At 40.9% G+C, this 72,089-nt stretch overlaps 1 protein-coding gene across 1 annotated transcript; it reads right to left on the reverse strand.

The window, feature by feature from the left end:
- Window positions 1-31,356: 31,356 nt before the first annotated feature.
- Window positions 31,357-45,203, reverse strand: LOC122659375 (ribulose-1,5 bisphosphate carboxylase/oxygenase large subunit N-methyltransferase, chloroplastic). The gene is made up of 12 exons (XM_043854487.1): window positions 44,778-45,203; window positions 43,414-43,577; window positions 43,207-43,290; window positions 42,958-43,015; window positions 41,786-41,839; window positions 41,514-41,585; window positions 41,327-41,407; window positions 35,437-35,609; window positions 33,578-33,680; window positions 33,309-33,440; window positions 32,951-33,073; window positions 31,357-31,704 (listed from the first exon to the last, which is right to left on the reverse strand). Exons 1-12 carry the CDS (start codon window positions 45,171-45,173, stop codon window positions 31,618-31,620), a joined length of 1,527 nt encoding a protein of 508 aa, XP_043710422.1. The 5' UTR covers window positions 45,174-45,203; the 3' UTR covers window positions 31,357-31,617.
- Between the last annotated feature and the right edge of the window lie 26,886 nt (window positions 45,204-72,089).

The raw sequence follows: 72,089 nt of genomic DNA on the forward strand, positions 1-72,089 counted from the left end.
ATCATCGGCACGACCTTCGTCGGGGTCCATACCAATATCATCATAACCACAAGGGCTCTCCTCCTCGTAAATGAGCTTCCACGCCACAGTGGCATCTATCTGCACAATCATCTAATAGAAAGAAAAACATATATAACAGAATGTGAGCCCCACTGAGCCCGTGAGTAAAACATATCATCATGCATGCATATGCAACCACAATCCACATGATCCTACATGATATGCAAGACCGGATTATTTATTAACCACCTACCAATACAGCTAAGGCAGGTTAGTACTACTACAATCCCCAATACATGTATCCCTGGTGTGGGCTTGGTAACCCCTTCCCGCGATACACCCATTGAGTTGTCGGAGAGGACCAGTCAGCTCCAGCGCACTAATCCATGGTCAACCCGACCAGCCCTCTATGATTAGTCCTGTGAGGTAACCGACTTAGTATCATAATTCACCTTTTCGGTGCTTCCCGGCTTGTAGCTCGAGGATAAACTTTGTTTGGCTTGTAGCCATAATTCACCATTCAGTGCTTCCCAAACATATAGCTTGAGGCTTCCCGGCATATTTGCCCGAGGCATCCCAGCATATTGCTGAGGCTTCTTGACGTATTGGCCCAAGGTTTTATGGTAGTCCTCACAGTCATCCAACACCTTAAACCCTGTTGACAAGGGTGGGTAGCACGGGTGATGAATCTCTAGCCCCATATCTATATGGCATCGTATGAGTCAAGCGGTGTCAACTGTATCCCATTCTACGGGCTACCACAGGCCTCATTTCCAAGCCAGCTACGGCATCTAGTCTATCATTCACAATCATCATGATATATTCAAACAGAGTTGATCAACAGTCACACGATGTGTAATAATTATGACATTGAATTTGATTAAGTAACACAGCATTATAATAATAGAATTAATTATCGGCATAATAATATTGTTACACGTACATACACGATAACATTTCGCTCACCTGGGTCTGGTTCTATGAAATCAGTTGTAGTTTCAGTTCCGACTGCAGTCTGGCAGTATACCTCGAGCGCGGGATCAAACCCTAAATATAAATAAAAAATATGGACGTCCTAGGGTTGATCTAGGCTCACCGACTCGGTGCACAATTGGGCATCACTTGGAATTCTCTGGGCCTTACACTGGGTCTTAGGTCTAAGTCCCGAAACATCATCCGGAGAATATGGTCTAGGGGCAGAATGGTCATTTACCCCACAGTACATGGTTCGAGGTCATAACAGCCTTACAACACTGTCCCCAATTCAGCAGTGCTGCAGGACCAACACAGACAGGGTTTCCAACCCCTACGGGGCCCACTTGGGCACCCAAGGTGTTCATAATTATGGACAGATGTGAGGGGGTATTTTGGTCATTTACCACCTCCTTACACTGTTTATAGTCCATATGTGGAGGTCCCCAAAGCAGATCAGCAAAATTGCCTATTTTAATTCTCTGGGCGATGTCTCTGGGTGATGTCTGCATCGCCCAGAGCCTGCTTAGCATGTGAACAGGCTCCAATTCCTATGTTTTGCACCACGGGCAGTGCCTTGATCAATCCCCCATGCATGTTAGGTCATCAGGGACCCCATGGGGTGTAGTTTGCACTGGTCTTCGTCGATTTTTACCTGGGCCCACCTCTTGGCTGCCAGGAGCTACCCAGACAGCCCAGTGAATAGTAACCCAGTAGAGCTTTAGCTACAGACCATGGATTTGGCTACATGCAAGGGTTGTTTCACGTGTGTTAGGGTAATCTAAGGCTGCTAGGCTACATCCAGCCAAGGCACAAAGATTTGAGCCCAGACTGCCTGTTCATGGTGCAACAGTGCAGTGCAGTCTGGCACATGCATGGATTTTGATCTCAGGTAGGTAACAACAACCAAATCCATGCATCAAGGCCTAGATCTTCCATGCAACATGTTTGCATGTCAGATCTGAAGCCATACATGGCAGCCCCTTAGTGTTTTGGGCAAACCATGACCAAAACTCATCCAAAAACACAGAGATCTAAGGAGGTGAACAGTAACAGCAATAAGGCAACATGTTTAAGGTATGATTTCATACCTTGATTGTGCAAAGAAGGCTAATGCAACTGAGCTTGGGGGTAGGGACAGTTTCTCTTCCTTCTCTCTTCTTCTTTCCCTTCCTTTCTTCTTCCTCTCCTTCTCTTTCTCTCTTTTCTCTCTTCTTTTTCTCTCCATGGTTTCAACAGTGACTAGAGCTCTAAAATTGAGCTAGGGTCTTCTATTTATAGGCTAGCTCCCACTGAGGCCTGTTTGGCTGCTTAGATCCCTTTTGAAAATGCATTTTTAAACTGATTTTCAATCATTCTGGGCACTCAGGTGGGGTCCACAGGGGTCCAAGGGTATAAGGTGGTCCCCCAGACTCCCTTCTACCTATGGAGGGTGCCCATGTCCAATATGGGTGGTCCCTACACATCTGCAGATTAAAATAATGCATTTTTCCACTCTGGGTGATGTGTGCATCACCTAAAGAATACAGCAAGGATGTTTCACCTTGGGCTTGCACAGGGGTTTCACCCAGGGTTGGGGCGTTGCACCCACATGTCACTCAAGGCCCTTTGTACCTATTTTGAGGTGTGGGACCCACATTCAGGGAGAGGAGAGAGAATACCTGGAGTCCAAGAAGTACATTATGTTGTGGGCAGTGCAACTGCTAGGATCAACTATCCATCTTCTGACAGGTAGGTAGGAGGACATCCTTGGGGGTTCTCCCTTAAATTCAATCACTGGAGTGATACTCCACAGTGTGCTTGGATGCCATGTCAGAGGTTCCTGTCCTTCAATCAAAAATTCCAGCCAGTCAAGGGCAGGTTTGACATCGACGTTGCCTCCGATGAAGCCTGAGCCTGCTGGAAAGGTCAGACAAAAGGTTGGAGGCATGCACTGTTGAGTCCGACGTTGCCTCCGATGAGGCCTGAGCCTGCAGGAAAGGTTGGACGCAAGGTCGGAGGCACGCACCATTGAGTCTGACATTGCCTCGAATGAGTCCTGAGCCTGCAAGAAAGGTCGGAGGTAAGGTCGGAAGCATGCGGTGTTGCCTCCGACACTGTTTTCAAGGCCTATAACTTATGTAAACTGCAGGGCTTCTCTATGAGGCCTCCCCTATAATCTCTCACACTCTTATTCACTTCCGTAGGCGCCAACACATGTGCAAGGGAGTGATTTCGAGCAGGAATCGTTACACGTAATCAAATTCCTATGTCAAGTAATCAATGAGTGGGTTTGAGTGACTGTCTGGGCTTGTTTACTATTGCTTACTCATAGATTTATGTATTATATTGTTACATTATCATTCGAGCATGATTGCATATTTGCATTTATTCTTATTTGATGATGATTATGATTATGATGATATGGATTTGTGTTGGGTTACGGAGCTGAGAAGTACTGTCACTGGAACCCCCGGATTATGTGGATTTGTATTTTGCATCTCATTCTTGCCTGTATGCGCCATGTTGTGCTGGTACTCGGGTGTTAGATGAAATGGGACGTTGACACACCCGGATGTACCTCTCGACATGATAGGGTTCATGTAGTATATCTGTGGTTAGGCCCGGTTCCCTATGCTACGACACTTATCAACAGGGGTTTAGGTGTTGGGTAGCCAAAGCACCTACCGCCTGTGGAGAGTTTGAGAGGCCAGGACAGGGGTAGTAATGGTTATCGGGGTCTGCCTCTGGGTGGTATAAGACTACGGCCGACATGGGCCCCAAGCTAATAATTGAGGATTCCCTGTGGTGAGAATGGAAGGACCCACAGTGTCTCCTAACTTATTGCACTAGCATATGCCCTTCACCTAGAATTGTGTGTTAGGTGGCAATACGGTAATAATTACATACACCATGGACTATTTTCTATGTATGTGTGTATATGTATTTTTCCTCCCCCTCACTGGCTCAGTGGAGCTAACCCCCCTTGTGCATACCTTTTTAGATGATGTTGCCGGTGATGCTTACTTTGCGGGACTCAAGGTTTAGGCCTCGGGTACAATGATATTGGTATAGAGGACCCAGCGGCCGTGACCGAGGAGCACGGTGATGGATGTCCTTGTGACGACTGTGCCTATGGGCCATATTGCTACTTGGGACTTGTTCTCCTTTTTTATTTTGGGGCTGTGTGCCTTGTATAAACATTTATTGTTATACATGTTTTGGGGTAGTTATGCTATGGTTATTCGGGATACCCGTCAAAACTATTTATGTATCACTTAGTCGTATGAACCTGAGGTAACTACTGTAAATGCTTCCACTTATTTTTATGATCGTTGGAAAGGGAATAGTCCTTACCTTTCGTACTCTGACTTTTTGGTGTTTTCATATTAGACCAAGACTGTGTATTAGGACACTGCAATCGTGATCTTGGTAGTCTTTTAGGATGACACGTGTCATCCTAGTCACCCCTATATTATTAGTTTATTCCTTATTGGGATGGGGGTGTGACAATATTAGTTTAATGCCAACTGCTATAATGGAAATAAATTATGTGTTCATTCTGCAATATGATTATAGAATGTTGAAATGGCGTTCAAAAAATAGGATCAAAACAATAGATGAACAAAGAATGGTAATGAGTAAAAGATAAAACACGTCAAAATAAATAAATAAATAAAAGATAAGAATATAATATCAATAGGGAATAGAAAGAAAAAGATAAAATACAGAGATTATAAAAGATTTGAAAAAGCATGAACATAGAAACTTATTGGAAGTAAGGTGAAATCCAAAGTTAAAGGAAAAGAGAGCTAGTTTTGTTACACCCATGGCCCAATCTATTCTTATTGTACTGGTGTGCATGTTATAGCGTAGCTTGGACAGCCCTTCGGAGACCCAGAGGAAGACTTTGATTAGGTAAGCTTTAGACATCGACTTCGTACCTTGTTGTATGTCCATCTTGCATGATTAGTTCTTGACCATTGTCTTAGTTTTTATGTGCATTAATTATACTCTTCAATGCCCTCACTTCATATACAAACACCCTGGAGGAAAACCGCATGTCATCTGGAGTCAATTCAATTCTGGTTTGCTGTCAATGCACTAAAACCATCTTTGAAGCCAATTTCGAGGGCCTTCCTTTCTAATTTAGTCAAAGATTTCTTCATAAAACATATACCCCTTTAAGTCTAGTTTTCAACGTTGAATCGCATCATTTCGTTATGTATTGACCAAGTTATGGCCAAAACAGTGGGTAGAGGTCTACTGTCTTTTGCCCCTGCGGACGAAAGCCTGCAGATAAAGTATATCATACGCAGAGGCTAAAAATAGCCTAATTTTAAACTTTTGACTTGGGTTTGAGCCCAGGGCTCAACCCTAGTCTAACCTAAGGTTATTTATGATCTAATAGACCTAACTAAACCCTCAGATGGGAACCCAAGGACCTATTTGGACTCTAATGGGTTTTAAACTCATTTTGGACCTTAAAACACCCCCAACCAAACACACCCTAACTCACTTAGCTAAACTAAGCCAAATACTATTCCTCTCCTCAATTCTATCATTTCTAACACCTGAGAGAGGAGAGAAAACGTGGAAAACTAAGGAAGGAGGAGGAAGGAAGGAAAAGTAGAAGGAAGAAGGATGAGCCCCAACCTCCATTGGAGCCCCTCTTGAGTGCAAACCACCTCCCAACTAGCTGGAGATCCAAGGTTGGAGCTAGGAGCTCATGGGAAAGAAGAGTTGCATCCCCATTACAGCCTTGAAGCTTGCCCCCTTTGCTATCCTAAGCTAACCCTATTGTAAGTAAGCTAATTCATACATATTCTAGGTGATTCTCATTTAGAATTAATGAAATCCTATCTAAACCTATGACACCCCAAACCACTCCCTAGGAGGATTGAGCGGGTGACTCAGATGTCAAACTACATTCGCTACATCTCCAAGATCTAGAAGCTAACACCACTCACAAACACACACAACCTTCACAATAATAAATTGTAAAATCAGAGTGCTATGGAAACTAAAGATTTATAAATAAGAACCACCATGATACAATGTTCAAAAGTAGCTCGCAACCCACAGTTGTTTGTATTACATTCATGACATTTTCTAAGCTTTACATCAAGGTCATAAAATTAACAAAAGATGCATCTATAAGCTTTACAAAAAGAAATGCCATCAGGTTATCCACAAAAAGAATGTTTCAAGGAACATCAAAATAAGGACAGCCCTCCATGAGATCTCCACTCCCAGCTCTACTCTATGCACCCGCATCAGAGGGATCACCTCCATCGAGGTCCAAACTAAGAAAGTCACAATCACCATCACCATCCTGTCCGAAATGATTCTCCCATTCAGGGAGAAATCCACCTGCAAAATCATCTACAAGAAAATATTTCCCGAGGGATGAGCTCCACTGAGCCCAGCAAATGAATAATAAATCATGCATGCAGATGTAACACATTATCATGAGTCTATATGCTTGGATTCAATTTTATTACTCTAGTTCACCTTCTCACTTTGGTTGCGACCTTAATCATTATGAATGGAACCTGCGCTAGGATCAGGAACACCAACTCCCAGACCCTAAGATAACCATGATAACCTATCTCGGATTCTATAACTCCTCAACTTTCACGAGGCCATGATCACCCAACACATGCACCCTTGTTGGTAAGGGCTGTAGCATAAGGGTATGTTCAACCTAACCATATGATCTACATGGTAAGTATGAGTTGAGTGGTGTCAACCGTATCCCATTCTACGGGCTACCACACTCCCCATTTCCAAGTATGAAGTGTACAGTGCTCCCGTAGCCCATACTACGGCTCACCATACCATTCATTTCCGAGCCGACTACGACATCTACTCTACCAGTTCAATATCATGCATTTCATCATAATGTAGCATTTCAATCATAACATAATCATTTCCACATTTATATCATTGATATCATAATTTCAAAGCAATTTTAAAAGATAGAAAAGCATTTAATTATCTTTACAGTATTTAGCAGCATTACACCTACAAGAATGATTCATCTCCACTCACCTTGGCTATGATCCACTTGCTCGAAGGACTGCTGGTCCTCAAAAGCACTTTGATACACCTCGTCGAACAAGTTGTTATAGCCTAAAGTTAATTAAATCAAAAGCAATCATTAATGAGTGTTTAAATGATTATGGAGTCCAGGGGTACCCTTGGTTTAGGTTTTAAACCAAGGCCAGTCTCAATTCTGGAAAGACAGCAGCAATGGTCGATCCAATCGACCTATGGGAATCGACCAATAGTGCTACAACAATAAAAACTAAAAAGCATTTATGGATTTGAATGTGGCTTCCCACCACAGGGCTTTTAGGTGAGGTTCTAAGTATTCCCACATGTTTTGGTCAGGTTTTCAATCAATGGTTTTATACTGGTTGATTGGATTGGTTGTTCCAATCAACCCGAGTGAATTAACCTGTCACCTAAAGATGGCACCAGGGCTGGGAAGGCTTGGGTTCCAACTTGGTTTACACAAATGCCCTCGCACATGATGTCTCAGGCCATGGGGTTGATCAAGTGCAAACCTAGTTCAAGGTTCTGGTAGTGGTTGATTGAAGTGATCCATCCAATCGACCAGTGGCAATCGACCTGTTACTGTACAGCTAGAGGATTTCACATGCAATCAGTGTTTTGGCTTGGTTTTACTGATCTAAGGCTGATAAAAATGATCTGGGAGCATAGGTAAGCTACATCTATGGAAATTCACATATTCAAAAGAAAAGATTGAACATGCATGGGGGTTTTAGGGTTTATGGCTCATATAGCCAACATGCATGGGGTTTCTTGCACAAGGCTCTGTAGAATTCATATATGGGAGGGTTTAAATTGCTGTATAACAGTTCTGTTACAAATAATAGGCCTTGGATTCAATATGCATTCAAGGTAAGCAAGTCCTACACCTTAATCCATGCTCTAGGCCTTCTATATGGCATGGTAATGGGTCATTCCTAGGCTAGAACGGTAATCACAGCAATCTGAACTTGTAAGAAGGCAGAATAGAGATGAAAAGTGCAGATTCTTACATGCATGCAAGGATCTAGTCTTCTAAATAAGAAAATTATGAAATAACTTCACGCTATATGGTGGTTCAGAGCTATATGGCAAGAACCAGAAGTTGATCATGCTCAATCGTAGGAACAACTTAGAGAACCAGAGTGTAATCGATGTGGAGGGCTTTACCTTGATGATCTCAAGCACAAGGAGGGATCCAAGCTTCCTCCCAACACTTTCTCTTCTCTCCCTCTCCTCCTTCTCTCAACGAAATTAACAGGGCCAATTTCTGAAGACTAATATAGTGTAGGGGCTGGCTTAAGGCCTGTTTATCTAAAGTCATTTTGGCTAGAAACACATTCTATAGCCCATTCTAACTATGCATAGTCCTATAGGTGGGCCTACATGGTTACATTGTCGGGGCAACATTCCCACAGGTTAGTTGGAATGTGGGGAGATAATTTCGGGTGCGAGACATTGGGCCCCACACAATAGGAGTGGAATTTACACATGATAGCAGCACTGGTCAATTGAAGTGGTCGATCCAATCAACCAGTGGGAATGGACTAGTAGGTGATTTCCTGCTGCTTTTGCATTTAGACACAATAGATGCTAAACCCATTGTTTGGGTACTTGCCAAACATGATTATGAAGCTACTAACAGTGTTCAAACATTTAGAATCCTAATTCAATTAAAGTGAAGGGTTTACCTTAGGTTGTTCATCACTTGATGCACAGAACAACTGCATGGGGTTGGTGTTTGCCTCTGGATTGGTAAGTATGATGTCATCACCAGACTTTCTTCTTCTCGAATGATCACCTGGTCAATGCACCACAAGTTGCTAGTGGGCATGACCTTGGATTCTCTAGGTTCCGGGCCTACATTCGGAGTTAGGGTATAGATATAACATCTTCCTCCCCTTACAAGAATTTTGTCCCCATAATTGATGTACCTTATCCTTCTGCATTTCTTCTTCACATTCTCACGATGCTTCCTCAAGTTTGTGGTTTCTCCATCGCACCTTCATGTAGGTAGCGGTATGATTTTGGAGCTTATGTTCTTTCTGATCCAGAATTTCTGCAGGTTGCTTTACATCGGTCATGTTAGAGTCAAGGTGTTCTGGTTCGGCCAAAAACATGTGTCGGATTGGTTATGTACTTCTTTAGCATCGACACGTGAAACACAATGGACACCCTCTAATGAGGGAGGCAGAGGTAACTGATATGCTACTGGGCTAACTCTTGTTAAAATTTTGATTTTATTCAAGATGAAGGACGGCTCAGTTTTCACCTATCAAAGTGAACCAATGAAGAAACCCAAGAGGATAACCTTATCCACCCTTCAAGCACGAAAGTTGTTGGACGAAGGATGTCAGGGCTATTTGGCTATGCTAATGGACATCCGAGGCGAAGACTATGCCATTAGAGGAACTTGATATTGTTATGGAGTTTTTCGATGTTTTCCCAGAAGATCTGACCCATCTACCACTTTATCGAGAGACGGAGTTCGCGATCGACTTAATCCCTGGTGCAACACCCGTATGCAAGGCAACTTACAGAATGGCTCCTGTGGAGCTAAAAGAGTTGCAAGTTCAGCTGCAAGATTTACTGAAGAAAGGACTTATTCGACCAAGCGTGTCTCTTTGGGGAGTACCCGTATTGTGCATGAAGAAGAAGGATGGAAGTATGCGAATGTTCATCAACTATCAGGAACTTAACAAACTCATAATCAAGAACTGATACCTATTGCCACGTATCGATGACCTATTCGATCAATTACAAGGTGTAAGGGTTTTCTTTAAAATTGATCTTAGGTCTAGGTACCATCAGTTGAAGATCAAGGGTAACGACATTCACAAGCTGGCGTTCAGAACCCGATACGGACACTATGAATTCTTGGTGTTGTTATTCAGATTAACCAACGCCCCAACTGCATTCATGGACATGATGAATAGGATATTCCACGACGTGCTAGACAAGTATGTCATCGTATTTATCGATGACATCCTAGTCTACTCCAAAAGCGAAGAGGAACATGCTCAACACGTTAGGTTAGTGTTGCAGCGATTAAGGGAACACCAACTATTCACCAAATTCAACAAGTGTGAATTTTGGCTCCACCAGATTAGATTCTTGGGACATATCGTCACCAAGGAAGGCATCAAAGTAGACTCAGACAAAGTAAAGGCGATTCTCGAGTGGGAGACTCCAAAGAATGCCACAGAGATCCGTAGTTTGCTCGAATTGGCTGGGTATTATCGATGATTCATTGAAAATTTCTCGCGCATATCGGCACCAATGACAAAGCTAACGAAGAAGGGTGCGAAGTTCGAATGGACTGACGCCTGCGAGAAAAGCTTCCAAGAACTGAGGAATCGGTTGGTGACGGCACCAGTGCTAACCATTCCAGATGGCACCGGTGGCGTGGTTGTGTACGCGGACGCGTCCTAAACAAGATTGGGCGGTGTACTAATGCAGAAAGGAAATGTGTTCGCCTATGCCTCAAGGTAGTTGAAGGAACACGAGAAGAACTACCCCACTCATGACCTGGAGTTGGTTGCGGTAGTTTTCGCTTTAAAATTTTGGCGGCACTATCTTTATGGTGAGAAGAGCGAAATCTTCAGCGATCACAAGAGCCTGAAGTATTTCTTCACCCAGAAGGAATTAAACATGATGCAGAGGCGATGGTTGGAATTAGTTAAAGACTATGACTGCAACATTCAATACCAACCTAGTAAGGCCAACGTAGTGGCGGATGCACTTAGCAGAAAATCCCAAGCCGCACCCCTTGCATCTTTGGTCGTTAGCAGACAATTAATAGAAGAAGCTCGGAAATTCGACTTGGAACTCATGATCGAGGGGATGGCTACTCGGCTGGCAACTATGGATGTATAGCTGTCAATCCAAGAGGAAATAATTGAGAAGCAGCCCAGAGACCCCAAGCTAGCAAAGATCATCTGGGAGATAGAGCGAGGAATTCATAAAGACCTCGATTTCTCGATAGCCAATGATGAAGCATTGAGATTCAGGGATAGATTGTGCGTGCCAAATGACTATGATATACAAGACCGGATCCTCAGGGAAGTACACAACTCACCCTACTCAATACACCCGGGCAACACAAAAATGTATAAGGATCTGAAGAGATATTATTGGTGGGTTGGGATGAAACAGACCATAGCCTTGTACATGTCGGAATGCCACACCTATCAGTAGATAAAGGCAGAGAGACACACAACTTATGGACTGCTACAAGCACTTCCAATTCTATAGTGGAAATGGAAAAGGATTACCTTGGATTTCATGACCAATTTGCCCAACACGAGAAAGGGGATGAATGCAATCTGGGTGATAGTCGATGGACTAACCAAGGCAGCCCACTTTGTTCCCATCAAAACAACTTACTCCATGGAAAAGCTCGCCCATCTCTACATTGAAAATGTGATCCGCCTGCATGGCGTGCCCGTCAGCATCGTACCCGATAGGGACCCCCGATTTACATCAAGGTTCTGGAAGAGCCTACAATGGACCTTGGGTTCCTAGCTAAATCTTAGCACAGCCTTCCACCCCCAAATGGATGGACAATCCAAAAGGACCATTCAGACTCTGGAAGACATGCTCAGAGCCTGCATATTAGAGATAAAGGATAGTTAGGACGCCCACATCCCTTTGGTGGAATTTGCCTACAGTAACAATTACCAGTCCACCATTGGCATTGCATCATATGAAGCCCTGTATGGCGGAAATGCCGCACACTGTTATACTGGGACGAAGTCGGGGAACGAAAGTATCTAGGTCCTGAGATGATACAAGCTACTTGTGAGAAAGTGGATGTGATCAGAGAAACGATCAAAGTGGCTCAGTCCAGACAAAAGAGCTAAGCCGACAATCGGAGGAAGGACATTGAGTTTGGAGTTGGCGAAAAGGTATTTCTCCGAGTTTCTCCAACAAAAGGGCTATTGCGATTCATAAGAAGGGAAAGCTGAGCCCGAGATACATCGGCCTATACAAAATTCTGAAAAGAGTTGGACCAGTAGCATATCAACTGGCCCTACCGCCATCTTTGGAAGGCGTCCATGATGTATTCCATGCGTCGATGCTAAAGAAATATATCAACAATCCAACACATGTACTCTTGGCCGAACTGGAGCAACTGGAGGCTGATATGACCTATGAGGAACAGCCGATGGAGATATTAGACAGAAAGGAGCATAACCTCCGCAACCGCACAGTCGCATTATTTAAAATTCGATGGGGGAATCACCCACCAAAGGAAGCATCATGGGAGCATGAGGAGGAAATGCAGGCTAAATATCCTCAACTCTTTGGATGCCAATTTCGAAGACGAAATTTTTGTTAGGTGGGGAGAATGTTAAACCTGCCCCAATCTGACTAAGGCTCTGCTTCAAGATTAGGAATCTGTGGCCACCCACATCAATGATTTGTGGTGTGTCAGCCTAGTGGTTACAATCAGTAGGGAGCCCCCGCAAATGACATCCACCATACCTGTAAGAAGGTGGGTTGCAATACCCTGCAGCTGCTCAGCCCATCACCTGATGTACAACACAAAGTACAGGTATTTGCTCTCTCCTGGGTACCAAGAGGGTCGTGCCCTTAAATATGATCTTTTTGCATTGGTAGTAGGGTGTAGGGAAGGTACCATGTGGAAGAACCAACCCCTGTGGAAGCCACAACAAAAACTCAGCAGAGCTGCATTCACTGGACAATGCACTGGACGATTGGCCCAAAGGTCCAGTGTAAGCTCCAGAGAAGCTGTAACCTGCATTTTCCATTCCAAACTTGTGGGAATTGAGTACGTTGCTTGCAAACACTCCTTATATGAACTTTGGAATTTTAGGAACCATCCCTTACCTTTGGATCCATGTGGGCCCCACCTATATGGCTAAAATGGGCAAGAATCCAGTTAAAAATGCATTTTAAGTTAGAGGACTACCAAGCCAAATAGACCCTAGTACCATAAAATCTATAAATAGGGGGCCCAACTTCAGAATTGGAACTCCTACTGTTCCTAACATTGGAGAGTAAGAGAGGAAGAAAGAAAGAGAAGGAGAAGAAGAGAAGAAGTAAAGAGAAGGAGGAGAGAAGTGGGATCAAGCTTGGGAAGCCTTGGCCAAAATTACCAAAGCTTGAAGGTAATCAGACCTGAGCCCATGCCATCTCTCTTACCATGAATTGTACCCTGTTCTTGGTGTTTGAGTCAAATCCATAAGCCATCTAGCCATGTCTTTATGTGCATGTTGTAAAACCATCACCTAGAGAACTAGGACAGCCATGGATCATCCATGCATGCTTAGATTTCACATGATATGTTTGCCATCTACACTAAATATAATCTGTTAGTTCATAAATTAGTTTCCAGCCTTGTTAGATAGATGAATATGATAAAATATGTACATATAACATATAAATGATAGGCTAGAGGTGTAGATCTTGGCATGCATGATGTGTTTAATGCATTTTAGTTTAGGGTAGATGTTGTAATGGTTATGTATGATCCATTCCTATATGAATTACAATAAATGGAGTAGTTACATGCTTGATTTCAACCTTGTGTGCTTAGTTCTTTTGATGCTTGGACCCAACCTATCAATCCATTAGTAAACCATGATTAGGAACTCTCTATGCTACTATATTAGCTTGAGTATGAGTGATCCTTACCCCTAGAATCATCCTAAGTTGATTTGGGATGCAATATCATCGATCTCATAAGTATCATACCAATCCCATCATTCGAATCACTTTTTTGAGAAATACGAGACATCTAAGTCGTACAAGTAAGGAGATCAATTCATTGATAAGAAAAAGAAAAACGTGAACGGTGATTGGATTGATGATAAAATAGAATCCTAGGTCGCGAACAGTGATTCGATTGATGATGAAGAAAGAACAAGATGCATTTTGCATCATATCTAAGGAATTCCTTGGTTCTGACCGAAGAAGCAATGTCACTCGATCATTATCAAACTGACTGCAATCTTTTTCTGTCCGTGAGGATCCCACCAGAACGCCTTCTACTTCTAATAGGCCATGAACTAGATCAGAATCATTCTCAACGAATCCATAAGAAGTGATCCAATTTTTTTCATCGGGTCCAGGTAGATCCGCAGCGACTAGACGATGCATTGGGCATTACACCCAAACATCCAGTGAAACACCCAGTGAGGCTGTTTGTGGTCTAATTTGATTCCAGCCCTTGGGATCATCACCCACAGGCCTAGGGCAATTTGAGGAACCCTGTCACTGTCTCCAAAGTTGTGGGGACCCTACATGTGTAAGCCATATGGTGGAATTCATGAGATATAATGTTTTATATCTTTGAGTGATGCACTGGGCGTTTGACCCAAAGACCCAGTGTAAGTCCCAGAGAATTACAACTCAATGTTGGGTACTCAGATCTGTTTCCAATCAAACCTAGACCAACCCTATGACTTTAAACCATTCTAAACCATATTTGACATGTTCTAATGGTCCAGTTAACATAGGTCATAACCCCGAACTTGAGGTGCAGTGTCAGATACCGACTGGGACCAAGCTGATTGAAGAGCAAGCGGGACCAATACAAGGTGAGTGGAATTACACCATGGGTGTAGCTGTAACATGACTGATGAGTCATGACAATAATAACAACAATATTTATTGTCTTTATTTATTTAAATTGCTTCATATTCTTATTTAATTCTGATTCATATCTGGTGGATATTGGAAATGAATGTTAATGTTATACATGTGAAAATGCTAGTTTAGATGACTTAGTCGGCTTGGAAATGAAGGGTATGGGGTGTCGTAGTATGGGATGTGGGAGCCCTGTACACTTCATACTATTCCATATAGAATGCATGTGGTTAGGATATCATTTCTCGTGCTACAGACCCTTGCCAACAGGGGTTAAGGTGTTGGATGTTTATGAGAGAACTTATACCGGAGGGTATTTGCTCGGTTGGGTACCCATCTTCACGAAAGGTGGTATCGCAAGCTAATCTTAGAGGGTTGGTTGGGCTGACCATGGAGAGAATGCTAGAGCCAATTGGTCTTCTCCAACAACTCAATATGGTTGCTACCTGGTATAGAATGTGATTCTATACCCGGACTGCATGCAGGTATTGGGGATTGTAGTAGCACTTTTACCTGCCTTAGTTTTGATGCTAGGTGGCTTAATAATAATAAAGAACCTCATTTCACATAGGATTCATTTGATTGTGCTTGCATGGTTTGTATTTCTTTCACGGGCTCGATGGAACTCACACTCTTGTATATTTCTTTTTAGATGATATTGCAGGTGGAGTTTATGATGACTGGGAGGCTCATCTCGAGTAGGAAGGTGATGTTGATTATGACTGTGTGGGTATGGACTCGGCCGAAGGCTATCCTTCTGGTACGAGTGATTACTGTGATGGTTGAGGATGGCCCATAAAGGGCGGGTAGCTTAACTCTTCTAACCTAGGGATTCTTTTGATGTAGATAGGAATTTACTAACTTTCCCTTTTTGTATAGCTTTGTGTGGGGCTTATGTTGTCTTGCCCCCTTTTGTTTTGTGAAGCTATTAGTTGGAGGTGTAATGGCTATCAGGTTGGTGGTATGCAGTGTTTATCTTAACTTGAATGATTAATGTAAATATTAGCTTCTGTAGTACTCTGTCTTTAAATTCTTATCCATCATAATGGATGAGTGTGTTTGTGAATGATATTAACAGCTTCTAGATCCTTGGGGTTTGGCGGATTGCTACCGTGCAATTCGGGTCACCTACCTAATCCTCCCAGGGGGTGGTTTGGGGTGTGACAAAGTGGTACACGGGTACCACTCTGAAACACAACTTGCCACAAATGTTGCTGCACTTGGGGGGCACGGTCTTAAGGATGTAAGCTACCTTCCTTCTTTTCCTTTTCATTGAGATGCTTATTTTATTATAATAATTCATGTGTCTTGTCTTGCAGGAACTCTACTATCCTCATTACAAGAAGTACTAACGTACGGACGATGTGCAAACCTAGTACTTACAGCTTTGTCACATAGTGAGGGAGAGAGTATACCGGATGGAGCTCAGCCATACTACCCAACTGATTGCTCCAAAATTGGATACAGTGGTGGTGTGGACCCTTGTTGATTGCTAGTAGCAGGGCACCCATACCTTTCATCTTCCTGCAGGGGAGGTGACCATTACACATCTTGACTTTCACATGATTACAGGGTTGCCTTTGATGGGACGTGCATCCACTTATCCCAGGAGGATTGTCGGAGGTCGATGGATGATATCAGTAGGCTCCTCGGCTTCGAGGTGAAGGAGCGCTCTATTCTCTTGACCACCTTGAGGGGGTAATGGGATGATCGGTAGGTGACCGACGATTCTTCTCTCGAGCTCTTAGACCATGCCACCAGGAGCTTCTTTCATCCGTTTCTTCATGGACTTTGACGATGCGAAGTCCTTTGACTGGTGCGAATCAGCTTATGCCCATTTCTTGGAGATGTTGGATTGGCTTCCTCTGGGAGTGCCTAGTCTCACAAGCTGCACTTACGTTCTCTCGGTGTGTCTCTACCCCTTTCTTTTTTTGGATTTTTCATTTATTATGGTATTCCCTCATACTATCCTTCTTGACAGCTGTGGTGTTATGAGGTGTTGGGAATCCACACTCCAACTCCACCAAATGTGGCAGCCCCTTATATTTCGAGAGCGACACGTTGGGGGTCGGGGAGGACTGTCATCATCACAGAGGACAACTGTGCCTCCAGCTCAATATCCGGACCGTCCAGCAGGTAATATCTCCTCTTTCTCGCTTTTATTGCTTATACATTATTCATGACTAATCTCCCTTGCATCTTCTTTTAGATCAAAAGGCAGTCTTATGATGAGGAGCAGGCAACCGAAGAGGGTAATGAGGATGAGTACGCCTACGCCCTTGCACTTACTCAGAGGCAAATCCTATTCGATGGTCCAAACAACAATGCTCTCTACTTAGGGAAACGGGTCACTCTTTAGTGGTCCGATGTTCAACTAGTGCCCCTGCCTCCTCCTCTTCTATGCATCTTATCCTCTTGGCACCTAACCTTGTAGAATTGAGGGCCATGATTCTTGGCTCTGAGCTGACCCTACCTAACCAGCACTACCAGACTTATCTTTACCAAGAGACGGTCTATGTCCCTTAAACTCGAGAGGGTCCTATGTTATGCCTTTAAGCTTCTCATCTCTTAATATTTCCCTTGTCAATTCTTACTTCTGAAATCCTCTTTTCTTTTTGCAGTACTCGGGTCATCCTCTCATCCCAAGTGTATATGGGCTAGCCCTCCCTTCTGGAAGTAGCGCTAGCTCTTCTCGGCCTGTTCATGGTAGGGGTTCTGCCTTGCGGCTTACTAGTATGAGCAATCACATCTCAGGGTACCAAGGGTGGACTATGCCTAGGGCTGCAACAGGGTCGAGTTGGGCCAAGCCTTTTAAAACCCTAGCCCAACCCTGAGTCCCCTTAGTTGGGCCCAAGCTCGACCCGACCTTGACTCAGGGCCAAAAAAATCCAACCCTGACCTGTCCTCAGGGTCGGGCTGGGCTGACCCTGAATGGCCCTAATAATGGAGGCGAGAGATGCATGGGCTTGCCAAGCTGGGAAAGGGAGATGAATGGGCTGGTCAGGCTGGGAAAGGGAGATGCCCGGCTGGCTAGGTTGAGAAGAAGAAGAAGAAGAAGAAGAAGAAGAACAGAAAGAAGAAAGAAGAGGAAGAACAAGAAGAAGCAGCAAAAAAATAATAATAATAAAGAAGACAGGGTCGGGTTGGGTCTGGCCGGGCTTAGCCCGAGGACTCAACCCTGACTGTTAGACCCGCACCCGAGATCATCTTTTAATATTAATATTTTGTGCCATGTAGATGGAGCTGGTGTCTATGCCGGTGAGTTGTTCGCAATGGTGGTCAAACCGAGCTATAAGATCTTTGACCGGTTCACTGGCTTGGCGATTGAGGAAAGGTTTCTCAATCGGGATTGGTGGAAATTCGTAGACGAAGAATTCATGGACTACCCTCCAAGCACTAGTCCTAAGAGCGAGGAGTACCGAAGAGAGCATCCAGTGTCTTATCACATCGACACGACGAGCCCTGGTGAAGTGAATGTCGAAGTAAGAAAGCTCTTCGGGATTCTGGAAATAAATCCTTGATGGGGCAAAGCTATTATTTTGGGAATGTTCTGAACTTGTTTACGAGGTTATTTGATTCCCTTGGTAACCCTCGAAAGGTGGGCTAAAGCCCAGGGTTTATTGCCTTGGGTTTACCCTATTTTGGTGGGCTGGACCCTGAGCTGGACCCGATGGTGAGTCCACACTTGCCATAGGGTCTATTGTGGGTAAAGTGTCGTGGGCCCCACTATCTCTTTTTAGCTTAGTGTGGATCTTATCTTATATTGCCCTAGGGACCCACTAGAGACTTTGGAGTTTTGTGAATTAATCCATGGATCCACTCCCCAAGCCAAGTGTTGATCCATGACCCACTCACCAAGCCAAGTGGTAATCCATTGATCCACTCACTAACCACTAAGCTATCCACTCACAAACCTCTAAGCACCCACTAGCTAACCTCTATCTCTTCTAACCTAGCAAAAATCGTGGAGGTGTGGAGAGAAAGGGAAAAAAAAAGGAAAAAGGAGAAGAAGAAGGAAGAGAAGAAGGGAATTGGGACTTATTGGACTTGTGCACTCTACCTTAGGAGTCTTCATCTTGGCAAGGTAGGTTCTTGAACCTATCTCTTTCTCCCTTCTTGAATTCTTTTGGAATTGGAGTTGAAGCCTTTTAGGTTGGGGGATTTGGAACCCAAGAATGCTTTTGGATTGGTATTTCCCCTACTTGGAGGCTTGAAGCTAGCCTTGAGTTTATCCTCTTCCCTTTTGTGGATTTTGGTTCTTGGATTTAGGGTTCTTGGTGGAGAAACCCTAGATTTGGGGTTTCGACGGAATTACCCTTTGAACCCAACAACCCTATGATAAGGGTAGGGTATTATGACCCTAGGTGGCTTGTAGACTTTTCCTCGAGTCCTTGTGAGCTAAAACCCAAGAGAAATCGAGTTCGGGAGCTTGCTTGTGGTGAATTTTGGATTCTGCAGGGTGCTGGACCCTGTGGTGGACTCAGACCAGAAACCACAACCAGAGTCCACCCCTTCTCTGCTTGCAGGTGGACTCAGGCCAGGATCCACTCAACAGTCCAGTCTTGGGTTTTAGAGTATTTTGCCCAGGGTGGACCCAGGCACTGTGCCTCCACTCAAGAGTCCACCTAAACTCTATTGTGTTATCCTTAAGCCTAGACTTTGGGACCCCTCTTACCTCACCTAACCCACTTTGTTACGCTTCTCTAGGCTATATTACTCGCACGGTGGGACTGACATTACGCTGAACGGCAACATACCTTAGTAACGGATCGTGAACAAATAGGTGAGTGGGGTTGGGATTTGACTTGATTTTGGGAGTGTTTATTATATTGTGTGACTTGAATGCCAATTATCATGCATCTTTCATAAATTGCATATTTATAACTATGATTGTGGATATGTTGGTGATGTGATTTATGTAGATCTATTTCAAATGCTTGGTTGGGATACGGTGTCGGGTATACCGGCATCGGATCCCCTTGAATTATTAATCCTTACTTGTCATGTGCCGTGTCGTACTAGTACCCGGGTACTAGATGGTATGGGACGTCAATGTGCCCGGAATACCTCTCGATACAATAGCCTCATATAGTATTATTGTGGTTAGGGTATTCGATCCCCTTGCTACGACCCTTACCAACAGGGGTTTAGGTGTTGGGTAATCAAGGCTCCCTGTGTACCTGAGGAGTGATTCGAGGCCAGGTCAGGGATGACCATTGGTTATCGGGGTTTGCCTCTGGGTGACGAGTGGCTTCTACCGGTGCAAGCTCCCTAGTAACAATTGAGGTCTCATCTCGGTGATAAGATAAGTGATCCGCGATGTTACCCGAGTTGTTGCAATAGCAAGTACCTAGTGACTTAGATGTGCTTGTTAGGTGGATAATTGGATAATAATTCATGCATCATGGACTATATGTTATTGCTTGCATGTTCCCCATCCCCTCACTAGGCTCAGTGGAGCTTACCCCCTTTGTGTACACCTTTTTAGATATGGCTGCAGATGATGAATTTGTGGCAAACCTGGACGTTCACTCGTCTGAGTATGACAGAGGAACACGGCGATGGATGTCCATGTGATGACTGTGCCTACGGGGCATTCTGATTTCGAGACTTACTTCTGTTTCTTTTTTAGCTTTACACTATGCTTGTACAGACCATATTTTGATAGTTATGCAATGGTCATTTGAAGTATCACTGGATTACTGTATAACCTAACACATACGTAGATGAGCATTATGTAACTATTACTTAGACGCTTCCACAGTTCTATTTCACTTTGGGAATGTAATATTTCTTTGTTTCCGTTTACTAGTATATTTATGATAATTATATTAGTCCTGACTATGATTCAATACACTGTAATCGAGATCCTGGCAATGTGGAGTGACACGTGTCATCCTAGTCATACCCCTCTTATTGTATTTTATTCCCTTTCGAAATGGGGGCGTGACACTGACCCTACCCGACCCTGACTCAGGATGGAAATTCCCAACTGTGACCCGCCCTCAGGGCCACGGTATCTGAACCCAAGCCCTGTTCGGGCTCAGGGCAGGCCAAGGCAGGCTCGGGCCGTCAAGGCCAAACTTGCACCCCTAACTATGCCTTCTATTATAGATGCTCATGCCACCACCGCTCTCCCGGCATGCCGGACTCCTGAGCAAGACCTAGGGCTCCTGCTTCCTTTCGACGAGGTATGCCACTTCATCCTTTAAATCCATAGGCCTTTCATAATCATGATACTGACTTGACCCCGTTATGGCAGATTAATGTTGAGTGATATGCCAACATGCGTCGGATGCAAGCAAGCATGGACGTGATCCTCTCTGAGCGGACGGGCATGCTTCAAGAGCTTGTGAGTTCTTCCCCACTTTTGGTCATTAGGATTCGGTATCTTGGAAAGAATACTTATGTCCTTTTTGTTAGGGTGGCACGCTGGGCGCTCTGAGGATAGCTCACGATGCCTTGGAAGATCACGATCGGGCTTATGAGAAAGAAATAGATAGGCTCCGAAGGTAGATCGAGTCTACAAGAAGCGATCCCGATCCATCAGTAGTGGACCGCAGTGATGATGAGGAGATTTTATTCTCCGATGATGATGTTTAGACATCCTTTTTTTTTTTTGGGAACATTCTGGGATTATTTTCTTCCCTTTGTTTTATTTTATTTTATTTTATTGTCAGATTTTAGGATGTTCTTTTCTCTTTTTTTTTTTTTTTTTTTTTGTTTTCTTTGTGCTGCAAGAAAGAAAAGAAAACATTTGTCTCTTTTTCTTTATATGATGCAAAAGTGAAAAACAATATCATGTAAATATGACCTTATAAAAAAGGGAAAATTACAAATACCTCCCCTGTACTTTGGCCTAATTACACGTTCCTCCCCTTGGTTTTCCCACCTTACATTCGATTCCCCTATAGTTTTCAAAAAATTACTAATTCCTCCCCTGCCGTTAGCATCTGTCTGTTATGTGCTGACGTGGCGTAGTTAGATTTTTTATAATACCCAAATTAACCCTTGGCCATTGTGAGATGACTCATTTACCCTTCTTCTTCTTCTTCCTCCTCTTACAACTTCGTCCCCACCATGCTCCTGCTCCTGCAACCTCTGATTTCCAATGGGGATCTTCTTCTTCCTCCTCTTGCAACTTCATCCCCACCATGCTCCTGCAACCTCTGATTTTGACATTGAATCAAAATTTCTAAACCCAACAATACCCTTCTTCTTCTTCTTCTTCATGCTGCAATCCCAACCGCCCCCACCCACGTCATCATGGAATTGGCTGTGCCTGGTTCTTCCATCCTCAGCCAAGCTAGAGCTCCCAACATAGCTCGAGCTGACGTCCATTCAAACTCCTCCAACTGCAGCAACAAACTCAGCAAATCAGTAACGTTTCAGAAACCCTAATCTCATAGAAGAAACTATGGAATATGAAAACCACCTGCCATTTGGCAATGCCAAGGACTGTGTGTAGGTCCCTGCGAAGCTCATTGAAATCGCAGATGCTCAACGTGTCCTTGATTTCGTGTATCCAAGTTCTATACACCGATTCCATCCTTCAATAATTGGTAAAATCATTTGGGAATGGGAGAACGTTTGAATTAGAATATTCATCACTGCAACTCCATTCACATCCTTTTCATCTGGATACTTGCCAAGGCTACCAACTCTGGGTTTCTCTTGGAAATTAGGGTTAGGGATCAGGTGGAAAAATACCTAATTCCATGTCCTGGTCCGCAACTGACCTCATTAACGGTGGTTTTGATTGGGCCTTGACCGATTGAGATGCAATCATCCCTTGTTCCAATGAAGCCTCTGGATATTGTGACAGAATTGGATTTACTGATGATGATGCTGTCTGTGTTTGGACTAGTTTCAGGGGTGGTGATAGTGAGCTTGCGTGCCCTAAAGTTATGGCAAAAGTTAATCATAAAATAGAAAGCTTTGCTATTAAGTGAATGGATACGCCAAATCCAACCCTCCCACCCATTGTTTACATGATTGAACTTTTGTTCTGCAAAAATCAATAATTTTCAAGGGTAAACTGAAACGACTTGAATAAGAATGAAGAATGTTTAACAAGAAAGTACAGATCATGGTTCCCAAATCCCAATTGACCCGTTGGGTGCAGGAGACTTCTAGTCTTCAGATTTACCGGATTTCATGCCTACAGTGGCCATAAACAGAACCATGGAGGGCTGGGTTTTGAACACCATTAATGGGTATTTTGAATATCTGAAACCATTTTTTAAATTTTCAGGGTTCCTCATTTCATTTGAACAGCGAAGGGATTTCAGGGCTTATTCTAGCCTATTGGAAAAGCCGTCAGCATTGATTTAAGTTCAGTTTGAAACCCACAAGGGTTTTTGTTTTGCGGTGGCTTGAGGAGGAAGGGGTTGTAAGAGGAGGAGGAAGAAGAAGAAGGGTAAATGAGTGGTGGTGGTGGTGGTGATGGTGGTGGGCAAGGGATTACATTTGAGAGCTTGATTAACATCCCATGAGATCGAAGAACAAAGAAAAACACAAACTGCCCAGATTGAAGAAACTAACCTCAAACCCCCTTTCTCTGTGCCCAAAACCGGCAAAATCCCCACTGGAAACAAAATTCACATTCAATGCCAAAATCAGAGGTTGCAGGAGCATGGTGGGGACGAAGTTGCAAGAGGAGGAAGAAGAAGATCCCCCTTTCTCTATGCCCAAAACCGGCAAAATCCCCACTGGAAACAAAAACCTTTTTTTCCCCTCTTGAGATCGTAAGCTATATATGGTCTATTTCACTGGAATGAGTAGCAGATCAAGAAGTCGCTAGAGTCCTGTTGTTAATCAAATTTCCAGCAGCTGTAGTGATGGCGATGGTGGTGGTGGTGGTGGTGGTGGTGGTGGAGGAGGAAAGAAATGGGTGTTTTAAGGTTGAAGATGATGAAAAGGGTATCATTGTAATTTTACTTGTGGTGTTTTAGAACAAGGGCAATATTGTCTTTTCAAACCATTAACTAACAGTACCTTAACACCGTCAGACATAAGGGGTCAAAATGTAAGGTGAGAAAATCAAGGGGAGGAAAGTGTAATTAGGCCAAAGTACAGGGGAGGTATATGTAATTTTCCCTATAAAAAATGAAGAGCAAGCTTAAAAATCTTTTCTTTTAGATGCAAAAGTAGAAAACAATATCATACAAAAGGCAATCAATCTAAGAAAAAATTATATATTTTTTTTTATTTTGCAAATTTGTATCACTACAGATAGATGATGATGCTTACCAAGTATTTCTCATTCTTTGTATAGCACAACACTTGTTCTACACAAACGGTTAGTACACAATTACATGTGATCAACAAAAAACCTTTGGATTCTCTAACTTGTGGAGATGATCTATGAGTACTTTAAGCACTTTATTTAGAAAATCAATGGTTATTCACATTCTTACTTAGTAATGCACAATTCCACACAGGCATACTATTCACATCCATGTTACACGAGTAAGCTCGACAAACATTGAGGGGCCAAGATCGAATGGGTAGAACTTTGTCCCAATGAGTTAGAATGGCTATGAACAAGATGGGTGGATAGGTAATTCTTCCCTTCCTCTATGGGTAGCATTGTCCTTCCCTTCTGCATGGTCATTTCGTCCTTTTAGACCGAGACTCTTCAATGATTGGAATCAATCCTTATAAACAAAATCCATCTTTAATTTTGCATCTTCTTGCCTGGTAGACTGCCCCAAGGAAATGAAGTTTCTTCTTCATTCCCCCATCATCCTCCTTATATTGGATAGAGATTGCCCCAGCGACAATTTGATTCTTCTTCCAGTATTCCCCTGGTCACCTCGCCGGTTAAAAGGGAGAATACACTGTTGCTGACATTCCAGTCATCATGACTTTATAAGCCATAAATCCCCTTGATCTTGGTAGACAGGATTCCCTCTTTTTTTGTATTATTATTATTATTATTTTTTGTATCAATGGGCTGCATCAAAGATAGAGATACTGACAAGTAAGAGGGTAGAGCGAAAATATGGAAAGCAGAAAAGATGGAGAAATAGATGGATGAATGGAGAAAAGTACATGTGGGAGGACCGAACTTGATTGTTCTTTTATCAAGTTGCCTACGTACCCTAACCAGGGATCAGGTCAAACGTAGTTCAGGACAAAGATGGGATGCTCATAAATGTGATGGAGAGTCTGAAGAGTGGCTTCTCTTGCTGGATCACCACTTTCGGCAACCGCTGATGTGCTTTAGACTGCCAGTAGAACAGCTAAACCTAGTGAGAGGTGATGTTCTAGGATGTGTAGAGTTGGCCCTGATAGGCTGATTGATCTGATGGGTGCGCTACTTCTTGCTTCCAAGAGGGGGCTTCTAGAATCACCAGTTACGGATCTTGGGTGGTGATGAGCACATTTATGTGTAAAATCTTAGGGCATAAAGCATGCATTTTACCACATTGGACAGAGTTACTTCGGTGTTTTCTTGTGTTTTTCAGATTTTTGGGCTATTTTGTACTATTCTGGACTATCGGGATCTGCATGTCCAAATTTACACGTAAAGTCACCATTTTTCTTTTCATGGCTGTAAAGAGCACTAAATTTTGAGCAAGATGGACGTGACGGACTACAAGTACACATTCGTTTAGGCCTCCATGCAGTTGATTATTCTTTTCAAGCCAAGAAAGAATAATGGGTTAGAAATGAGTTGGAATGCAAGCTCATAGTCATTCTGCCACTTCCCAAGTGTACATTTGACATTAAAGAAGGCATTTATAATCAGTGGTGGAGATCTACTGCAAGTACAGGATCGTTTCGGCAATTTTTCAATCTTGAAGAGAGAGAAGAGCTGCTACCCTCATGGGGGGGACCCACACTGTCAAGCTTCCACAATTTTTTGGGGTGCACCAGGGTTCCACGATTTTTAAAGGGTGCACCCTCCACGATTTTTTAAAGAGGACAACTTGGGTATTTGATTTATTGTTGAGTGGAATCCTAGTTATCACCCTTATTCTCTCTCCTCCAACTTTTCAAGGGTATTTTTGGGATTTGACTATGGATAGATTTCTTTTGAAAAATATTCTCTCATCCATGGAAGGTTGAAAAGTCAAAGATGCCTTGATCACATGACTTGGAGAATATTCCTGCAAAGAAAAGAAAGCACAGAATAGAATTAGAAAGTCTACTTTTTGAAAAATAGAAGGTTTATGTAGGTAAGCTTTTTATCCCTTCCTCTTTCTATTTTTTCTTTTTTCTTGGGGTTCAAGCTTTATGTAAAGGAAAAGGGGGATAGGAGAATATTTTATTTTCTTCTCTATTTTGGAGATTCTCTCCACCTCACACAAGAGCCCACGGTTTTTAGAGGGAGAGAAGCTCCCAAAATCGTGGAGCTCCTCCCCCTCTTCTCCCTTCTCCCTCCTTCCCCTATAAATACCCTAAGGCGTTGGCTTGTCAAGTTGTTCAATTATTAGTGAAATTTTCTCTTCTTCTCCTTCTAATTTTTTGTTTTCTAAGTTTTCTAGTTTGATTTATGAGCTTAGTTTAATGGTTGTAATAGGTTTAATTCAAGCTTTAATTTATTTATGTCTTCAATATGGTTGTAATCCTTTAATTCTAGTTTGGTTTTAAAGCTTTCTAGTCTAAGTTCCTAAGTTTGTGAGAAAACTGGGAGGATTTGGAAGAGGAAGCCATGCAAGGATTATTCAAGTGTTCAAGCTTCTTTAACTACATTTATGCAAGGCTTAATTAATTCATGCACTTTCAACTTTGGTAGAAGGGAGTATTAGTTCTTAATTTTATTTTTAGTTTCTTCTTCTTCTTCTTAATCTCTTAATTTTATTTTTAGTTCTTCTTCTTCTTCTTAACCTTCTAATTCCTCCATTACTCTTATTTTAATCACACTCTCACCACCTTTATTCTCTCCATTCTAGTTGGACTCTAATTCTCCATTGTTTTTACTCTCATTCTCTACCTCCCTAATTCAATCATGCTTTTAAGATTTTATTTTTTATTATTGTCATGCATTATATTAGGATTTTAATTTAATTATTTTTGTTCTAATTTCAGATTTGGTAGCGCCATTTCATGTGGTAGAAGCAAGTAATTTCAATCCGCTTCAAGCACCTTCGGGTTTCAACTCTCTAATCTCTTAATCTCATTCTTCCTTTGTTTTTTTTCATGTGGTTGTGGTGTGTGGCTGCAATTTATTCCTTCAAATCCGCGTTAGTATTGATAGGTTAGATGCTTGTGTGTTAGGACGCCAATTCAATTCGCTAGATGCTTGTGAGTTATGATGCGTTAATTTAATTATCATTAGTTTAGTTCAACACTTTAATTTGGTTCACTTTGCATTGCTTTAAAGTAAGTAAAATAGAGTGGCGTACATCTCCTTGAGTTCGACCCGTAGCTACGATTGATCCGTACGCTTGCAGTTAATTATTTCTTGCAAGCAGGTGTGTGTTTTTGTACCCGATAACCCAAGCCGACTAGTCTTGCCAATACCAAGTGTCACGCTACCATTGGACCGCCATTATATGGTATAACAGTTCCGTTCTTCTTTTACTTGATTTTCCTTTTAATCTGTTATCTGTTAGTAAGCTCACTAATGCTTACAATTGTTCAGTGACCTTTTATCCTAAATCTTGTGTGTTTCAAGATCGTACGACGAAAAAGATGATTGGTAGGAGGCCTGAAAAAGGGGGATTGTACCTACTTGAGGAGGACTCTCCATCGGTTGCTTGCTTTAGTGTTTTGTCTCCACACCAAGTCCACTGTCATTTGGGCCACTCATCGTTGCAAAGTTTCAAAAAATTAGATTCCCATTTCAGTTCTCTTTCTACTTTAGATTTGAGTGATATCAGTTCGGAAAACACCACTGTGTGAGTTATTCCCCTAGAGTCAATAAGCAGGTTGCGCACCCTTTTTCTTTAGTCCATTCTGATGTGTGGGATCATTGTCCTATTGCTTCCAAGTTGGAATTTAAATACTTTGTTACTTTTGTTGATGACTATTCAAGAGTCACATGGCTTTATTTAATGAAAAATCGTTTTGAATTATTCTCCATTTTATGTGCATTTGTTACTGAAATTGAGACTCAGTTTAATATGCCTATTCGGATTTTACACAGTGACAATGCAAAATAATATTTTTCAACAGTTTTTTCTTCATTTATGGTTGAGCATGGTATGATTCACCAATCTTCTTATTCAGACACCCCACAACAAAATGGTGTGGTTGAATGGAAGAACAAACATTTAGGAAATTACTTGTTCCCTTCTTTTTGAAAAAAAGTCCCAAAGATTTTTTGGGCGGATGCTATTTTAACTGCATGCTTTCTTATAAATCACATGTCTTTTTCTGTGTTAATGGTAGCATTCCTTATTCTCTGTTGTTTCCATCCGAACTTCTCTTCCCTTTACCTCTTTGGATTTTTGGATATGTTTGCTTCATTCGTGATCATTGTCCAGGTCTATCAAAGTTGGATCCTAAGGCAATCAAGTGTACCTTCCTAGGGTATTCTCGTTCTCAAAAGGGATATCGTTGTTATTCTCCAACCATATAAAAGTATTTATCACCACCGACGTATCCTTCTTTGAGTCTACGTCTTATAATGATGAATCTTTTATTTTGTCTGAATTGAATGATGATCTTCCCTAGAGTTGCAACAGGGTCGGGTTGGGCCGGGCTTTATAGAACCCTAGCCCAGCCTTAAGTCCCCTTAGCTGGGCCCAGGCCCGACCTGACCCAACCCGACCCTGACTCAAGGCCAGAAAAATTCAACCCTGACCCGCCCTCAAGGTCAGGCTGAGCTGACCCTGATTGGCCCTGATCATGGGGAGGGGGAAGGAAATGCATGGGCTGGAATGGGCCAGGGAGAAAATTATCAATTTTACGTAAAACAACACTATAATCACTTATTGTCTTCATATAAAATATATTATATAACAAAATGTTGGTGACATTTAAAGTTTATAATATATATATATATATATATATATATATATATTATATCAATATATATTTTATAGTATAACTTAAAACAAGGTCGGGCTGGGCCGGGCCAAGCTTAGCCCGCCCTGACTCGATCCGACCCTGACTCAGGGCCAGAAATTTCCAACCCTGACCAGCCCTCAGGGCCAAATATCTCAGCACGGGCTCAGGGTGGGCCAGGGCAGGTTCGGGCCGACAAGGCCAAACTTGCACCCCTAATCTTCCCCTATATGTTCTGTAACATTCTATTCCACAGGTTCCAGAAGGTGTTGCTCCTTCCCCTCCACAAGCACCACCACCGCCACCACCTCTTAGGTTTACATTCTATCGTCGGCCTCGTGGTAATATAACACCCCCGGCTTCTACAACACCTACCACATCATCTTCGTCTCCACTTCTGCTCTTGATGTTCCTATTGCTCTTCGTAAGGGTGTTAGAAGCTATACTCAACATCCTTTGTCGAATTTTGTGACTTACTTTGGTTTGTCTTCTTTTCATTCATGTCTCTCCACTATTGCATCTCATCATATTCCTTAGTCTATTACAGAGGCATTATATAGTTCTGGCTGGAGGACAGCAATGAAGGAAGAATTGTTGGTTTTGAAAAGAAAATCAGACTTGGGATCTTGTTCCCTTACCAACGGGTAAGTCCGTTGTTGGTTGTCGGTGGGTATATATTATGAAGGTAAATCTTGATGGTTCTCTTGCCCCTTTAAAGGCTCGTTTGGTCGCCAAAGGTTATACTCAGGTTTATGGAGTTGATTATTTGGATATTTTTTCTCATGTTGCCAAACTAGCCTCTTTTCGTATTTTGATCTCTCTTGCAGCTTCTCATCACTGGCCGTTATACCAGTTGAATGTGAAGAATGTTTTCCTCCATGAGGAAGTCTATATGGAGCAACCTCCTATGTTTGTTGCTCAAGGGGGGTCTGGTCTGGTGTGCAAACTCAAGAAGTATTTATATGGTTTGAAGCAGTCGCCCAGGGCTTGGTTCAGTAGGTTCACCGAAGTTGTTCTTGAGTTTGGATTGTTGCGTTGTGACAGTGACCATTTGGTATCCTATCGCCATTCTAAGATGGGTAAAATATTTCTGGTGGTATATGTAGATGATATTGTGATCACAGGAGATGATGTTGAAGGCATCAAACAGTTGAAGATATACTTACAACACAAGTTTCAAACTAAGAATCTAGGGAGGTTAAAATATTTTTTGGGTGTTGAAGTAGCTCAATTAAGCAAAGGTATTTCGCTCTCTGAGGAAATATGTCTTGGATTACTTACAGAGACAGGTATGTTAGGGTCCAAGCCCTTGGACACTCCCATAGATCCCAATGTGAAGCTTACAACTAATGGTGGTGATGTGTTAGATGATCCTGAAAAGTATTGAAGACTTTTTGGAAAGCTGAATTATTTAACTGTTACTCAGCCTGACATTGCTTTTCCGGTTAGCGTTGCGAGCCAATTTCTGTCCTCTCCTAGGATATTCTATTGGGATGTTGTCATTCGAATTTTACAGTATCTCAAGAAGGCCCCTAGTCGTGGTTTGTTGTATTCTGATCATGGTCATGGGCGTGTAGAAGATTTTTAAGATACTAATTGGGTTGGATCTCCCATTGATAGGAGATCGACTACAGGTTATTGTACTTTTGCAGGATGAAATCTTGTATCGTGGAAGAATAAGAAACAGACAGTTGTGGCTAGATCAAGTGCAGAGTCAGAATATCGAGTTATGACACATGTTACATGTGAGTTGATGCGAGTGAAGCAGTTGTTGACTGAACTCAGAATGGTTGATACATCTCCAATGCAGTTGCTTCAAATTCGATGTTTCATGAGAGAACGAAACACATTGAAGTTGATTGCCATTTTGTTCGAGAGAAGTTGCAACAAGACCTTATTTCTCCACAACATGTTCGCACAAGAGAACAACTAACTGATGTTTTTACAAAATCTCTAGGAGATGCAGGGATGGACTACATTTGTAACAAGTTGGGCATGATTAAAATCTATGCTCCAACTTGAGGGGGAGTGTTAAGAGACTTGGAGTCTCCGGATTAGTGCTGGCGTTAATTAGAGCTAGCATTAATACCCAGAGGGGTATTTTGGAGATTTAATTTTTTGTTTCTTGTTACCCTATTATATTATATAATGAATAGATGTGGGGAGTTCCATTTTATACGATTTGACTCTCCAAGAGTTGCAGCTACACTTTCTTCCTTCTTTGTTCCATTCTACTGATCCATTCGTATAAAACGAATTTCAAAATTGATCGTTCTTTGTTCCATTCTACTGATCCAATTTGCTTATTTCTCTTTCAAAATAACTAGTTAGAGCAGTACTCTCATAGAAGGGTTATATGCATGGGCTCATCATTACTGAAGTTTAGAATCATTCATTAATATGCAGTTTACTTTTCACCAACAATATTTTCAGAATAATATAAAACTGAACAACAATATTTTCAAATTAATATAAAATTGAAACAAAAAAAAGGGAAGGAAAAAGTAAATTAAATGAAACATTGTGGTTCGACGAACAAACAAAAGTACCAAAAGGAGCTCAAACGAACACATCAATCTGATAAACATTAGCTTAAGAAAATCAGCAAAAAGAAGACAATGTCAACTTGACTGCCACAAAGGAAAGAAAAGGGTTTTTTTCATGACAAATCTTGACAATAAGAATCACAACTGGTCAGTAAAGTATAGACATGACTCATCGGTAGAGTGGAGGACTATAGTTGGTAAATTACCATCGTTTTCACTGGGAAAAAAAAAGGCATTCTCGAATATAAAATGCACATAGACCACATTTCTTCACAACTAATGCGTGCACCAGAGGTTGCATAGCATATATCACGGCACCAGATTCCGAAATCATTTTCTTATACAGACTAAGATTCATATATATTACAGTCTGAACCACAAAGGAGAGTGTTACACTTGTAGTTGAAACAAAAATACTAGTAGGAAGAAGTCAGACAGGGAAGTATTAATTCCAAAGGATATCAGACAGACAACTCTCACATCTCGATTACTTGAAGAGCTTCCTGAAACCATCTAGTATTCTGAGAGCTCTCAGTTCACCACTCCTCATGTCCCTCAATCTTCTCCTCAGTATCTGACATGGTCCATATAAACACCATGAATGTGAGTGACAGTAAAACCAGATTATTATCAGGACTTTAACAACTCAACTCAGCCTTATCCCAACTAAACGGGATTGGCTATATGGATCCTTTTCTGCCAATTGACTCTTTTTAAAGCCGTACTAGTTACTAGTCCTAAGCTATGCATGTCTCCCCACCACTTCTCCTAGAGTAATTTTGTGCCTGCTCTTGGCTCTTTTAGTTCCTCCAACCAGAATCATATCACTCCTTACAGTGCATTCAAAGATTTCCATTGCACAAGTCCATACCACCACAAATGATTTTCTCTCTCAACTTATCATTATTAGCTCTAATTTGTTCATTCCTCATTTTATCTTTTTCTAGTTTTACCACTCATCTCAACATCCTCCTTTCAGCTACACTATGTTCATTTGTAAGTTGTTTTTCCATCCGTCAACATTCAACTCCATATGCCATAGCTGGTCATATAAATGTCCAATAAAATTTTCCTTTGACCATAATCATGATTGAAATGAGTATGGGGGCACCTACACCATAGATCGTGATTCAAATTGGTTGGAACCTCCACAACTATTGTTAGGTCAGGTGTTAAACTGTTATGCCTATACCTACTTGTTACCAGATCAAATACGTGCATAAAATGTTATACCTACTCTATAGGTACACACCAGGACCATAATCATCTCATGCTTGAGATTCCTCATAGCACTGTAAGACAACCATTTATGCTACTGTAAGGCAATGATATGATGCCACAGGTACCCCACATGGTACAGATATAATTTGCCAAAAAGTCCAACAGATGGGATCAGTACCTATGTTGTGTGCATTACAACAATATGGTGGCGAATATTACCATCATCATCATAAATTTACACAAATCCAAGAGCAGGTTATGGCTAATTTGTTCTTAATTTTTGTGCATCAAACTCCACCAAAAAACTTCTCAACTGAAGGGTTTTTACGTAAATGAATTCACCACATCTCTACTGAGACTTATTGCAACAACTAGGGATCGGCTACACGAAATACGATTCCACTATCCACTACATATGGCCATACTTAGCAAATTTTCAGGATTCATATTTAAATGCTTAGCTAATCAATCAAGAACCTGATGCAAAAACACTAGTTGAGTAGTTTAGATAAAGGAATTGGATACCATTTATACCATTTTGCTAAATAATCCCAGGAATAAAACCTTCAGAACAGATCTAAGAGTATATGCAGTCTTACATATTGGGTACGGAAAAGAATCCGCTGCTCACTGGTGCACAGGTCTACTGCCAGCTGTTTCAAAAACAACTTTCGGTTCAATTGCTTTGGAGATGTGACATCTAAATCAATGGAGCTGCTTCCCTGATTCATGAGAGAAAAATAACAAATTTAACACACTAACAGCTACATAAAATCCGATAATTGAGCGCCCAAGCACATAAATATTATGCTTTGAATCTAATTATTGTATGAAAAATTTACATTTTTTGGTCTTGTAGTCATTTCATTTCTTTTAAATTATAATCCAATTAATGCCATTTGAATTGTAGTTACTGAGTGAGTCACTTCCATTCCCAAACTGAAGCAGACACCATACCTGCAGGAATTTGGTGTACTTTGATATGCTTAATTCACAACTATCTAAGATGTATTGTAGGGCTTGCTCCTCTATTTCTGGATATCTGATGTCCTTCTTAGAAGTTGTCTTATTTGAGGCAGCTGATGCCATCTGCCAAAGGTGTATGACGTAACTCAGAAAGTGCCATTTATGTAGCAATAAGCAGTATAGGTCCACCATATCTAACAATTATCCAGGATTGCATTGTACTATCTTTTCCCCTAACATTGTGCTATCAAAGATACTACCTCTTCAAACTGCCCACTCATGTTTGGGGGACTGGCCACCAAATATGCATATGCCATTAGCTCCAAAGGCCAACCAGTAGTTTGTAAGGGAAAGCATTCCGACCTGCTCATTTAGTTATAATAAAAATTAAACTATGTAACGATGTAAATGATGGCAACAAAAATATCATAAATTATAGATAGATAAATAAAAAGGATAGTGGATTACTATCTGAGACACAATTACTTCCAAGGGTAAAGGCAAAGTGATTATTTTAGTCCTCTAACTCAACTCAGCCTTATCCCACCTAAATGTGGTCAGCTAAATGGATCTTCTTTATCCAATCACAGCTCTATTCAAAGACATACTTGTTACTATGCCTAAAATATGCATGTCTTGTTGGCATATTGTACTTTGCCATATGTTTTGGTGATGATGTAAACATGAGAGTGATGGATTTTGGGAATGTGTATAAGTGATATTCCCATGAGCTCTTGTGTCTTGAATTTGTATAAGTGATATTCCCATGAGCTCAAGCACGAAGGTTATTAAGCATCAAACAAGGTTTGGAGATTGAATCAAGCAAGACATTGATCAAGAGCAAGTTGAATCTTGGAAGCAGCAACAAGGAGATTCACCAAGTCATGGATATATAAAGGATTGAAGAACTCAATACTTGGAAGCATGAAGATCAAGCCAAGCTTCACAAGACATAGGATTTAGTTTCAGATTTGTAAAATTGTTTGTAATCCCTATGTAAAGATCTCATTAGCCTAGAAGTCCTTACAAAAATGATTAATTAGTCACTCAATTAGCTATGAAGGTCAACCAATCTCAATGGATGACCAACATAAGTGACTAAACATAAAGGGCGGTAGACCAGATGTTAGAACCAATCAACCAGCAGAATGACAGAGACGCGTTGTGCAGAAATCTACAAGGAAGCAGTTTATTGGACAACTGGCCAACAGCCAACTTTGCAGAAACATGCAAGGTGATTGACCGGCTGAAGAAAGCAGTCGACCGGCCAAAGGAGCCATTGGGCTTTAACGGCTAGTCATGCACTCGACCAGCAGAGCTCCAACACTCAAAAAGCGGCAATTTTCTGATTATTATGGATTGGCTTATAAATAGGAGCTCTTGCCCTTCTCTCAACAAGCCTAACAAGTCTAAGGGATGATCCACCTTACATAATTGAGTATCAATATATCGTTGGACTTATAAGTCAAAGGAATGAAGTATAGGAACTTCATTTGTGTATCCACCCCATAAAGTGTGTTTGATTGTTCTTCATTTGTATATGAGAGTAATAGAAAGGCATTGTGATTGAGTGGTAAAACTCAAACTCTTTAGTGAGAGTTAGGTTGTGGGAGATGGAGTTCTCCATAACGTGAGATTGATTGCCCCTTAGAAGGCAATTGTGAGAAGTTTAATTACAACCTTGAATGCAATTGGCTTGCTTGTCACTCGGAAGACAATCACAAAATTGTAGAAATCCAAGAACGACGAGTTCTTGGTGGTGTATGTAAGGAAGAAGCCAAACCACCTACAAATATTTGTGTCTTCCCCATTTGTCACTCTCACTCACATCTTAGTTTTTCATCCCTCACATTGAGTTTCAAAATTTTATATTTATCCAATCCACCCCTTATTGGGTTGCCCTACCACTTCTCTTATGGTTCTTTTAGGCCTACCCCTAGCTCTTTTAGTTCTTCTAATCTTAATCATATCACTGCTCCTTGCTGGCGCATTCAAAGGCCTCCGTTGTTAGTTTCAACCTAAACAATCCTAAAAAACCAATAATCCCCAATTCAAGTATTAAAGAAGTGAACAAAATACAGTAAGATGAAAGTACTAATTCAATCTATTAGGTACTTACACTAACAAATTATGCTTCCTTAAGGCCTTCAACTTTTCCTCATAACATTTATCAGATTTCTCAAGAGACAATTGCAACTCAACAGAATCGCTTGGATTGGTGCCCTCTCTTGGAACAAATCCATATGAAAGCAACAATTCTCCATTGGATTTCTTGCCATATGATATGAAAACCTGTTAAATGATGTAAGCAAAACATTAAGATCGAGTTTGGCACATGCTGAAATAATAACGTTGCCGATTATTTTACCAAAAAAAGATTCATTACATAATTTAACAAAGTTAAAGTCTTTTGCTCTAAACTAATTATTCTGATATTTATCACGAGTTTGCTACAGTTTAATTGTTGCCATGTGTTGTAATATGGGTCCAAGGATAAATCTGTCGTAGGGGTATTTTTGTCCTTGTACCTATTCTAGAATGTTCCCTGTTATATTATAAATAAAGGCTGGGCTATGATCACATGGATCAAGCCAGTATTCACGGCGTGGCATTAGAGCCAAAAATATTCCACGGATATGGGAGGTAAAAATTTTTCGATTTTTTCTCTGTTCTTCCTTTTCTTTTTCATCATTCTGCCCTAAAACCACCCGCCGCCAGCCCCTCCACCACTTCCGCCAGCCACCGACAGCCACTGCCAACCCTCCACTGCCTCCGCCAGCTACTGCTGCCCACCGCCACCACCAAATGCCCTCTCCCTTCCTCCCGCCAGCTCCGCAAGTCCCTCCCTCCTTTTCCGCCACCTCTACACACCTGAGGGGGGGCTTCCACCTTGTTCGATTTTTTTTAAATCCCTTGGTGGTGAGTTGACTCCCACCAAGGGTTCCTTTTTTTCCCCTATACATGTTCAGATTTTTTTGGGGGGATTTGTCTCTGCCAATTTTTCTCCAGCCACCATGCCTAACGAGTCAAAGATCACGACTGCTTCGATTGGTTCTGAAGATTCCAACCAATGGAACTTTGTTCCCTTTCCGGTGAATCCCATATAGTTGAATGGCAGAAATTATCTTCTGTGGTTTCATTCCTGTTTATTTGCTATTGGTTCTTGTGGGCCCTCTGGTTATATCACGAGCACTAAGGTCAGGCCTACAGAGGATGGATCGGCTCAGGATCAATGGATGAATTTCAATTTTTTGGTGATGTCCTACTTGGTTAATTCCATGGACCAGACCATTGCTGGTCGTTATCTGCTCCTTAACACCGCTGCAAAAATTTGGAAGACGGCTCATGACACATACTCTCAGGTTGGGAATGCAGCCCAATGCTATGAACTCCGTCAGAAGCTCCGTACTACCAAACAACTGGTTTTGTCTCTGTCCCAATATTACAATACCATGTGCACACTATGGCAGGAACTAGATTTTTTGGACACATTTAAGGCTACCACGGATGTTGACGCTACAGCCTTCAGAACGTGGGAAGATGGTTTACGGCTGTTTGATTTTTTGGCCGGCCTAAACATTAAATTTGATAATATCAGGTCCAATATTTTGAATCGGGACCTCTTCCCTCTTTGGAGCAGGCCTACGCCACACTTTCGGTTGAGGACACGAGGTGCACTGCCATGGTTCATCCTGTCACTCAAGAACGATCAGCCCTTGTTTCTGGTTCTCAATCTTCCCGTGAAAATTCCTCTCGTCCTCCTCCTACTGATTGGCCAACTAGTGATCGCCCGCCCGCCTATTAAATGCGATCATTGTGGGAAAGACTGACACACCAAGGACTAAGGTTGGAAGCTTCATGGTCGTCCTGCGGATACTCGTTGGCGTGGAAAGGGGGGTTCCAATCGGCCCAGTAACTCTCTTGCTAATCAGGCTGCTACTGAAGATCAATCTGAACAATCTCTTTCCTTTGTAATGGTTGAGTTGCAAAATCTGCGGGATATGGTGAATCGCTTGGACACATCTTCTTCGGCATCTATATCTCCTTCCATGGCAGCTTCGGCTTTGTCTCTACCTGCTCCTTCCAATGCACCTTCTTCCACAAGTATTTCTTTTGGTGGGAATTGTACCTCGGTCATGCCTGACTCTTGGGTTATTGACTCAGGTGCAACCGACCATATGACAGGTTCTTCCTCTGTTTTTACCACATATAATCCTCTTTCAGACTAGTCAAAGGTTCGAGTTGCTGATGGGTCTCTTTCTTCTATTTCTGGGAAGGGATCCGTTCAATGCACCTCCTCTCTCACTCTTTCCTTTGTTTTACATGTTCCTAAATTTACTACTAACTTGTTGTCCATTAGTAGTCTAACTAAGGATTTAAACTGCAAAGTAATATTTTTTCCAACTCATTGTTTATTTCAGGATTTGGAAACGGGTAGTACAATTGCATGTGGTAAGGTGGTTGGTGGTCTGTACGTGCTTGAAGGTTCCCGGACAGCATTGACATCATAGTCGGCATCTTCTACTTTTGATTCTGCATTGCTTGAGTTGAATAATTGGCATCGTCGTTTGGGCCATCCCCCGATTGGGATTTTATCTGATTTATTTCTTAGTCTGGTGAAACAATGTAATAAACACAATTTTTCTTGTGATGCTTGCATTTTAGCAAAGCAAACTCGGAGTATTTTTCCTATTTCAGATAATAGAAGTTTGAGTCCTTTTAGTTTAATTCATTCTGATATTTGGGGCCCTGCCCATTGTGTTTCTACATCTAGGTTTAGATGGTTTGTCACATTTATTGATTGTTTTAGCCGGACGACTTGGGTATATTTGATGTATAGCAAGAGTGATGTGTTCAACTGTTTTATGTTATTTCACAAAATGGCCCAAACGCAGCTTGATGCCAAGGTGAAGATTCTTCACTCAGATAATGGCAAGGAATATATGGATGGTGATTTCCGTTCCTATTTGGACAACCATGGGATCATACACCAGACTTCTTGTGTTGACACTCCCGTTCAAAATGGAGTGGCTGAATGCAAGAACAGACATCTACTGGAGGTAGCTCGTTCCCTTATGTTCACCATGTCTGTCCCTCCTCGTTTTTGGGGTGATGCCGTGCTTACAACTACTTACCTCATCAATCGACTTCCATCTCGTGTCTTGGGTGGCCGCTGTCCCTTGGATATGTTGGTTGGAAAATCCACTTTTGTGGTGCCCCCAAGAGTGTTTGGCTGTGTTGTGTTTGCACGAAATCACCACGTCCATGGTAAGCTTGATCCCAGAGGATTACGGTGCATTTTTCTTGGTTACTCACCGACTCAGAAGGGCTATAAATGCTATCATCCTCCTACCAAAAAGGTGTTGGTCACCATGGATGTTGTCTTTCGGGAGTCAGAGGCTTACTTTCCACCGCCGGTACCTCTGCAGGGGGAGACTCAACGTAATGAAGAGGTCCCGCTAATTGCTCTTTTAGATGTTGAGATACCAACCATTGAAGATGTTTCTATTGAACTAGAGGATGGAGTTACAAGTCAAGAACAAAAAGTGGGACAGATTGAGAAACAAGTGCGGGGGGAGAGACTTGTGAAGCAGAAATACACTCGGGGGACTGATTTTCCTACAAATGGTCCTCGGTACAAAGAGAAAGAAACCACCACTGCTGCACCACCTACGCAATCGGCATCTGTTCCTACTCCAAATCTTGCTCCTAGTCATACTTCTGGTAAGCCCCTTCTTGATCCTAGTCTTGATTTACCCATTGCTGTTCGCAGGCAGAAAAGAAGTTGCACTCAACATCCTATCTCAAACTTTGTATCCTACAACTCTCTAACTCCTACCTTTCATGCTTTCATATCCTCTTTGTCCTCTGTCTCTATCCCTAACACTTGGCAGGAAGCAATAGTCAAACCAAAATGGAAGGAGGCAATGAATGAAGAAATGCTTACCCTTGCGAAAAATCAGACCTGGAATTTGGTAAGTCCTCCACATGGGAAGAGGCCTGTTGGTTGTAAATGGGTCTTTATTGTGAAGCACAAGGCTGATGGTTCTGTGGAGAGATACAAGGCTAGATTGGCCGCTACAGGGTTCACTCAAACCCAAGGAATCGATTATCAAGAGACTTTTGCTCCTGTAGCGAAGATGAATACTGTACGGGTCATCATTTCTTGTGATGTGAATCAAGGAGGGAAACTCTAACAACTTGATGTGAAGAATGCCTTCCTACATGGAGACTTGGAAGAAGATGTCTACATGGAGACACCCCTGGGTTTTACCTCTTCAGAGACTCGGAGGAAAGTGTGCAAGTTGAAGAAGGCCCTGTATGGTCTGAAGCAGTCCCCAAGGGCTTGGTTTGGCCGATTCCACAAGGCTATGATCGCGTATGGGTATAAGCAGAGTAATGCAGACCACACATTGTTTGTTATGAGAGTGGGACAACAAGTTACCCTTTTGATTGTCTATGTTGATGACATAGTAATCATAGGCAGTAATGCACATGAGATCCAGTTTGAAGTCAAAGATTTGGGCACATTGAGGTACTTCCTAGGGATTGAGGTTGCCTATTCAGTTAAGGGCATAAGAAATAGGGATGCTTGGGTGTAAACCAGCAGATACCCCTCTGGAGCCCAGCACACATTTGAAGAGTAAGGAAGGTGAGCTAGTGGACAAAGGCAACTATCAGAGGTTAGTGGGTCGATTGATTTACCTCTCACATACCCGGCCAGACATCACATTTGTTGTAAGCCTCGTCAGCCAATACATGCATGATCCTCACTCTTCTCACTTGGAAGCAGCATACAAAATTCTCCGTTACCTCAAGTCAGCTCCGGGGAAAGGAGTATTGTTCTCTCCACACAGCCATCTCTGGATAGAAGCGTACACTGATGCAGATTGGGCTGGCGGTCCTGATGATAGGAAGTCCACATCTGGATATTGCACATTTGTTAGAGGTAACTTAACTACTTGGAGAAGCAAAAAAGCAAGCTGTTGTTGCTCGATCTAGTGCTGAAGCTGAATTCCGAACTATGGCACAGGGTATTTGTGAGCTTCTTTGGCTCAAAGGGCTTCTTCAAGATTTGAGGATGAGTGCTGATCTTCCTATGCGATTCTACTGTGACAGCAAGTCAGCAATCAGCATTGCTCACAACCCAGTCCAACATGATCGGACCAAACATGTTGAGATTGACCGACGCTTCATCAAAGAAAAGCTGGAACAAGGAATTATTTGTATTCCATTTATTCAGTCTAGTGAACAGTTGACTGATATCCTTACCAAAGGAATCAGTACAAAATTATTTTTTCCTACTGTTAGCAAGTTGGGCATGTTTGATATGTATGCACCAACTTGAGGGGGAGTGTTGTAATATGGGTCCAAGGGTAAATCTGTCCTAGGGGTATTTTTGTCCTCGTACCTATTCTAGAATGTTCCCTGTTATATTATAAATAAAGGCTGGGCTATGATCACATGGATCAAGCCAGTATTCACAGAATTCCACACCATGTAACTTGACTAAACGAAAAATTCAGACTATTTCCTTTACTGTGCAGAAATTGTTCTCCTCCCACCCCCTTTTTCTTGGCAATGGACTAGATATAGCACTTTTCTTTTCTTTTCTTATTCAGTTAGGCAGCATTTGAAGAATTTATGGAGATTGTAGGCGCACAAACAACTATTGGGACTCCATACTTCTCTGTAACAATGATGAATTTTTGTTAGCAGGTTATGACAGATTCTGAAAGGAAATTTCTATAAACTGGTTTTAAGAGGTGTAGACCCTATGAAGAATCAACTTTATACAAGATGGCAAATATTATCTGTTGGAGAAAATATACTTCCATGTTTCTGAACAAGAAACCATTTGATTGAATAAAACTTAAGATTCGGCTTCCTTGGGAGTCCTCCGAACAAACATTTCTGGTTCCCAGGTATCCAAATTAGAAAATCAGAAACAGAGGAGAATAAACAAATTTTAACTGTGGTGGAAGAATAACTTTAATACATGTTTTTACCTGCTCACCTGGCTGATATGATCGATCAGTTGTGAAAACAATTCCCTGAGAAGATTTATCATAATCCAAAAATGTCTCCACCTAGACCAGTCAGATGCATACATTTCTAGTCAAGGCTATAAATCCCAAAGCTAAAATTATGAATATAAGATGCTTCAAAACTATGAATTTTTTATTTAAAGAGTACCTCACAGCTATGATTAAGCATGTCAGCCCATGGAACTAAGGCAACCCTTCCATCCATTGATGGCAACCTAACCTGTTTGGGACCAAATAAACAAGTCGATATAAACCCATTATGTTCTTCCAAGGTCTTGATGAAATCTCCAATTTATAGAAACTTGAATGCAGATGAAGATTGATAATCAAGATAAAATAAAGACATGAATTATATCTTTTGACACCTCCATGTGTCTATTGGTAGAGATTATAATGAAACGAGTTTGTAGATTTACTTACCAAGCGTGAGAAGAGAATGCCAAATGACCATTTGAATGTCTCCATATTAAATACCTGAGTTTCAATTTCACATGTACGTAACAGAACACGAGAGTTAATAACTTAATATCTGATGGTACTAAACGGAATGCAGATTAAGGGAAATCCAGATATAGGGTACAGAAACAAATGTTCATAAGTTCACACTTGAAATAATGAAGACAACAAGATTGTCTGCATGCGGGATCTTAACTTAAAGCAGTATATAAGGACTAAGGAAAGCCAACAAATATTACTGTAAACTTGATGCACATGCAGCATTTATATGCCCAACCTAACGCATCTCCTACCCCAGGAATGTACTTTGAATGGATGACAAATACCCTTGATGTTGAGTTCTTTGGACGGCCTGATAAATTGCTCAAGATTCCAGGCTCAAGTATAGGGAATGCACTTAACTCTCCTTTTTTTTTCCCTGATAATATTGCATGAATGAACTGTTACAGTCATCAGAATGAATTGATTTTGGTGTCAATATGTGAGATGTATCAAGAGTAAGAACAGTCAAGTAGTTGGTGTCAGTTTAAAAATCGGATCAGAATTGGCAGATTCGGCCAATTCGACTCTGAATCAACTGGGACCAATTCCGACTAACCTCGGTTCTACGCTTAAGACGAGTCCAGGCGAGTTCAACCGATTCCTGGACAATTAGAATTGGAATTGATGGAGAACGATTCCATACTTGATTCCAAGTTTTTAACCTTAGTTAGTGTGGTTAGTCTCCATCTCTTGCAAATGCTACATCAAAGCAACTTTGCTGTTGGTGTAACATCTTCATGGTCTACATGAATGGTAAATTACATTTCCTACTGAGGAACATAGAATATAAAAATAAAAAATAAAAAGATCTTCTATTTTTGCAAATTTTGCAGTTTTATTACATGCCCAAGACCAACTGCTGTTTTCCAAGAAGAAAAGAACAAACAGCCATGTCCATGTAATACACTGACCCCTATATTAGTGTCCACCCATTGAATCAGACTAGCAATTAGTTTGTTTTTTTCCCCCAGATATTAGTTGGAGGAATGATGGAGCAGGTTATCTACTTAACGAGCATAAACAGAAATCTGAAAAGCGATGGTCCATTTCATGAAAATGAAAGTAGAAGCCTTTCTTCAGGATGTAATCAGTACCTCCTCGGGAAATAATTGAGGATACTTGGAAAATATCCTGAGCCATAGATCATTATATCTGCAGATGTGATGTAAGATCATGTTCGGTAATTAGGACAAAAAGAGCATATGGTATAAGGATCATTTGATAAGCCAAGAAAAGTGGATCCAGATCAATAAGGATGCATAACAAGACACTAAACAATACTTGTGGACTCAATATAAAGAAAAGAAAAAGATCAGACAATCCAAAAACAAAAGAACACATACGTTCCAGTTACATCGGTAATCCTTTCAATCGCCCGCTTCCTGATTTGTGAGGCTACCAAATAGGTATCAAGTTCAGAGCGTGTCCTGAAATAATAAATAGAGGCTGTAGGAAAAAAACCTAAGAGTATACTCTTCCGTAATGGCCAAAAAAAATTCAAGTATTCAAGTATTCAAGCATAGTACTAGTTAAAGAGATCAAGAAATGACCAGTATAAAAGTGAGTATGGTTGTCGAGGCAGGGCTGAGATGTAATTACTCCATCTTGAAGACTTCATTAGACTTGCTTCACTAATCAGGTAAGTTGCAAGCAAGGGCCAGTCTGGTACAAAATTTCTTTTCAACACCTCACCAGCTTCTGGGCAACTCCACTCCTAACAACAAAAGCAAATGTTTTTTGATGAGATAACAACTAAAGCAAATTGGTAAATAAAAATACGAAGATGATATTGCATCGATAAGACTAATCAGTAAAGGAAAAATAAAAACAGCTGTCAGAGCACAACCCCCTCCCCCCTCCCCCCCCCCCCAACACACACACACAAAATAGTACAATGAGATACGTATAAACTTAAAAACTTCCAAGTACCCATCAATCCAGACCATTCAAAGCAGTGAGCCAGTTCTTGGATAATAATAAGTACCACCTGATCCAAAGTATGACTTCATCCTGTTCAACGAACCTGGGTGCCACGTTTTTGGCGCTACCCACTTGGGGAGGTCAGTCACTAAGAGTGACCTCCCCCCCCCCCCCTCCTTGTGTCCTATGTCGATCAGGATACTGGCTGGTGTTGGGGGTTTAATTATATAAAGAAATAACCTTGTCCCCCTTAACCCTAATATACTATTATTGAGATCATAGTCTCTCTCTCACTCTCAAATCTTGTTCTCCAAGTTACTTCGTGTTCTCTGTGAGATTCCATCTATTCCAAAGGATTTGTGGTGTGGAGTTCTTCTTCGTGGAAAAACCTACCAAGATATTCGAAGATCGTGAAGGAAATCGTACGAGTTCGTGAAGCTTGTAACCAAACCCCTACGAGATCCTCTTCCGCTGTGTTCCCATCTCCGTTCAGGTAACACCCTAACGGATTGTGATTTGTGTACACATCCCAACCTTTAAAATAACCAATTAAATGTAGAACCTCTTTGGCACAATCAACAGAACCTAAAACAAAAATACTCCAGGCACCTTGCTTTGCTTTTTCTTTTATTTTTTATATACATAGGTAGGCCCCAAGGAGAGTTGAACTCACGAACTCCCAACTGTGAGGTGTTGGTCTTTGCCAACTGAGCTAACCCCTTGGGTACCTTGCTTTAATTATTACTGGCTTTTTGTTAGCTTTCACACCCGCAGACCACATTCGAAATCCAAGAGTAAAAGTTAAAAATACAAAACAATCATGCTGTTGTTTCAATATAAACTGTAAGCTGCAACCAGTTAAATAAATCTCAATCTCAATCTCTCTCAAACCAAACCAAATCTATTCTACCACTCTCTAACTCTCTGGCTCAAAATTCTAGCATTTACATGGAAGTTGAACAATTTTTTGAATAAACCTTGAAAATGGACTTACAGAATCAGCTGTGATAACGAGAGATGGAGGAACGAAGAGCAATTTCTCTCCCTTGCGTATATTCTTGAGAGCGACAAGGCCTCTCTCGCCGACGTCTACCTTTTGAATCGCCATCTTCTGTATAGGAAGTCCCGATTCGGATAACCATTTCTGGAGAGACAAAGAATCCTCTAATGAATCAATGTCACTGCCCCAAGGGATTCTCAGGTTCGTGGCGTTGGTGGCCCTCAGGGGGTCGTTCGACGTCGTTGAAATGGAACAACGAATATGTATATTGTTGCTCCTAATTGGTATTGTAGGAAGAAGAGGAGCCAAATTCTTAAAAAACGAAGAAGGGTGTTGGGAGATACAGGGGATAAATGATGTACACAGTACAGCTATTGGAGCTTCGGCCATGGCTGCACAGCAACGGATAGATAAAAACACAGACCGAGAGAGAGAACTTTATCTGAACAGTGACGAGTGACGTGGAAGAACAACTTTAGAAGATCTTAGCGCGAAGAAGTGCTGGGGCTGGGCCTCATGGAATGGGCCAGGCTAAATGAATAACCCGGCCTATTGCAAACTAGTGTGTCAAAACCTAGTCCAAACCGGTAAAACCGACCGACAAAATCAGGATCGAACCACACTGATCTTTATTGGATTGGTTTTCGACTGGAGTATGATGGGACCGACTGAAAATCAGATTACATTGAACCAATCAATATTTAAACCGAATGAAACCGATAAAAAAAATCATTGAGTATGAGGTTAAATAGATGAATTGATTATCCATTGATTTCAATATTAGAGAGAAAATTTTTGATTCTAAGGAGATTTGTTATAAATCAATGAGTATGATGTTATGAATAGGAAAATTGATCTCCTTGTTCCTTATACAAAATTTTTTGTTTTTTTTTTTAGCATGTAAGACACCTGATAATAACTTTAAGCAAACTACAACAATGAGTGTCTATTAACTCTAACTGCAACATGCTTCCCTATACAAAATTAGCTGGACATTTAAGGAAGTGTTTGATTGCGTAAATTTGTTGGTGCATGTTTTGATTCTGGATTCGATTTCATAAAATGAGTTTTTGTAGATTCGTAATTTTGAAAGATTAACTGTTTGGTAACCATGATTCTATAACATAAATCTTTCTGAATAACTGTTTGGTTATCCTGATTCTATAACTTGATTCTTCCTGAAAAACTGTTTGGTTACCCTGAGTCTATCAGGTGGATTCATCCTGAATCTAACTGAAAAACTGTTTGGTTACCCTAAGTCTGTTAGTTGGATTTATCCTGAATCTATTTGAATAACTATTTGGTTACCCTGAGTCTGTCAGTTGGATTCAACCTGAATCTACCTGAAAAACTGTTTGGTTACCCTAAGTCTGTTAATTGGATTCATCCTGAATCTACCTGAAAGAATGTCTGGTTGACCATGTGAAAAGGAAATTGGCCAAATTATTCATTCTTGGTAAAGTAATTTTGTGGTTAAAACTTGACACGTCTGAAATGCACCTTCATGCCATGTAATTGGGCACCCCCCTTCTGATTTGTAAATAAAAAAAGAGACACATCTTCATCTCCCGATGGTGTCAATTACTCATGGCCAAGTATTTTAACGGAACCAACAATCTTAGTGCTAAATTCAAATTGAACAAAGGTTCTTGAATTTGGAACAGTATCACTCACATAATTCCCTACCATAGGAAGGTTCTCTGTTGGGTATTTGGTTCGGGTTCCAATTAAGACATCTGGTGCCACCATAGATACCATATATCCTTTTTGTCTCTAGATATAACTTCTTTGATTAAATTTTATTTTTGGCTTGTAAATATAGTTAAAAAGACTAAAAGGCATCTCTTTGTTGCTCACTTTCTAGCCTATAGTGATTTCAAAGTTATAATAAAAAAATGAAATGCAAGTCACTTTAAATGTCACCATTTAACTATTTGGTTTCAATGTCTCTGTCACTAACATGCACACGAAAATTAAATTAAATAACATAAAATTCACAAATTTTAGTCTAATAATTCCAAGGCAATGCAGTCAAGGGTAGACATGGTCCTTCTCATCTTCTCTTCCTTCCTCCCACACTTTTTTACTTGTTCAGGTCAAGTTTGTTTACAGCTTCAAGGATGTGTTCCAACGTCTTTGTATGCTGCTCAGTTATCCTTGATAGTGTTCAGAACCTCTAATTGTTGAATTGATGAATCCCTGCAGATAGTCTGTGGTTGGCTTTGGTGGTTGTGTGGTAGAGGGTAGACCCGCGGAGGTATTCACTACTTACTTGTTTGAAGATAAAGATTCTCCCTCATCTATAAATTTAAACATTTCACAACCAAAATATTTGTTTTCCTGTAAGAAATATGAAAAACATATTTGTAAATAATTTATGTTAAATAATCTAACCAAATATGACTTTTTTCAAGATTTTGATGTGACAAAGGAAATAATTAACATACAAAGAAACAATATCTATCAGGGTGGATTGCAGGCAACACCAAAAATCTCGTCCTACATTTAGTCCTTTAGTACACCTTTGAACCTTGCACAGTTGCACATTTTAAAGTGGTCCATCCGCATAAAAAACAAGAAGTGTGATGGCACACTTATAGAATCTTCTACCCAGATTACTCTTAGTATTCGATTTGATAATTATACATTCACGACCACATATGTCACAAGTTAGTACATTATCCATCTGGACAGAAGAAATAACAACACATATCAGTAGAGAACAGAGAATAGAAGTAAAATAGAAGGTGATTGTCATACACTTTTCTATCAAGAAAGAGAGTACAGATGTACAATAGAATTACTAGACCAATAGGAACTCCCTCCAAAATGAAGAGCAGCATTAAGGGCAACCCAAAATCAGAACATCACCAACAAAAAGAAAAGCCAAAACAAAATTAAAAGACTGTAACGGAAAAATTGAATGAAACCAATGTTTTGGATGAGTAGACCTTTCTCACTAGCCCCATTAAGACCATATATCTGTTCTCACTGAAGTTGGATAATAAAAATACATATTAGTCATTTGTAAAATGTGTCTTCCCATTTCCAATGAACCTTTGTGTAGGTAGTAGGAACATATTAAGAATTTGCACTTTCGGTTGTTTGCTAATTTTGAAACAATTTAAATAAATTCACCATCTAGCGTTTGGGCTAACTGAACAGTATTATTGTTGAATGTGTGTAATATGTATAAAGTTTCTTGGCATCAAATAACAGCCAAAGGCTCAGGTGAATAATACAACTGTAGAATAAAAAACCATGCCACAATACCAACAATAACAAACAATATAACCGTTCCCCATCAAAAGATCACCCACAAATCATGTTATCAGGAAAGGCCTAATGAACGGAACAACATTGCACTTGATAATTCCTTTCTTGTATGGATCTTCCTGCTTCTGCACCTATTCTTTTGGTGATAAATTTACCATATTTTAAGAAGGAAGAATGAAGAAGCTTTATGTGTATACTAAAAGCATCATAATCCATAAGAAAGAAAGATATCCCAAATGTGTCTACTAGGTGATAAGTCAACTAGTGACTAAGGTTTATCCCAACTATTGAGGAACAAATTGATGGACTGGGCATAAAAATGATTTATTTGGAAGAACCTAAGTTAGGATCATTGATTAACAACTTCTAATGGAGTTGAAAAATGAGCATATTAGCAAAGCTGAAGATCTTTGTTCCCATTGCCAGAGGAATTGTACTGGATAGATAAAGAAGGAAAGTTCAGTATTGCAGAAAAACTCTATCCAATCCAGCAAGAAATCAGCTAATTTCTAGCCTTATGACCTTCCAAAATTCAACTGCAGCATAAAATGTATCTTCTAATGTTAATATAATTTACTATGTGATAACCTAATGTTTCCAAAATCAAAGTCATAACCCAATTTCTCAAGCTTAGAAACTGAAAGAAGATTCCTCCTAATAGTAGGAGCATAAAAGACATCCCTTTTAACAAAAATATCTCCATAATCTAAATGCAAGGGAAAAGAGCCAATCCCTTTGATCTTTGCTTTATCCTGTTCCGCATGAGGATGTAGCTCCTTGCATCTGTTGTGTCATCAATTTCCTCGAACCTGTTGAGGAAAAGACCTCATACATAAACTCCAAGTCATCTATCATGATGATATGGAGGTTTTGATGATAACAAAAAAAACATTTTGTACTAACTCTTGTTTAAGATGTTTAGATAAGAGTTTAGCACCAAGTGAGGGGGGGCACTCAATTCAAGTGATTGATACTCAAAGCTACTTTCAAAGACATGAAATGAAGAAATAAGCTTTAAAGATAAAAACCAAGTCAAGATAGAAGATTTAACATTGAAGACTTTCAAAAAAAGTTTGAGTCTTGAAGATTTCAAGTTGTACTATATTGTAAAATCATTTGTTAAAGTCAAAATTAAAGTAATGCACACACACACGCATACATTCATATAGAATGACTTTAGAAGGTTAAAATAACCCCAATTCATGTGATCAAATTCATTTGGAAACCCCCAAGGTAGTCCATCAAAGGACTTAGCTCATTACAGCAGAAATTAGCTAATCCGGCATATCGGATCCTTAAACGGCATACCAGATCAGTTTTGATCTCAGGGAATAGCTTATAGTAGCCTTCCACACACTGGATTATGATCCAGCATACCAGATCAAAGGTTTGTTGTATTTTATCCTGAACCGGCATACCGGATCATGATCCAATATACCGGATCAGATATTACTGTTGGAATTTGACCGTTATACTAAAGATCATTTTAGGAAATTTAGTGAATCGGCATACTAGATTAGGAATCGGTATACCGGATTATGACTGTCTAATTCAATCCGATCTTAAGACAGTTGCTAAATTTATTAGAGCTACCTAACCTATAAATAGGCACTTGTTTAAAACTCTAATCAATACTGTTAATCAACATCATTAAGAACCTTTATTACAAGCTTCCATTGCAATAGCCTCAAGTGAGCCTTTATTGATTTTAAGCATCAAATCATCACAAAGCTCACACACTCAAGCTCCTCTATCTCATCTAGTTTCAAGTTCCAAGGGTGGAAGGTAACTTACACACTTACTAAGGTTGAGGTAACCCTTTTCCTAGTAATTTTTTATTATATGTGTTAATTGAGTCATCTTGCTCTCAATTGAGATTTGTACGAGTTTTCTTGCTCATTCTCAAGATATTTTTAGTAGAATTCTCTCTAAGGTGAGAGGAGTGGGTGTAGGCAAGTTTTGGCCGAACCACTATAAATCTCTGTGTTGTCTTTGCAATTTACTTGTCTTTTATTGGTAACATTTTTATTTCAGCAATAGTTTTTTATTTTTCACTACATTCACCTATTTACCCCCCCTCTAGGTGAATTCACATTTGGTATCAGAGCGGGAGCTCAAGACCTTGATTGTTTTAATCTTATTAAGAGTTAAAAGACCATGGGATCCTCTGTCAATCGAAAGATTGAAGAATACAACATTACCAGACCACCCTTCTTTGAAGAAGAATGATTTTCCTATTGAAAAAATCATTTCAAAAATTTTGTCTGTGCCAATAACATTAATGCTTGGGAGGTGATTAAAAATGGACCAAATACCATAGATAAACCCAAAAAAGAATGGACTATAGCTGATAAAGCAAAAGTCCAACTTAACTATGTAGCAATTAGCTATATTCAATGTGCTTTGGGAGAGAAAGAATACAATAGAACCTGTGTGTATGATACTGCTAAGAAGATGTTTAACAAACTTGTTGTAACCTATGAAGGTACCTCGGAGGTTAAACAATCCAAAATAGATATGCTTATAAATGAATATGAATTGTTTAAAATGAAAAATGATGAGGATTTCTATGCAATGTTTACTCATTTTACTAACATTGTGAACAAATTGATAGATTTAGGTAAGATCTATACAAACGGAGAAAATGTAAGAAAGATCTTGAGATCTCTTTCCAAGGAATGGAGATCCAAAACAACGGTCATCAAAGAATCAAAAGATATCGACAAGTTGAGCCAAGATGAGCTATTGTGATCACTCCAAACTCACGAAATGGAACTCAAACTAGACACTAAGAAAGATGAACCAAAAGAATCTAAGAAGAAGATCGTGGCTTTCAAATCATGCTACGAAATCAGTGATGATGAAGAAGAACTTTTTGATGACGAGATTGCCTATCTCTCGAAGAAGTTTTCAAGATTCTTGAAGAACAAGGACAAAACCTCATTCAATAAGAGGAGATTCTCTAAGGACCAAAAAGGTAAGAGTGTTTTCAAAGATAATACTGATTCCTCTTCAAAAGATATTGTTTGCTTTAAGTGTAGGAAACCAAGACACTACAAGGGAGACTGTTCGAAAATGAAGAAATACAAAAAGACATACAAAGCAAAACATTCATTTGACTCAAGCGATGAAGAAGAGGAAGACGAAGAATCTCAAGAAGAAGAGCAAACCAACTTTGCACTCATGGTTCTTGAAGATGAAGAAAATCAAAATGAGGTAACTCCCACATCTCCATCTCATAAGGATAAAGATTTCTTAGAATTAGAAGAAGCATTTATCAAAGTAGCATGGAATTGGCAACCACAAAAAAGAATCTCTTAAAAGAGATCAATATCCTTAAAGACCAAAACATTACTTTAACTTCTTAAGTAAAATGGATCTTCATCCAAAGTACCTTTCAACAAGGAAGGGCTAGGCTATGATGTGAACAAGAGTTCAAATCAAACCAAAGAGCCAAGTACAAGTAAAATAGTGAGTAAGAAAGTAAAAAAGAACAAATACTGTAATTATTGTAGGAAGAAGGGACATTCTCTTGAGGAATACTATTCCAAGAAGAAAAGTCCTCAAGTTAAGAACTCCAATCCCAAAAGAAAGACTCTAAATAAAAATACTCCTCAAACTGTTATATGCAATAACTGCAACAAAAAGGGATATATAATTTGGGAATGCTATCATATGAACCAAGCATTTTATTATCCTAGAAGACCTTTTAATGGTCAAAATAGGAGAAATTCTCCAAAGATGCAAAGACCAACTAGAACTCCACCAAAGGTGTAAAAACCACCTAAGAACCAATGATCATATAGAATACCCCAAAATCAAAGACCTTGGAACCCCCAATCATACAATAATTGGTATGACAACCAAAAGATAAATGAAAACCAAATGATTTGGAGACCAAGAAGAATGTATGATACTAACAATGACGGATCCAATACACAATGGGGACCAAAATTTTATTAAGTGTTATTGTTTTGTAGGTGCACAAGAGCAACATGGAATGGTATATCGATAGTGGCTGCTCAAAGCACATGACATCCAATCCAAAGTTGTTTTTTGAGCTCAAAAAATAAAAAGGAGGATGGGTATCTTTTGGAGACAACAGTAAAGGAAGAATAATTGAAAATGGATCAATTAAATTTGGAGGTACAGTAATCTCTAAGGTTAGCCTAGTTAATAACTTAAAAGTATAATCTACTTAGTGTAAGTCAATTATGCAACTATGAATATTTTATGAATTTTAATGCCTCTAAATGTGTAATTAAAGATTCTGATGATAATGTGATTCTTGAAAGATGTAGAAGAAATAATGCTTATATTTGCATATTTAGTGTAAACTCACATGATGCATGCCTTATTTCAAAATTTGATGATGTTATCTTATGGTATAGGAAATTGGGACATATAAATATTAAAATAATTAGATCTCTATCTTCAAAGAATTTGGTGAGAAATTTACCAAAGTTGAAGTTTGATAAGCAACACACTTGTGGAGCATGTCAAAGAAGTAAACTTACAAAAGTTTCTCACAAGGCTATAAACTTTGTTGCTACTTCTAGACCTTTGCAACTACTCCACCTTGACTTATTTGGACCTATCCAAACCACAAGCCTAGGAGGAAAGAAATACATTTTTGTTATAGTAGATGACTACTCTAAATTCACTTGGACCCTCTTTCTCAAGCATAAAAATGATGCATTTGAAGAATTTGTATCTCTTTGTAAGAGAATAAAAAATCAGAAGGATTATCTGATCACTTCTATCAAAAGTGACCACGGTGGTGATTTGACAACATAATTGAATTTGGAGACTTCAGTAAAAAACAAGGTATAACTCATAACTTTTCGGCTCCTAGAACACCACAATCAAATGGTGTGGTTGAAAGGAAAAATAGAACAATCCAAGAAATTGCAAGGACAATGCTCAATGATTACTCTTTGCCAAAGTATCTTTGGGCCGAAGCCGTTCATATGGCATGTTATATGTTGAACCGAGTTTTGATAAGACCTATCCTTTTGAAAATTTCTTATGAACTTTTTCATAATAAACTTCCTAAAGTTGATTACTTTAAAGTTTTTTATTGTGCATGTTTCATTCTTAACACAAAGGACAATTTAGGAAAGTTTGAAGAAAAGGCCGATGATGGTATGTTTCTAGGCTACTCCACAAATAATAGAGCTTATAGGGTATTTATTAAAAGAACATTTGTTGTGGAAGAGTCTATGAATGTCAAATTTGATGAATCTATGGCAAATGATAAATAGAAAGACTTAGAAGAAGAAGATGAAGATGAAGTACTTGAAATTAAGAAAATAGTTGAAAATGTCTCTTTAGAACAACCTAATGATCGTGTACATCAACTTCCAAAGGAAATAAGGACAGTTAAAGATCATTCTCTTGACCTTGTTATTGGAAACTTAGAGAAAGACATACAAACTAGAAGTAAAATTCAAAATGTTTGTTCTAATGTAGCCTTTATCTCTACCATTGAACCTAAGAATATAAAAGAAGCCCTTTTGGATAGTAATTGGATAATTGCTATGCAAGAAGAGCTTAATCAATTTAAAAGAAATCAAGTTTGAAACTTACTGCCAAAACCCACGAACACCAAAATTATTGGAATTAGATGGATGTTTAGAAACAAACTTGATGAAGATGGAAACATAACTAGAAATAAGGCTAGATTGGTTGCTCAAGGCTACAACCAACAAGAAGGTATTGACTTAGATGAAACATATGCACCAGTAGCTAGACTTGAATCTATTAGAATGTTACTTACATTTGCATGTCATAAGAATTTGAAGTTACATCAAATGGATGTGAAAAGTGCATTTTTTAATGGTTTCATTAATGAAGAAGTGCATATTAGCCAACCCCCTAGATTTGAAGACTCACATGTCTATAAACTGAAGAAGGCCCTGTATGGCTTGAAACAAGTCCCAAGAGCTTGGTATGACAGGTTAAGTAAGTTTCTTATTGATAATAACTTTTCAATGGGTAAGATTGATACTATTTTATTTGTTAAGCATAAGAAATATGATTTAATTATTATTCAAATTTATGTTGATGATATTATTTTTTGTTCAACTAATGAATCACTTTGTCATGAATTTAGTAAATCCATTAGTGAGTTTGAAATGAGTCTAATGGGAGAATTAAACTTCTTTCTAGGACTTCAAATAAAACAAACTCCTAATGGGATTTTCATCAATCAAACTAAATACCTTAAGGAACTTTTGAAGAAGTTTGACATCAATGGACAAAAATCCTCTAGTACTCTAATGAGTACATCTATAACTTTGTCCAAAGATGAAGATGAAACTCCTGTTGACCCTACAAAATATAGAGGCATAACAGGTAGTTTACTTTACTTAATGGCTAGTAGACCGGACATAATGTTTAGTGTCTGTGCTTGTGCTAGGTTTCAAGCCCAACCTATGCAATCTCATTTGAGTACTCTAAAGAGAATCTTTAAGTACTTAAAAGGAACTCCAAGCATTGGCCTCTGGTACCCTATGGACAATGACTTTGACCTAATTAGCTTCTCCGATGCCGACTTTACCGGGTGTCATGTTGATCGAAAAAGTACAAGTGGAACTTGTCACTTCCTAGGATCATGTTTGGTTTCGTGATTTAGTAAGAAGCAAAATTCTATTGCTTTATCTACCACCGAGGCCAAATACATCGCAGCCGAACGATGTTGTGCACAAGTGTTATGGATGAGGCAAACTCTTCAAGACTATGGAATCAAGTTTGACACTTCCTCTATCCAGTGTGATAACACAAGTGCTATAAGCCAGAGCAAGAACCTGATTTTACACTCAAGAGCTAAGCACATTGATATTCGTCATCACTTCCTACGTGATACAGCTCAAAGAGGTGAAATCCAACTTGACTTTATTGAGATCGAGAAGCAACTCGCAGATATCTTCACAAAACCCTTAAGTGAAGAAAGATTCTGCACATTTAGAAGAGACTTGGGTATGTGTGACCCTTTTGAGTAAGTGAATCTGCTGATTAAATTGGTGTTTCCTGCTGTTTCTGCTGAAACAATATACCAGTTCAGCAAATATAGCTATTTTTTTTACCGTTGGACTAGAAACAGTATATCGGATCAACAAACGATGTACCGGATTGGTCTTTTTGACCATTTTCTAGCCATTTAAACACATAATTAAGCCTATATAAACCCCTCTTTTTGTCATTTTCTACATCACTATTCACTCTACTTTCACTCTCAACTCAAAGTACAATTGTAAAGCTACATCTCTCTCTTTCCTTTCATCTCTCTTTCTCAACTCTCTCTTACACTATGAGTCGAACAGGTAAGGAGGCTTTGGTTGAAAGAGACTAACCACCTAAAAGAGGAAGAACAGGAGGAAGATCGGTTTCCATTAGAGGTGGCTCCTCAAGGGTATTGACCACCATTTCAAGCACCCTTCTCTGGTGAATCAAGCTCCATCCTTCCTACCACCATTTGATCCACTTTTTGATAATGACAAAGGGGGAGAAATATATGGAAATGGAATAAAATGATTGTAATGGAAATGCTTTGAAATTATAAATATTGTAATTTGCTCATTTCAAGTTTCAAGTTTTATGAATGATTGTGCAAACTTTCTTTGATATCAATGATATGTGCAATTTCTTTTGAATTTCTAAATATTGCTTCAAATTAAAGTTGTTTCATTATTATTTTTGTTTAATTATTTGTCATCATCAAAAAGGGGGAGATTGTTGAGGAAAAGACCTCCTACATAAACTCCAAGTCATCTATCATGATGATATAGAGGTTTTGATGATAACAAATAAAACCATTTTGTACTAACTCTTGTTTAAGATGTTTAGATAAGAGTTTAGCACCAAGTGAGAGGGAGCACTCAATTCAAGTGATTGATGCTCAAAGCTACTTTCAAAGACATGAACTAAAGAAATAAGCTTTGAAGATAAAGATCAAGTCAAGATAGAAGATTTTACATTGAAGACTTTCAAGAAAAGTTTGAGTCTTGAAGATTTCAAGTTGTACTATATTGTAAAATCATTTGTTAAAGTCAAAATTAATGTAATGCACACACACACACACGCATACATTCATATAGAATGACTTTAGGAGGTTAAAATAACCCCAATTTATGTGACCAAATTCATTTGGAAACCCCCAAGGTGTAGTCCATTAAAGGACTTAGCTCATTTCAGCAGAAATTAACTAATCCGGCATTCCGGATCCTTAAATAGCATACCGGATCAGTTTTGATCTCAGGGAATAGTTTACAGTAGCCTTCCAACGCACGCTGGATTGTGATCCAGCATACCAGATCAAAGGTTTGTTGTGTTTTACCCTGAACCGGCATACCGGATCAGATATAACTCTTGAAATTTGACCGTTATACCAAAGATCATTTTAGGAAATTTGGTGAACCGGCATACCGGATTAGGAATCGGTATACCGAATTATGACTGCCTAATTCAATCCGATCTTAAGACAGTTTCTAAATTTATTAGAGCTTCCTAGCCTATAAATAGGCACTTGTTTAAAGCTCTAATCACTACTACTAATCAACATCATTAAGAGCCTTCATTATAAGCCTCCATTGCAATAGCCTCAAGTGAGCCTTTATTGATTTTAAGCATCAATTCATCACAAAGCTCACACACTCAAGCTCCTCTACCTCATCTAGCTTCAAGCTCCAAGGGTGGAAGGTAGCTTACACACTTACTAAGGTTAAGGTAACCCTTTTCTTAGTAATTTTTTATTATATGTGTTAATTGAGTCCTCTTGCTCGGAATCAAGATTGGTTGAGTCCTCTTGCTCGGAATCATGAGTAGTGTTGAGTCCTCTTGCTCATTCTCAAGATTGTTTTTAGTGAAATTCTCTCTAAGGTGAGAGGACTGGATGTAGGCAAGTTTTGGCCGAACCACTATAAATCTCTGTGTTATCTTTGTAATTTACTTGTCTTTTATTGAAAACATTTTTATTTTTGCAATAGTTTTTAATTTTCCACTATGTTCACCTATTCACCCCCCCTCTAGGTGAATTCACAAAACCCTGTAAGCAATTAAAGACATGAACAGTGGCACTCGAGTCAGCCCACCACCTATCATCACTAAGCAAAGAAGTATTTAAAATTAACAGACTGTGGCTAAGGTTATTACCTAGGTTAGAGGAGGATTGACCATGTCCATTATTAGTGTTCTCTTGATTTGCAAGTTTCCTACAATCCTCAACTGCAGTATAAAATGTATCTTCTAATGTTAATATAACTAACCATGTGATAACTGATTCTTCATATCAGAGCTAGAAATCATTAGTGTTATACCTGCACCCTAGATTATAATTGTTTATTACTATCCTCGTGATGTGTCGATGGTGCTGCCACGTATGCCAGTGAGCTGTTTGCGATGGTTGTCAAGCCCAACCACAAGATCATCGATTTTGGCACAGGTTTGCCCGTCGAGGAAAGGTTCCTCAACCGGGAGTGGGGAAAATTCATCGATGGTGACTTCATCGATTATCCTCCTAGTATAAGCCCTAAGAGCGAGGAGTATTGGAAGGAGCACCTCGTGTCATGCCATATCGACACTTCATCCCTCGATGAGGTTAGCATCGAAGTGAGGAAGCTCTTCGGGATCATGCAGGACACACCATGGCGGTCAAGGGGTAAGTTACTAACCTTAAGTTATACTTGTGCACCCTCCCCTTTATGACCGTGAAGTGCGGGCCAAGGCCCGATAACTTCTTTGTTGCTAATTCAGGTTTTTCAATAGGAACAGATTCACAAATGGACCCACTGCTGATGAGTCCATTCGAGGATCTTCTTGTGTTGGTTAGTATTTTATGCTGAGTTTTCACTGTGAGACCCACGTGCCTGTGTCCTAGACACCATTGCCATGTCCCCAGACATGGTGGACCCCACCTTTACCCTTCTCTTGCAGTGTTGGGCCACCATGTAAATGGGCCCTCAAAGCTTATAATGTGTTTAAAATGAGTTTATTGGATTAAGGGCCTAGCCAAACAAAGACTTTAGGTGTCACACCCCAAACCACCCCCTGGGAGGATTGGGTAGGTGACCCCAATTGCATAACGGCAATCCGCCAAACCCCACAGATCTAGAAGCAGTTATTACATTCATGGTCCCACATTCATCACTTTACCATAAGCAAGATCAGAGTGCTGCAGATAATCTACAATTATAACAAGAAAGAAAGCATAGCGATATGGGAATGATGGTGATGCATATACATAAAAGAGTTTTGAAACATTCCCTCCCAGATACAACCCACGACTGAAAGATAAAACTAACAAAGTTAAAAGGAAATACATACATACATACATCTATATATATATATATATATATACAGGGTGAGATAACTCAACCCCAAAACGAAAAGAAAACTAAAACTGCACCACAAGCAAGACGAAGATAAACTCCTAACAAAAACAAAAAGGAGTCCCCAAGACATAAAGCATCAAGTATACTCCTCACTGGTCTTCATCAATGACCACCGAGAATGCACCCATCATCGGCACGACCACTGTCGGGGTCCACACCAATATCATCATAACAATTAGGGCTCTCCTCCTCATAATGAGCCTCCATGCCACAGCGGCATCCACCTGTAAAATCATCTAGAAGAAAAATATGTATAACAGAGTGTGAGCCCCACCGAGCTCGTGAGCTAAACACATCCTACATGATATGCAAGTCCAGATTATTTATTAGCCACCTAACAATATAGCTAAGTCAGGTTAGTACTACTATAATTCCCAATACATGTATCCCTGGTGTGGGTTTGGTTACCCTTTCCCGTGATACACCCATTGAGTTGTCTGAGAGGACCAACCGGCTCCGGCATCTCCTTACCCAAGTCAACCTGATCGGCCCTCTGGATTAACTCCTGTGAGGTAACCGACTCAATATAATTCCACCAAACTGGTGCATAATCTTTATCTGTGGCATAAAGCCAAAAATTCACCTTTCGGTGCTTCCCGAGCTTGTAGCCCGAGGCTTCCCGACAAATCTGCCTTGGGGCATCCCAGCTGTGCTGAGGCTTCCCGATGTAAACGCCTTTAGGGTTTTACAGTAGTCCTCACAGTTATCCAACACCTTAACCCCTGTTGGCAAAAGTGCATAGCACGGGTGATGAAACTCTAGCCCCATGTCTATATGGCATCATATGAGTCGGGCGGTGTCAACCGTATCCCATATTACGGGCTACCACCGGCCTCATTTCCAAGCCAACTACAACATCTAGTCTAACATTCACAGTCATCATGTAAAAATCACAGTGTTAATCAACAGACAATCAGTGTGTAGTAATTTTGAGTAATTGAACAGAATTTAAATAACACCGCATTTATAATTTAAGAATTCAATTGTCGGCATAATAGTACAGTTACACATACATACACAATAATGTTTCACTCACCTGGGTTTGGTTCTAAGAACTCAGTTGTAAATTCAGTTCCGACTGCAGTCTGGCTGTAGGCCTCAAGAGCGGGATCAAATCCTAGATATAAATAAAAAATTGTTATTTAATATTCCAAACTGTTGTTGGAGGTCCTAAGGTTGATCTAAGCTCACTGGGTTGACCCGATGTACAGTTGGTCTTCACTTGGAATTCTCTGAGGCCTTGCACTGGGCCTTAGGCCTATGTCCCGGTGCATCATCCAGAGTTGGTGGCCTAGAGGCAGAATGGTCATTTGCTGCATTAGTACATAATCCTAGGTCATATTAGTCTTACAGTGCTGTCCCCAACTTGACAGTGCTGCAAGACTAACACAGGCAGGGTTTCCAAGTCTTGAGGGGCCCACTTGGGTTCCCAAAGCATTCCCACATATGGACAGATATGGGAAGGGGCTTTCTGGTCATTTTCCATCTTCCCATACTGATTCATGGCCCTAGGGTGAGGATCCCCAAGTCAGATCAGCAAAATTGCCAAATTCCATTCACTGGGCGATGTCTGCATCGCCCAGAGATTGCAAAAACATGAACAAGCTGAGATTCCAAGGTTGCTGGCCATGGGCAGTGGCCACATCATTCCCCCATGCATGTTAGGGCATTATGTACCCCCAGGGGTGTTCTTCACATTGGACACCTTGGATTTTTACCTAGGCCCACCACTTGGCTGCCAGAGGCTGCCCAGACAGCTCAGTGAATAGTAATCCACGATTTCTCCAGTTACAGAACATGGTTTTAGCAACATACGAGGCTGGATTCAAGTGTAAAATGATAATCCAAAGCTGCTACCACCTAGGGTTAGGTTCCATGTAGCCAGGACAAGAAATTAGGACTCAAAATAGCCTTTTCTCAGTGTAACTTAGCAGTGCAGCCAGACACAACCTAGTTTCGATTTTAGAGGCAAAAACAGATGTATAAATCCTTATAAGAACCTCATATCTCCCATGCTTCATGCTTGCATGGCAGATCTGAGATGGTCCATGGCAGTCCCCAGCTGTTCTGGGCTGCCAATGGCCAGAAATCCATTAAAACCACAGAGATCCAAAGAGAAACATGGAGAACAGCATCATAGCAGGGTGTAAGTTCAAAGTTTTATACCTGAACCGTGTTGAAGATGGATGCTGGGGCAGGTCTGAGCTAAGGTGTGGTCTCCTCCCTCTTCTCCTCCTCTTTCCTTCTTCTTCTTCCTCTCTTTTTTTCTCTTTTCTTTCTTCTCCCTTCCCCCACGATTTGAACAGTAGCCAAGGGTCTAAAATGAACCCAGGGCACTAGTATTTATAGCCCAGCCCTTGACGAGGGCCCGTTTGGCTGCTAAGCAAAATGCATTTTTTACTGCATTCTTAGCTCTGGGCACTCAGGTGGGGTCCACAGTGATCCAGGGGTATGAGGTGGTCCCTCAAACTTCCCTCATCCTATGGAGGATGCCTATGTCCAATATGGGTAGTCCCCACAATTTAAATCCTTTAAAGAATGCTATTTTGCACTCTGGGTGATGTCTGCATCGCCCAGAGATTTCAGCAAGGCTGAAACTCAGTGGGTTTACACAGGGGTTTGACCTAGGGTCAGGGCCTTGTACCCACATGTCACTTAGGGTCCTTTACACACATTTCCAGGGGTGGGACCCACAGTTATGAAGAGGAGAGAGAATACCTAGAGTCCAGGCAATACATTATGCTATGAGTTGTGCAGTTGCAAGGGTCAGTGATCCATCTACTGACAGACATATAGGAGGTCATCCTCAGGGTTTCTTCATCAATTTCAATCACTGGAGTGATACTCCACAGTGTGCTTGGGTGCCATGTCTGGGGTTCTTGTCCTTCAGTCAAGATTCCAGTTAGTCAGGGGCAAGGTTTGACATTAGGGGCCACTTCCAAACCCTTTGTATGGGCTCGCCGTGAACTTGTATGGTCTGGGGAGGCTTACTTGTCTTATAGTTTAGGTGCTTTATCTGTCTTTGGTTTCATCGCTTGTTGCTTTGTCTAGTCTAATAATACTGCTTATCCTAGTGAGTTTTACGGGCCCACTGGGCCAGAAGCTTCTCAAGCATCCGATATCACTAAAGCTTACTCGAGAGTGAGGAGGAATTACTTCTTTTCAAGTACATGACAGTAGTCTCAAAGAACCGCAGCCCAAAGAGCCTGCGAGGTGATGAGAATGGTCTAAGATCCTATGTTCCCCACTTTGGAAGCGCGTAAGCAATTTCTCTTTGCTTTACTATGAAAAGAGACCATGGCCATTCATTGGCCATTAATACTCCAACCTAACAACCGATTGGAAGAAGGAGAAGAATTAAAGAGAGAGTGGAAGGAGGGGGCATTAGACTTGCTGACTTGGGGAATTGCCATTGGATATTCCATCCACCCTAGGTAAGCTTACATCTTCTCTCTCCCTTCTCTACTTATGGATCTTAGGATCCTTTCTCAGATTGATTTTGACCTAGGTTTCCACTTGGAACTCAAGGTATGGTTTGGTAGGATGGTCATGCCACTTTTTAAGCTTTTGTAACCATATTCAAACCTTGGTATCTCTCTTTGCAGCCTTGCTTCTGATTTAGGTTTCTTCCACCCCAAAACCTAGGAATTGTTCTTTTGGGGATTCAATCCCTTAAAACCCTAAAACCAATGGATTAATATTGTCATTGTGACCTTAATGAACTCTATGATGACCTCCCCTAAGCCTTAAAACAATAATATACATAAGAAATGAGGTTGGAAAGTGATAACTTGAAGAATCTCTATTTTGACTCAAACAGATTCACGAACGGACCCAAGTATGGGGAGTTTATTCGAGATTCCGTTCAACTTAAAGAGAGTTAAAATTGAGAGATTGGTCTGAACGGATCCTCGACTGGACCCGCTAGTCTACCTCCCGTTCTAGGATCTGTTCCAAATATGTGGCTATTGCTTCTCTTACTTGCGAACAGATTCACCAACGGCTCCACGTAGGTGCCTCCATTTGAGAATCCGTTCCAACTTTTACAGCTACTGTCTTTGATGACCTGTGAACGAATTCACCAACAGACCCACTATGAGCGGCTCTGTCCGAACTCTTTTTTGTTGTACTGAATAGCATACCTTAGGGACTCTTTATGGGACCCATCTACTTCTTCTAATACTGTGTTCACGTAACCCTAGGCTATCTAACTACTACGGGGGAACGTGTACCAAGGTGATTGTTAACAAACACAACAAACAATACGCGAACTATTGGTGAGTGGGTTTTGGGTGACTGCTTGGGTTTGAATATACTAAGCATATATCTATCATACTACTTACATCATTATCGAGCATATTGCATACTTGCATTATATATTTTGATTGATGAATTGATATGAATGTGGTTGTGAATTTCTTGTATCGGGTTATGTGTAGACACTGGATTTTGCCACCCCCCCAGCGATGACAACAACCGGATGCGAAAGATTGGCAATGCTCTTTAAATACTCCTTTCCTTCGAGGTGACTCGGACACCCCCTGTTCCATCTTGTTTCCACCAGTGGTCCCCCCCGCATCCCCGGAATGACCCCACACGACGCCCTCACCCTCGCCCTGACCCGACGGCTTTGCGTGCGGCCGCGGCACTGCACGGCAACCCCACACCTGGCAGTGGAACCGCCAATTTCACTGATGCGCTGCCAGATGGATTTTTGGCTATAAATAGGCCCCACCCCTCATTTCAATAAGTTCCAAGTTGAGGAGAGGGGGGACCCCCAGAGCTCCAGTTTTCAGTTTTTTCCCTTTTTTCCTAGTTTCGAGGCCCTACCCCTATCCGATTTTGAGCTTTCGAGCCTCGTCCCTCTCTCAGGAGTCCGGGTCCTCTGGACCCGCCTTTCCTAACTTGTTCCGTCCAAAGCTCTAAAGCCTCCCATAGCCTACTCACCCTGCCCGACGTCCTAATTCCTAGTTTTTTAAGCACTTTTCGATGTCATTATTCTGTCCGAGGTCCTAGTACCCAACACTCGTGCGCCGTTACTCTGCCCGACATTCGAAGAAGCCTAGTTTTCGAAGCTTTCCGTCGCCTTTATTCTATCCGAGGTCCCAGTACCTAACAACCGTATGCCGTTAAGCTGCCCGACATCCGGGTATGTACTCTCCAATTATTTTTCGACGCTGTTATTCTGCCTGATATCCAGGTAATTACTTCTCGACGCCGTTACTCTGTCCAACGAAGGATAAAGCCAGTCCTTTGCCTCCACCTGAGCTGGGGGACGTGATTCATCCCATATAACTGCATTGGATTAGACGCATACAGGTATTTAATCCTTTCATTGCATTTTAATTCCATAGCAATATAGACTTTTAAATTATGACAGTGTAGTCTACAGGAGTTAATTTAATTAAGCAGTGTGTGCATCATTTTAGCTATACATGTGGAAATAGAACATTATGAAGGAAGAATATTCGAAAACCAGCATCAAATAGAAAGACTGGTTTACCCAGGTGAGGTGGGTGCCTAACACCTTCCCACTCTCGTAACCTGATCACTTACTCCGATTCTCTTACCAGACCAAACGAAGTCCTGTAGCCCTTCACAAGGCTACACCAATGGATCCTAGGCCCTAATCCTAGGTGGTGACTCCATTTCATTTAATTGTATGACCCCCATCCCCTGATGCATCATAACCATCTGAGAAGATGCATTGCTTCTCTCTCTCCAACCGAGGAGCATAACCTTGAAAGCAAAACCCTCTCTGAGCTGCTACGAAAAAAATCGTTGTAGTTCCCGGAGAGGAACGGATCCTCACAGTAGCGATTCCACTGGGGAATGATGGCCAAGCTTTCAGTACTAGATGCTACCGTTGAACGCAAGAATATTCTTCCTTCTGCATTATTGATTGATAACATGTTCGACTAACCCCTTTTGTGTACTAACTGCATCATGCATCATGTTCGAAGTGAAGTCAAACAACGAGGGTACTCCCTGTTGTGCCTTTACTTCGGGGAGGTGGGGCACATCATACTAAGTACTCTAAGATCGGATGATATCCGCTTTCGCCACCACTATCATGCACATACAACACCGCATGGAAAACACACTGCCCCGTGGTTACTCGTTGGGCCTCTTATGTAGATATAGGTAATTCGCTGTGAAGCCACAACCCTTGATATTTACTATACAAGTTTATAATCACCGGCGAGGGTATTCGCTAGTGTTTTATGGGATACTTCGCTACTAAAAAAGGGCACTAGTTTGATTGCTCTAAGATCGTGTCGACGAGGGTATTAATTAGTGTGCCATGGGGTACTTCGCTACTCAAAAAGGGCGCTAGTTTGATTACTCTGAGATCATGTCACCTACTCTCCAACGATAGGTATATTAAAAGCACCACGTACTGACGATTCGCGATCACGAGCAATAGGTATATCGGTGCTATCAAGGGTGACCTTTTTCTGTCCTATCAGCCTACCCATTGCATGCATCATGTAGGATATTAGACCATATATGATTCGGATATGCCACAAACTAACGTAGTAAACCTTCGGGATCGAAAACGAGGTTCTTGGCAGTATATCCTCCTTAACGTAGCTTACTAGTCATGGGAAAGGGCTCCATTTGTCCATCACTAGTCCCTTGATGAAAGCGACACAATCGTCCGGAATGGTGTATCAGAAAGAAAAAAAAAATGTAGCCTTGATAGTCCCTCAAAAATTGGTACACCACCCAGGACATTATGTCAATAATGGAGCTCTGGTCATCCCAAAATAGAAGGTACTCTACGTTAACTTAGGATAGACTGTAGGGAGACCCTCGAGAAACCCTCTTCGTAACAATCCTAATTCGATCTCTGGGAGCCATCGAATAAGGGAGGATTTATGGCAAGAAGTGGAGCGAAGAGGTTAGAAACGGATCATCACGCTACCCAACCACTGTTTGTATATATATGTTTGTATATTTGCTGTGTAAACCCGAACATAGATATGTATATATACATATATAAAGAAATTAAAAAAAATAAAAAATATTAAAAAAAATGATAATTTGTTTGTCATACGAAATCCTAAAACAATCTTTTTCACAATTCCGCGACGAAAGAACCCTTTGTTGCCCGCTTGGGACCGTCAAGCTGGCCGATTAACTCGGGCCCACCTCCACCAGTCTCCATCCCCTTCGTCTAATAGAAATCCCAGCCAATCTTCTAGTCTCGCGAGACAGAGTCTAATAGGTTCACCTCCTCTTACGAGTAACATGGATCCACCAAAAGCCGGTTCTTCGGAAGAAGTTTTGAGTCGATAAATGGTCAGCAGGCGGAGATGACTGAGATAAGTGCAGACGCTGAATTTTGGCACCTTGGAAGTGTGACTCAGCGATGATGATCAAAGCTCGACTGGCTTGCGTGGTGACTAAATGGTAGAAAATTACCAATTTACCCTTACCCCACTTTTTGTAACCAAACTGTCCCAAGTAGAGCCCAAATCCCTAGGATAGCCTTATTTAACCATTTTAAGCCCACATGTGAAATTTCACTCCAATCTGACACCTTTTGTCAAAATGACTGTTTTACCCCTGGAATGGTTCTCGATATTTGGACCGCCCGATTTGGGCCAAAACACTTTGGATGACCTTATTTGGTCATATTAAGCTTTAATGTAAAGTTTTGGCCAATTCGGATAACTTTTGTGAAAATGACCATTTTGCCCCTGGCCTAGTTCTCGGTATCCAAGCCACCCGATGTGACATGAAATCATTTATATTACCTTATTTGGTCATATTGTGCTTACACGTAAAATTTCATGTAATTCCGGTATCATTTGGACCTTGATCGGTGTGAAACACCATTTATGTGTTTTCCTCGATATCCATGCCACTATTAGGTAAAATCCGGCCATATCGGCCACATGGATGGAAAGTACGTGTTGAGACCTTCGTGACGATATGTGGTGCGTCAAAATCAGCCATTCAGTTTTGAAGATATTAGCATTTGAACGTAGACCTTTAAAATGGAATCTTTAAAAGGTTTATATAAAAATTAAATCAAAAAAATGGGGCAAACTGAGTTGACCCAAAACGGCTCAACCCAGTCTGACCCGGCCCAGCTGGACTGTCGGCAGGGGACACACCCCCACCATTTAGGCTGAGCCACACAAGGCCTAGCACCCATGCCTACATGCATGTGCCAGCCAAAGTCTTGGCTGTGCCGGCCTAGGCTGCCCAGCAGGCCTAGGCACCCCAAAGTCATGCCTGCCAGCCCCAACTGCCCACCCACCATGTCCCTTGCCATTAAGGTCGCAAGAGTCTTTGAGACATTTCCTCGAACGAATTTTCTCCTATAAATAGGAGGTATTTTGGAAGCTTTAGAAACCCAAAAAATTCATGACAAAATTATCATTGTGAAGCTCGTTCTCCCCTCTATCCATCTATGCCAGAGCCATCCCCAGATCATGCTCCCATAGACATCTAAAATTCCTCAAATACCCTTTGTTCACCACTCTTGCCATTCGGGGCAACCACACTTGGAGTGGCTTTCGATGCTTTGCAGCTATAATTCCGGCCATCCAAGGATATGTAAACTGAACCCAGACACTTCCACTCTTCAAGGGTAGTTTTTATATATTTTTATATATTTTTATGTATTTCCTTTGATTTTCTTTAGTTAAAAGAGGTTGTTTTCAGTTAAAAAATCTTCAAAAATAACACAAGAGTGGGAAATTTTTGAAAACTTTAGGGAAGATGTTTCGCACTGTGGTTGATGTTCATGAGTTTTCCCGAGCTCCAAATCATGTTTTATGTGACATTTTTGCCCCTATGAGTGTTTTGGAATTATATGAAATCTGAACCTGTGGGTGGGTATTTTGACAAAATCATTATGACCGTGTTAAATATCATGTTTTCATTTGTGGGTGTGGGCTTTGGTTTGGCTGAATTCGGATCTTTGGTTGGGATTTTGTAATTTTACTTATTTTCCTTTCATTTTAGCATTTCAAAAATATAAAAAATAGTATCAATGCATAAAAATTCATAAAAAAAAATTATGGGATACATATTTCATTAGGATTGATTTTATGGGATCATTAATCACTGACATGAATGTTTGATCATTTTCATAGGTGTTCCCTACCATGTTAGGGATGTAGATGTCATTTTTCTATTTGTTGTGAAAATCCAAGAAAATCAAAAAAAAAAAAAATACATATTTCTAAGCATTAAATTCTGTATCAAGTTGTTTTATAATGTTTTCATATGCATACATTTCCATCATGAAACATAACCATGCATAAAAGTCACTTCTGCCCTCAGGGGCATTTAGGTAATCTACCAAATGCAAGCCCAATCTGCCATCAAGTAGGCTTACTTAGAATGTTTAGTAATTTCAGGATGTTTAATGACATATCAAATGCCTGAAAATGACTTAAAAGTTCTTGTTCTAGCATTTTTACTATTTTCCCCTTAGGGGTATTTTGGTCATTTTGCGACCAAATCATGTTTAGGGTTCTGGAAAGGTTTCTATAACTTTATTTGCATGTTTTAACTTTCATAAGCATGATTTAAGCATATTTTTTCTTTTTCATGAGTTTTTCATGCATTTTGCCTTCTAGGGGCATTTTCGTAATTTTGGTCATTTTGATCCTTAAGCCATTTTGTTTATCAAACTTATCCATGATATTACCATTGCCCTAGGATCTTAATAAATTTGCACAATTGACCATGTTTTTGACCATAGAGTTAAATTTTCTTAGGTAAAATAAATCAACTAGATTAATTAGGGCGCATAATGTACATAATCACCTAACTTAGGGGTAGTAATTAGGATTAAAACATTAATTTTAATTAGCCTAATTAGGTCCATAAATTTCAACAAAGATAATCAAAACACAAAAAAATAGTTTAATTAGGTGCATAATACGTATAACACAACAGTATACAATAGAGTTTGGTCTAGGAAGACCGGCCGTCGGCCGAGCGGTTGCTGGGTGCCTAACACCTTCCCAGCCCGTAATTTGACACTTACCCAGAGATCTGGAGTAGACCATCCATTGAGTCATTGGAGTTAATTTAGTGCTTTTCTGTAAAGGATGGGCACCATTTGTGGGTCCTAGACCCTGATCTAGGTGGCGACTCCCTACACCATCAATAACAATCCCCGCGCCGCTCCCATGCTCGGGTGCACCACGCCAGAAAGAGGTCGCAGATCGATCTTCGTCTGTTGTACCTACAATAAGGCAGCTAGTTACACAGATGGTTCAGGAGATGCAAAGTCAGTCTCGAGGAGACAATGAACAAATCCCTGGAGAACCTAGAGTGACGCCAATACCCAGGGTACAACCCAAGGTTGTTATTAAGGAGGAAGAAGTTGTGGTCCTCAGAATCCCCCTGAGACTGAAAGAGAAAAACAGATGAGGGAGAAAGTTGAAAAACTGGAGATTTCTATGCAAGGGAAAGCAGTAGCAAAACCAGAAAATGATTTGGTCTTCTTCCCGACGGGGAGAATACCGGAAGACTTCAAATAGAAGCTTGACAAGTTCGACGGGACGGGGGATCCGAAAGCCCACCTGAAAATCTTCATTACTGTGGCCAAGTCATGGGAGCTTACTGAGAATCAAATGGGTCAAGCCTTCCTTTACTCATTGGCTGGATTAGCTCTGAGGTGGCTCACCCAATTAGACTAGACCTGCAATGAGCCAAGCAAGCCAGGCCTCTTCCCCAGTTGCACTGTCCAACAAATGCTACGTATGCCACAAAGTCGGACACATGGCCAAGGAATGCATACACCGCGGATACAAAGGATACCCGCCAATCCAGTCCCCCGCATGACCTTTTCAGCCACGGGACAATCTGACGCGAGGAAAAGTGTTTGCGCTGACCAACGAAGAGGCGGAGGCGAATCCAGAGGTAATGACAGGTACCTTGACTATCTCGTCCGCCCCCAAGCGAGTGTTGTTCGGCTCGGGTGCATCCCACCCCTTTGTTTCTAATGCTTTTATGGATAGGATGACCATCCAACCAAGGGACATAGGGCACGAATTAGTAGTTAGCACACCAACGGGTAGTATAGTGAGCCTGAAGGAACTTTACGACTCCTGTCTGGTGGAAATTTGTGGGAAGAACCTGACCGCCCGACAAATCAAGTTCGACGTGAAGGACTTTGATGTAATACTAGGCATGGATTGGCTATCTGCATATGGAGCAAACGTCATGTGTGCGGAGAAGAAGATCACATTTAAGTTGAATGACGGCTCGGTTTTCACCTACCAAAGTGAACCGATGAAGAAGCCCAAAAGGATAACTTTATTCGCCCTTCAAGCGCGAAAGCTGTTAAATGAAGGATGTCGGGGCTATTTGGCCACGGTAATGAATACCAAGGCGAAGATTAAGCCATTGGAAGAACTTGACGTTGTTAGGGAGTTTACCGATGTTTTCCCAAAAGATCTGACCCAGCTGCCGCCTGATCGAGAAACAGAGTTCGTGATCGATTTAATCCCTGGTGCAGTGCCTATATCCAAGGCACCACACCGAAAGGCACCTGTAGAATTAAAAGAGTTGCAGGTCCAATTACAGGAATTGTTGAAGAAGGGACTCATTCGACCAAGTGTGTCTCCTTGGGGAGCACCTATGTTGTTCGGGAAGATGAAGGATGGTAGCATGCGAATGTGCGTCGATTACCGAGAACTGAACAAACTCATGATCAATAATCGATACCCATTGCCACGCATCGACGACCTATTCGATCAATTGCAAGGTGCAAGAGTTTTCTCTAAAATTTATTTTAGGTGTGGGTACCATCAATTGAAGATCAAGAGTAGTGACATTCATAAGACGGCGTTCAGAACTCGGTACAGACATTATGAATTCTTGGTGTTATCGTTCGTGTTAACCAACGCCCCAGTTGCATTCAGGACATGATGAATAGGGTATTCCATGATGTGTTAGACAAGTTTGTCATTGTATTCATCGATGAAATATTGATCTACTCCAAGAGTGAAGAGGAGCATGCCAACACCTTAGGTTCATATTGCAATGACTGCAGGAACACCAGTTGTTCGCTAAATTCAGTAAGTTTGAATTTTGGCTCCACTAGATTGGATTCTTGGGGCATATCGTCACCAAGGATGGCATCAAGGTAGACCCAGACAAGGTGAAGGCGGTTCTCGAGTGGGAGACTCCGAAGAATGCCACAAATATCTGTAGCTTTCTAGAATTAGCCGGGTATTATCACCGTTTCATCAAAATTTCTCGCGCATCTCGGCGCCCATGACAAAGCTAACGAAGAAGGGCGCAAGGTTTGAGTGGATCGACGCTTGCGAGAAAAGTTTCCAAGAGCTGAGGAACCGATTGGTAACGACACCAATGCTAACCATTCCAGATGGCACCGGTGGCATGGTGGTATATACAGACGCATCCCGCACAATTTTGGGCAGCGTGCTAATGCAAAAAGGTAAGGTAGTCGTTTATGCCTCAAGGCAATTGAAAGAGCATGAAAAGAACTACCCCACTCACGACCTAGAGTTGGTAGTGGTGGTTTTCGTGTTAAAGATTTGGCGACATTATCTTTATGGTGAGAAGAGCGAGATCTTCAGCGATCACAAAAGCCTGAAGTATTTCTTCACCCAAAAGGAGTTAAACATGAGACAAAGGCAACGGTTGGAATTGGTAAAGGATTATGACTGTGAGATTCAATACCACCCTGGCAAGGCCAACGTAGTGGCGGATGCATTGAGCAGAAAATCTCAAACCGCATCCCTCGCTTCCTTGGTCGTTAGTAAACAGCTAATAGAAGAAGCTCGAAAGTTCGATCTGGATCTCATGATTGAAGGGACGCCTATGTGAATAGCAGCTATGGACATACAGTCGTCGATCCGAGAAGAGATAAATGAGAAGCAGCCCAAAGACCCCGACCTAGCAAGGATAATCTGGGAAATAAAACAAGGAGTCCATGGGGACCCAGACTTCTCATTGGCCCATGACAGGGCATTGAAGTTTAGAGACAGATTGTGCGTGCCTAATGACTATGATGTGCAAGGCTGAACTCTTAGAGAGGCGTACAATTCACCTTACTCAATCCACCCTGGGAGCACAAAAATGTACAAGGATTTGAAGAAGTACTATTGGTGGATTGGAATGAAGCAGACCGTAGCACTATACGTGTCCGAATGCCTCACCCTCTGTCAACAAATAAAGGCGGAGAGACACAGACTGTATGGGTTGTTGCAACCACTCCCTATTCTCGAAAGGGAATGGGAAAGAATTACTATGGACTTCGTGACCAACTTACCCAACACCAAAAAAAGGATGAATGCAATCTCAATGATTGTTGACGGACTGACGAAGGCAACTCACTTTACCCCCCCCATCAAGATAACTTACTCGATGGAAAAGCTTTCCCAGCTATACATTGAAAATGTAATCTGCCTGCATGGCGTGCCCGTCAGCATCGTGTCCGACAGGGACCCCCAGTTCACATCAAGATTTTGGAAGAGTCTGCAACAGGCACTGGGATCCCAGCTAAATCTCAGCACGGCTTTCCATCCTCAGACGGACGGACAGTCTGAAAGAACCATTAAGACTCTGGAGGACATGCTCAGAGCCTGTATATTAGAAATGAAAGATAGTTGGGATGCCCACATTCCCTTGGTGG

Source organism: Telopea speciosissima, chromosome 4, assembly GCF_018873765.1.
Source record: "Telopea speciosissima isolate NSW1024214 ecotype Mountain lineage chromosome 4, Tspe_v1, whole genome shotgun sequence".
Lineage (NCBI taxonomy): Eukaryota > Viridiplantae > Streptophyta > Magnoliopsida > Proteales > Proteaceae > Telopea > Telopea speciosissima.

What these genes read in the sequence shown, in the direction of transcription:
- LOC122659375 (XM_043854487.1), bottom strand. Translation starts at nt 45,173, where the DNA reads ATGGCCGAAGCTCCAATAGCTGTACTGTGTACATCATTTATCCCCTGT. An exon ending in CTCAATTATTTCCCGAGGAG is followed by an intron (nt 41,840 to 42,957) that starts GTACTGATTACA and finishes ATTGAAACTCAG; the next exon opens with GTATTTAATATGGAGACATT. An exon ending in GCATTCTCTTCTCACGCTTG is followed by an intron (nt 41,586 to 41,785) that starts GTAAGTAAATCT and finishes GGTCCCAAACAG; the next exon opens with GTTAGGTTGCCATCAATGGA.